The sequence below is a fragment of the Oryctolagus cuniculus genome, chromosome 7 (assembly GCF_964237555.1).
Source record: "Oryctolagus cuniculus chromosome 7, mOryCun1.1, whole genome shotgun sequence".
NCBI lineage: Eukaryota > Metazoa > Chordata > Mammalia > Lagomorpha > Leporidae > Oryctolagus > Oryctolagus cuniculus.
Genome location: NC_091438.1, coordinates 155,949,431 through 156,018,133, shown reverse-complemented (window position 1 = coordinate 156,018,133; position 68,703 = coordinate 155,949,431). Strand labels below are relative to the sequence as shown.

The 68,703-nt window shown below is 60.8% G+C and overlaps 1 protein-coding gene and 1 long non-coding RNA gene across 5 annotated transcripts; one reads left to right on the top strand and one right to left on the bottom strand.

Moving 5' to 3' along the window:
- Nucleotides 1–37,037: 37,037 nt before the first annotated feature.
- Nucleotides 37,038–67,139, bottom strand: DHRS3 (dehydrogenase/reductase 3). 4 transcript variants are annotated; one of them, XM_070079261.1, is made up of 6 exons: nucleotides 65,616–67,139; nucleotides 43,760–43,903; nucleotides 43,110–43,229; nucleotides 42,630–42,868; nucleotides 38,900–39,025; nucleotides 37,038–37,516 (listed from the first exon to the last, which is right to left on the bottom strand). In XM_070079261.1, the coding sequence occupies exons 1-6, from the start codon at nucleotides 65,808–65,810 to the stop codon at nucleotides 37,432–37,434; spliced, it is 909 nt and encodes a 302-aa protein (XP_069935362.1). In that variant the 5' UTR covers nucleotides 65,811–67,139; the 3' UTR covers nucleotides 37,038–37,431. The 4 variants fall into 4 exon arrangements, with proteins under 4 accessions (XP_069935362.1, XP_069935363.1, XP_069935365.1 ...); XM_070079262.1 differs by having other exon boundaries at nucleotides 65,944–67,138; XM_070079264.1 differs by lacking the exon at nucleotides 65,616–67,139 and adding an exon at nucleotides 64,373–65,136.
- On the top strand, nucleotides 64,729–66,037 carry LOC138850734 (uncharacterized). The gene is made up of 2 exons (XR_011390889.1): nucleotides 64,729–64,849; nucleotides 65,132–66,037. It is a non-coding gene; the product is annotated as an uncharacterized lncRNA (long non-coding RNA).
- Nucleotides 67,140–68,703: the final 1,564 nt, after the last annotated feature.

The following is a 68,703-nucleotide window of genomic DNA, read 5'->3' as shown; positions in this document are numbered from 1 at the left end:
TTTATTTGACAGAGTTATAGACAGTGAGAGGGAGAAACAGAGAGAAAGGTCTCCCTTCCATTGGTTCACTCCCCAAATGGCCACTATGGCCAGCGCTGCGCTGATCCAAAGCCAGGAGCCAGGCGCTTCTCCTGGTCTCCCATGCGGGTGCAGGGCCCAAGCACTTGGGCCATCCTCCACTGCACTCCCGGGCCACAGCAGAGAGCTGGCCTGGAAGAGGGGCAACCGGGACAGAATCCGGCGCCCATATGGGATGCCAGTGCCGCAAGTGGAGGATTAACCAAGTGAGCCACAGCACCGGCCCCTTTCCTTTGTTTTTTATGTGTCACATCGATAGCTTTCCAGATACCGAATTACCCATAATCCCTGGAAGAAAAGCCATTTGCACATAGTATGTTCATTCTTTTGATACGGTTCCTCCGTCCTTTTGCTGAGATTTTGAGTCTCTGCATCTTTAAAATGAAAGGGGTCTGTGGTTTTCTCTGTAGCATCCGCATCAGATTTTAGAATTAAACTGACTCCGTCTTCCTGGAGTGGCCTGCTCTGTGTCCTGCAGGAGCCCGTCCTGCAACCTGGCTTAGAGGACGGCAGGCTGCAAGCTCTGAGGTTCTGGAGCTTTCTCCATGGTTTGCCTTTAATCATCGTCCCGCTGTCTGGGCTAGGGAATACTCACGTTTTCCATTTCTTCATAGGTCAGTTTCGGTACATTTGGTTTTCTGAAAGCCTTCAGTTCTCTTGGGCGTTTGAATCGGTTCCCATGCAGCTGCACTCTTCCCTCGACGGTGGGCATGTCTCCCTTCTCATTCCGAATCCTGCTCGCGTCTTGCTGTTTGTCAGAGCTGACGTTCTGGGGAGGTGATTGTGCTTTTCAAAGAACCACTTTGAAATGGGTTTGTTTTATTTTGTTTTTATCCGTCTGTTGATTACATCTGTAATCCTACATTCTCTCTACCTGGTTCTCTTGATTGAGGTACTGTTCTGTGGCAGTTTCTTGTTTTTGTTTTTGTAAGTACAGTGGTCCCTCGACATCCATGGGGGGTTGGTTCCCGGACTCGCCGGGGACACCAGAGTCCACAGATGCCCAAGTCCCATGCGTGACAGGGTGCAGGGTTTGCAGGGAACCCACACACTTCCGCCCACAGACTTCGCATCCGTGGCACCTACTGCAGTGTAAGAGCTGTGTCAGTAGTTGTACTGCTTTAGGGATCAATGACAATGACACGTGTATGCGTGTTCAGCACAGACAATTCCTTCCCATGTTTCATCTGTGGTTGGTCGAGTCCATAGGTACAGAACCCACAGATCCAGGGTGCCACCTGCACTTAGCTGCTTCCTTGTATCTGTTTCACCTTTCTTCTTGAATAATGGTAGCAATTTTCTTTTAAAGATTACTTATTTGAAAAGCAGAGTGACAGAGACAGAGAGAAACAGAGACAGATTAAGTCTTCCATCTGCTGATTTACTCTCCAGGTGGCCACGACAGCCAGGGCTGAGCCAGGAACCTGGATCTCCATCCATGTCTCCCATGTGGGTGACAGGGCACAAGTACTCGGCCACCACGCGCTGCTTTCCCAGGCGCATTAGCAGGAAGCTGGAGCAGGAGCAGAGCAGCCAGGCCTCCCGCTGGCCCTCCCGTGCGAGGTGCAGGCATCTCAGGCGGCGCCTTCGCCCGCTGTGCCGGTACACCACCCCCGGTGATGGCACGTCAAGGGCATAAATTTTCTTTTGACTGCATCTGGCTTCTCTCAAGATTGTAGTATTAAGTGTTTTTTCGTTATCTGCGTTCTTTCATTGCTCTCTATGTGGTCTTTAATTCTATTTTAAAATTTTATTTGAAGTATACAAATTTCATATATTTATTTGTTTGAGAGGCAGAGTTATAGATAAAGAAAGGGAGAGAGAGAGATAGAGAGGTCTTCCATCTGCTGGTTCACTCCCCGAATGACTGCAGTGGCCAAAACTGGGCTGATCCAAAGCCGGGAGCCAGGAGCTTCCTCTGGGTCTCCCACGTGGGTGCAGGGGCCCAAGCACTTGGGCCATCTTCAGCTGCCTTCCTAGGCCATAGCAGAGAGCTGGATTGGAAGTGGAGCAGCCAGGACTCGAACTGGTGCCCATGGGGGATGCTGGCACTGCAGGCGGTGGCTTTACCTCCTATGCCATAGCACTGGCCCCTCAAGAAACATCTTGATCCACTCCCATAGGGTTTCCTCTTTGTGCAAGGTCTTGATCAGATTTTACAAATATTCCATGAAGCTATGAAACAAATATATGTTCTCTTTGAAGCATGGGAAGAGAAACAGAGAGATGTGGACGTCCACGGGCTGCAGGAATTCAGTCCCGGTGATCGTCCTCGTGCTGAGTGTGGCCCGGGAGTGCAGGGCCCTGCACCCCATGGGAGACCAGGAGGAAGCACCTGGCTCCTGGCTTCAGATCGGCGCAGCGCCAGCCATGGCGGCATTTGGGGGGTGAACCAACGGAAGGAAGACCTTTCTCTCTCTCTCTCTCTAACTCTGCCTGTCAAAAAAAAAAAAAAGGTCTGCCGAGTCCTCAGGAGCCTGCGGGCAGCTTCGCACTTTCTGCGTCTGGAGTGGCGGTGGGAAGCCAGCGTAAGCAAAGTCAGAGGAAAGCCGCACAGGACACGGCAGCCTCACGGAGCTTCCGTCCCGTGAGCCAGCAGGCGCTCCGCAGCGCCCGATGCCGGAGCCGCGCCATGGACGGCAGAGCCGCCGCCCGTGCGCCCGGGAGCCAGGCCGACCCGTTCTGCCACCGTGATACGCAGGCCACACACCAGTGGAAGCAGTTCCCAGGCGCTCACACAACGTCCACCTCACGCTTAGCTCTGGGCTGAGTCAGGGGCTCAGCGGGGTCACGGATACGTTCCGCCTCGGAGGAAAACGCGGCTCTGGACCACCGCGACCGTGGAGCCCCTGCCGGGCAGGTGAGCCCCAGGGGAGCGGGGAGCGGGGAGGCACGGAGAGGACTCCCAAGGCAGCGTCAGGGGCGAGTCCTGCTCTGGGGACACGCTTCCCCCAGACACTCAGCCCCAGGGTGCAGGCTGGCCAAGGCTGCAGACAGGTGGCCCTCGGTCCTGGGGGGGGGGTCTTAGAGATTGCCCGTCCCTCGGTGTCGCAGGCTGCACAGGTGACTCGTGTTCCAGAGTGAGGATGCCTGTGCCCTGGGCAGGGCGACGTGCCGGGCTCGTGCACCGGCCAGGGCAACCCTCGCTGCCCTCACGTTGAGAGCAGACACAGAAGGACTGAGCAAAACTCACGAGATGAAGGAGAAAGGGCAGCGCCCACGTGGAGCGCTGGGGTCAGGGGCTGCTGGCGCATCTGAGGTCGGGGGTCTCCAGGCTGGCTGGGATGCTGTGCCACGACGCAGGCGAGGCTCCCGCTGGGCTTCGTAAGAGGTCTTCAGGCGTTCACTGTTAGGATGGCCATCTCCAAAATACCTCTCTCGGGGGGCGGGGGAGGTTTAGCCCAGCAGTGAGGACACTCCCTTACCAGAGGGCCTGGGTTCGAGTCCCGCCTCTGCTCCTGATCCGGCTTCCTGCTAATGCACACCCTGGGAGGCAGCAGGTGATGTTCAAGTGCTTGGGCCCCTGCCACCCACTTGGGAGACCCGCATGGAGTTCTGGGATCCCGACTTCAGCCCGGCCCAGCCGTGGCTGTGGGAGCATCTGGGGAGTGAACCAAGAAGGGTGATCCCTCTTTGTCTCTTTTTCTCTCTCTGGCTGCAACATGGACAATGGGTGGACTGCGTGGAAAGAGGAAGGCTATTGGGTAACCCAGGCAAGAAATGAGGGGCTGGGGCCAGGGTGGGGCAGCGGGGAGAGAAGTACACAGAGTCGGGGGAGTTTTGAGGACAAACCAACCCAGGGCACTGGTTTAACGCAGCGATTAGGGGAAAAGAGGTGTCGGAGTGGCTCTGGGCTTCTGGCATCAGTAGCTCAGTAGCCAATGGCGTTGTTCCCAAAGTGGGAGGCCCTGGAGGTAGAGCTGGGCGACCACGGCCACGGCCACGGCCCACTCACTGACGTGAGTTACGTAAATGTTGCCTGTGGATGAGTACGCGTCGGCCAGGTGCTGGCATATGTGGTTTGAGATGCACGTGGCCCGGCCAGGTGGAGCTGGTGGGAAAGGGGGCAGCAGCGGGCCTGGGCGCTGCGTCTGGGTCAGGGGAGTGTGCGGTGACAGCAAGAGGAGGGGCCGGGCCACACCCTAGGCCACTGCGGCGTTCAGTGTCGCGTGTAGGATGAGGAAAGGAGCGGGAGGCGGGGAAGCTGTAGAAGTGGGTGGGGAAAGCAGAAGACAGCGCGAGGGGGTGGCCACGGGGGGCAGCGGGGGTGGGAGGGGCCGGTGAGGGCTCGCAGCAGGGAGGACGTCCCCGCGCACACAGTCCTGTTGGAATCCTGGGGGCAGGAGCCATGCTGGGGAGGGTGACGTGGCCGGGGCAGGTCAAGGGGAGGCAGTGACAGAGCGGCTGTGGACGGTGCGTGGTGGCCTGGGAGCAGGCGGATGAAGGTGCCCGCAGCCCGTGAAAAACCAGCCTGGGGCTGGGACCGGAAGCGGGTCCGCCTGTTTGTCACCACGCGCTTGGGGATTCTCAGCCAGTAAAATCCCCCTCCCCATGGAAGCTGTAGGCGCCCACTCTGTTCAGTGGTGTAGACGGGTAAGATGCTCACGCACGTGCCCCTTTCCTATCGCAAACCGCCCCTTCCCACGGAAACCGTTCTGAGAACGCCCTGTGGCGCAGCTGGCACCCGGCTCCCCCTGCACCTGGAGAGGGAGCTGCGCGGGTTCGGAGGAGCCCAGGTCTCCCGGCAGCTCTGTTTCTGCACGTTCCTGCGCTGACGCAGATTTGAAGTGAGCCGTGGTGACTGCAAAGCCGGGAGCCCTGGGGGCTGGCAAGGTGGCGCAGCGGGGTCGGGAGCCCTGGGGGCCGGCAAGGTGGCGCAGCGGGGCAGCGGGGTCGGGAGCCCTGGGGGCCGGCGCTGTGGTGCAGCGGGGTCCATCGGCTGCTCTGCCTCCCATCCACCTCCCTGCCAACGCGCCTGGGAAAGCAGCAGAAGGTGGCCTGGGTCTGGAGTCCCTGCTATGCCCTTGAAGACTGGTGGAGTTCCTAGCTCCTGGCTTTGACCTCACCCAACCCTGGCTGTTACAGGCATTTGGAGGGGTTAGCCAGCAGGTGGAAGATCTCTCTCCCTCTCTGTGTCATTCTTTCAAATGAAGAAAAGAAAGTTAATCTTAAAAAAAAAAAACACTGGAGCTGGCGTTGCTTCAGTTCTGTCACTCTGTGTAACCACTCGAGTTTGTGTTTGAAAATTTTATGATTTTGTAAAATTTATTTGAAAGAACGGCAGAGACAGAGAGAGATCTGCAACAGCTGGGGCTGGACTAGGGCTCAAGCCAGAGCCAGGAGCTCCATCTCCTACATGGGCAGCAGGGACCGCTGCCTCCCAGGGTACCTCCCCACCCCTACCCCCACCCCACTTTAAAAAATGTAAACAATGAGACAGTGACGTTTGCTGAGCGCAGATTTTAGTTCTTACATGAAATACAAAAAAGAAAACCAGATGTAAGTGGTATGACATAATTGCTGAAATTATACATGTACCTTTTGCAGAGTGAACCAGCAAGGGCCCTTATTTGTTTATTTGAAAGGGAGGGGAGAGGTGACATGGTGGCAGGGCTGGGTATGGCTGCCACCTGCCATACTCTCATCCCATATGGATGCTGGTTCAAGTCCCAGCAGCTCCACTTCTGATCCAGCTCTCTGCTATGGCCTGGGAAAGCAGTAGAAGATGGCCCAAGTCTTTGGGCCCCTGCACCCATGTGGGAGACCTGGATGAAGCTCCTGGCTCCTGGCGGCCAGGCCGTTGTGACCATCTGGGTAGTGAGCCAACAGATGAAGGGTCTCTCCCTTTCTCTCTGTTTCTCCTTCTCTCTGTAACTCTGATTTTCAAATAAGTAAAAAATAAATTTTAAAAAAGAAAAAAAGTGAGGACAGGGTAGAGAGAGCATTTTTCATCAGCTGGTTCATTCCCCAGGGCCAGGCCAAGCTGAGGCCAGGAGCTTCATCCAGGTCTCCCATGTGAGTACAGGGGTCCAAGCACTTGAGCCATCTTCCACTGCCTTCCCGGCTGCATTAGCAGGGAGCGGGATCAGAAGTGGAGCAGCCGGGACTCAAACAAGTACTCTGATACGGGACGCCGGCATTGCAAGCCGCAGCCTAACCCGCTGTGCCACAGCGCCAGCCCGGTCACTTAATGTTTATTTTGTATTTATTTGAAGGACAGAGACCTTCCATTCCCTGTGTTACCCCCTCTGCCCAAGGGGTTCTTTTCTGTCCACCTGTTCTCTGTCCGTGTGGTTCAAGGGAGCCCCTGCCCCGCCCCCTGCCCGTGGGTGGAGGCGTGCGCTTGAACTCTGGCACCCAACAACCCGTCTGCCTGGTAACCGCGCACACACGTGGGCGCCGCACAATGATCCGAGGGGTTTGGGCGGGAAGTTAGAAAGGGAGGCTTGCTTTCCGCTGGCCTTGAACCTGGCGCTGCGGGGACCCTCTGCGGCGCAGGGAGAGACGTGAGCCAGAGCCAGGCCAGCCAGAGAGGCCAAGAGCGGCTGGCCCCGCACGCCCTCATGGCCCCCGGCCTGGCACCAGCCCACGGCAAGACTTGCTCACCTAGGTCACTTGCAACAGGCAGAGAGCTGAGAGGACACCTCGCCCACGGCCCCACGCGACACCCACGCAGCCACGTTGGAAGACAGTCGTCCTTTTGGACAAAATAGCTCAGAGCTGACGGCAGCAGCCGATGAACCCCCCTCCCGGGGGGCATCGAAGGGGCAGGGCGTTGAGAGAGAGGCACTGGCAGGGGTGCACAACTCCACCCTGCTTATTTGGAAACAGCGCCCTCGGTGACCTCTCCCCTGCAGCCCGGGCGGGGCGGGCCGGGCGCCAGCGCTGTGGAAATAGGACACAAAGGTGACGGCTGTGAGGCTGTGTCTCTCCCACCGCCTGTGGCCAGGCCGGGGCCGAGGGTGCTTGTAGGCCAGGGGGCAGCAAAGAGGAGGGGGAGGGAGGCATCGGGGGCCCTGCCGGCCTTGTGCACCTGAGCTGTGGCCGCTGTGTGGCCCACGTGTGACCCAGTGCACTCTACCCTCTGCTCGCACCAGGGGACAGGGTTCACGCAGAGGCGGGGTGGGCGTCCTCAGAAGTCTGGCAGGGCCAGGGTGCGAGGGCTGCAGGCCCAGAGTGGATGGACAGGGCGGACACCCCTGCGAGGGTGTTGTCTCTGTGCCGCCCGTGGGCTGGCAGCGCAGGGAGGGGCAGGGCCACCCTGGGGGCGGGCACCCTTCCTGTCTATCACAGCCTGGAAGCCAGGTGTTGCTCCTACTGCCTTCGCTGCGTCGGGGTCCGTCCCGCGCTGCCTGACCCCAGAATCACAGGGAAGCTGCTTCAGGCAGTGTCTGGGTTCCGGGCCTCAGAAGCAGGGCTTGGCCAGGGCGCGTCGCTGGTGCCTGCGCCCGGCCGGGGCTACGGGCTGTGTTTGTCGCTGCTGGCCAGCAGGCCGCCCGCCCCCCGCCCACTGCAAGAGAAGCCAGCTGTGGCCCAAGGCTGTGACCGCACCAAGAGCCTGGGATGCCCATAGGCCCCTCAAGACGGAAGGTGGCGCTGGCTTCGGTGGTGGCACGGGGCGTGGACACCCTCTCCCTGCTGGGTGCAGCCGAGCCAGCCACAGTGTGGGGGTGGGGCCTTGGTCAGAGTCCTCGGCCCCCGGCCCTCCCAGGTCCCCAGCCCTGGCCCTAACGGCCACCGAGCAGGCCAAGGCCTTTGAGTGAAGTCTGCGGCACTTGGAGGGCTTCTTGGTGGGCCAAGGGCAGGTCGAGTCCAGATGTTCCGCCTCCGTTTGGAGGGGGTCGTGGATCTGTTTGAGTTTGGAGCTGGCAGCTGGAAACAAGGCTGAGGTAGTGTCAGGAAGAGGAGAGACACAGCACGGGCCCCAGGGGGCGCTGGTGGCCCCGGGGCAGCCCCCACCCCCGCAGAGGGGCGGCGCGGCCCTGTCCTGCCCCTCCAGGGACTCCCCGGGCAGCTGCAGGGAAGGTGAACCCGGGCGCCCCAGTTTGGCTGAGGACCTTAGGGGGGCATCTCAGGGTGCCTCCTGGGTGCCCCGGAGGCTGCTGGGGTGGGCAGCAGAGGCGGGGGCTGCTGCCCCTCCCTTGTTTGGGCTCCGGGAGCCAGGCTCTGTTTGCCAACCACCGACACGGGATTAGGTAACTCTGCAAACACAGCCGAGACCCTGGCCTGCTGCCCAGAAGGTTGAAAGTCCCGGGCGGCATGCACGTGGGCACGTACACACGAGAGACAGGCCAGGGCCAGGGCCACGGCCCAGCCCGGCGGTCCCAGGGCCCCTGCGGGAGCGGAGCGGGTAGGAGCCCCGGCCGCCGCCTTTCCGAGGCTGACTTCAAGTGCGCTCACGGAGGCCGAGGTTTCAGGAGAGGGGAGGCGTCTGTCCCACGCGGTGTCCCATCCATCCAGACAATGTCGGCGGCCAGGAGCCACCCGCCACGAGTCACAGGCACGAAGCGGGTCCTCATGCCTTCTGGGGTGTAAGAGCCCTGCGTGCTCCAGGGCATGCTCAAGGCTCCGCTGGCCTTGAGCTTGGTGCTGCGGGGACCCTCTGCGGCGCAGGGAGAGACGTGAGCCAGAGACAGGGCAGCCAGAGAGGTGGAGAGCGGCTGGCCCCACGAGCCCTCATGGCCCCCGGCCCGGCACCAGCATGAGCCCTGCGTGCCCCGGAGCCAGCCTTTTAGGGTCCGAGGCGAGGGGGCAGCACGCGCAGGACTCTGCCTCCTCCTGCCTTCCGGTTTTCATTTATGCTGCCCTCGCTCCCCCTCCCTCCGCTGTGTCGCCCAGCGCGCCGCTTCCCCTTCCTGGTCTCCAGTGTAGTTTTCCAGGGAGACACACACACACACACACACATGCACACACGTACACACACTCATACACATACACACACTCATACACACATACACATGCATACACACGTACACACACTCATACACACATACACACGTACACATGTACACACTCATACACGTACACACACGCACACACACTCATACACGTACACACACTCATACACATACACACACACTCATACACATACACACGCGTACACATATACACACTCATACACATATACACACATACACATGTACACACTCATACACGTACACACACACACATACACGTACACACACTCACACACGTACACACACATACACACACATACACTCATACACATACACACTCATGCACACATATACACAAGTACACACTTATACACGCACACACACTCATACACATACACACATGTACATACACTCATACAGACAAGTACACACACACTCTCACTTTTACACACACAGAGATGTTTTGAGGGGTCTTCAAAAAGTTTTTCATTATTTAAAACTAAAACACTGGATGGAACCAATGCTGTGGCGTAGTGGGCTAAGCCTCTGCCTGCAGTGCCGGCATCCATATGGGCGCCGGTTCGGGTCCCAGCTGCTCCACTTCTGTTCCAGCTTTCTGCTGTGGCCTGGGAAAGCAGAAGATAGCCCGAGTGCTTTGGCCCCTGCACCCACGTGGGAGACCCAGAAGAAGCTCCTGGCTCCTGGCTTTGGATCAGCCCAGCTCTGGCCATGTGGTCACTTGGGGAGTGAGCCAGCGGATAAAAGACCCCCCACCCGCCTCTCAAATAAATAAATCTTTTTTAAAAAAGGGTGGATTTCAAAATGTTTGCACCCTGATGAAGTTTTAATTCCATTTTCCATGAAGACCCTCACACGTGGGCACGTGTACACACGTATGTGTATAATATACACGCGTGCGGCTCTGCGAACTCCCTTCCTCTTTGGCCGGGTTTGCGGCGGCGTTCGTGCGTCTCCCCTCGCTCTTCCCGCCAGTGCAGGAAGCCCCCGCGCTGTCTCAGCTGCAGATGCCCCAGTTTATTTACCCAGCCTCCTCCCGGTGTTGACTGGAGCCGTCTGCAGTCCTGCCAGGACACACGGGGCTGCCGGGAGTCACCTGCGCCCTCCTGTCACTCGGGCGAAGTGGCCGTCCTAGGAGAGGAGCTGCTTGATCTCTTGTGCGTCTGGAGCCTTGACAGCTGTCACCAAATCGCCCCTCACAGAGTCCGTGCCGGTCCACGCAGCCGCCAGACGCACGCGGCGTCCTGCCCCCACCCTCGCCGTGCAGTGTGTGGGCGAGCGTCTCGGTCTTTGCGAGTCTGGGGGAGATGGGCGCCTTGGTGGAGTCTGTGCCTGTGAGAGCCACTTCCTCTCCCATGAACGTACTGCTTTTTAAATATTTACTGATTTATTTATGTGAGAGGCAGAGTGACAGAGGCGCGGGGGAGAGACAGAGAGAGAAACACAGAGAGACAGAGAGAGACACACAGAGAGAGAGAGAGAGAGAGAGAGAGAGAGAGAGAGAGAGATCTTCCGCCTGCTGCTGCATTCCCAGGACAGCCGGATCTGGCCAGGCTGAAGCCAGGATCCAGGAACCCCATCCTGATCTCCCAGGTGGGCGCAGGGGCCCAAGGACTTAGGCCACCTTCCCCTGCGTTCCCGGTGCAGGAGCAGAGAGCTGGACTGGGAGCAGGTCAGCGGGGACCGGAGCCAGCACTGGGACCGTGGGATGCCAGAGTCGCAAGTGGCAGCTTTAGCTGCTGCGCCACAATGCCAGCCCTCAACTGACAATTTTTTTTTTAAATTAAAAAAAAAAATTTTTTTTTGACAGGCAGAGTGGACAGTGAGAGAGAAAGACAGAGAGAAAGGTCTTCCTTTGCCGTTGGTTCACCCTCCAATGGCCGCCGTGGCTGGCGCACCGCGCTGATCCGATGGCAGGAGCCAGGTGCTTCTCCTGGTCTCCCATGGGGTGCAGGGCCAAGCACTTGGGCCATCCTCCACTGCACTCCCTGGCCACAGCAGAGAGCTGGCCTGGAAGAGGGGCAACCGGGACAGAATCCGGCGCCCCAACCGGGACTAGAACCCCGTGTGCCGGCGCCGCAATGCGGAGGATTAGCCTAGTGAGCTGCGGCGCCGGCCCAACTGATGACTTTCAAACATATTTCCTTTGTTTTGAAGATTTATTTATTTATTTGAAATGCAAAGTGACAGATTGAAAGAGAGAGAGAGAGGAATACCTTCCATCCACTGGTTCACACCCCCAAATGTCTACAACAGCTGGGCTGGGCCAGGCCAAAGCCCGGAGCCAGGAGCTCCATCCAGGTCTCCCACGTGGGTGCCGTTAGCAGGAGCCTGGATCGGAAGCAGAGCATGGACTCGAACCCAGGCTCTGATACGGGATGTGGGGAGACTTAACCCACTGTGTCACGATGCCCGCTCCAACTTTTAAAAATAATTCTCTTCGTGGTCTTAAAAGGCCGAGACAAATCCTTACGTGTTGAATTGATATGATCTGTGTCATATGATGTATGATCTCCTGTCCCTGCCTCTTGTGGTCCGGTCACTTCCTGTGGCCGACTTGAGCTCTCTCAGCACCAAGGCCTGGGGATCAGGGGCAGGCGGAGTTGCAGAGAGCGGCGAAGACCCCGCCCAGGCAGGGCCCCGCGGCTCAGGCCAGCACCGCCTCGGGAAATTGCCCCCTTGACGACACAGCCGCACCCCTGCCCTTCTGCCTGTGCCGACTTCATCGTCCTTTGCCTTCCCACAGACACTGCACCTGCCGCTGTCCACTCACTGTCCCACCTCACCAAGTCCCACGCCCTGCCCCCGCCACCGGATGACCCCTTCCTGGAGGCAAACATGCTGATTCCTCCCGGGTTAACCCATCCTGGATCCCATATCCTGATCTAGCCGCTGCTCAATTCTTTTCTCTCTTTCCAGTGAAATTCCTCGGGGCCAGCATTGTAGCATAGTGGGTGAAGCAGCCCATGTGGGCGCCAGGTCCTGTCCCGGCTGCTCCACTTCCGATCCAGCTCCTTGCTGATGCACCTGGGAAAGCAGCACTGTGCTTGGGCCCTGCCCAAATGAAGCTCCTGGCTCCTGGCTTCAGCCTGGCCCAACTCTGGTAGTGTGGCCCTCTGGGGAGTAAACCAATGGGTGGAAGAAAATCAGTCTCTCTCTCTCTCTCTCTCTCTCTCTCTCTCTCTCTCCCTGATAATATTCTTTGCCCTGAAGTAACCTGATGGTGGTACAACCACACTGGCACTCTTTGGGTTCGTGTTTACCTGATACGCGCTTTTCTTCTCCATTCTTGTAATTTCTTCCTTTTGTTGGCCATATATTTAACAAACAGCATGTAGTTGGATCTTTTTTTTTTAAGATGTATTATTTATTTGAAAATCAGAGTTACAGAGTTGACAGGGAAAGAGAGAGAGAGAGAGATCTTCCATCTGCTGAACCCCAAATGACCCAAACTACCAGGAGCCAGGAGCTTCTTCCAGGTCTCCCATGTGGGTGCAGGGACCCAAGGTCTTGGGCCATCTTCTACTGCTTTCCCAGGCCACAGCAGAGAGCTGGATCGGAAGTAGAGCAGCTGGGACTCAAACTGGTACCCCATGGGATGCCGGCACTGCAGGTGGCAGCTTTACCCAGTATGCCACAGTGCTAGCTCCATACTCACTTTCTTTAACAATTTTTTTCTCCATGTTATTTTATCTTCTTCTGGGCTATGATAAGGTGATTAACAGATGTTTGAAAAACATGTATTTTTACTTATTTGAGAGTCAGAGTGTGCACCCCCACCTGCTGATTCATTCCCCAAATGCCTGCAGCGGCAGAGCCTGGGCAGCCAGATCTGGGAGCTGGGAACTCAGTCTGGGTCTCCTGTGCAGGTGGCAGGGCCTGAGGGCTTGAGCCACGGTCACTGCTGGAGCTGAGGCTGCAACCACTGTGAAACCACTCCGCAGGCGTCCGCCCTGCCAGGCCAAGGGCACCCTCTCGCCTTCCCCAGGCTGTGCTGTCATCTCCTCCTGCAGCCCCTGCATTCCCTCGGGGGCTTTTTGTTGTTGTTGTTTTCAGTCTGAAGACACCCCCCCCCCCCCCCCCGTATTTGCAGTAGTGAGGTTCTGTAGCAACAAGCTGTTTCCGGCTTGCATTCTGCTTGACTTGGAAAGGGTCTGTTCACCGTGAAGACTTCTCGGTCTGCAGGCTGCTTCTGTCCTCACTCGGCTTCCAGCGTCCCTGAGCAGAAGTCGGCCATGCTTCTTATGTTTTGCTCTTGAGCGCAGCGTGGCCTTTCCCTCTACTAGGATCCAAGAACGTCCTCTCATCAGCCGCCGGTCTGACGGCGGTGGTCCGGCTGTGGGGTTTTTCATCTGTCCTGCGTGGGGATGCACTGAGCTTCGGGAATCTGTGCGTTGGTATCTTTCATCCATCATTAGACCACGAATCACAGAGCAGCTTACGCAAACCAAGGCAGTCATGGTGTCAGCCGGTGACGTCACCTTACAGTCCACACGGAGACTGGAATGTCCCCGTGTGCAGGGCTGTTGGTCACTTCCCATTCGTGGACGAGCTTTGGGAAATGGCCACTATCACTTCCAATGTCTCCGTTGCCTGGTTCTCCCTCTGCTTCCACTCTGTAACTCCAACTTCAAGTATATCATCCCACTTAATAATGTCCCATGGGGCTCATTCTGTCCTTATATTGTCCTGTCTTATTTTGTTATTGTTTCTCTGTGTGCGTTCATTTGGAAAATTTCTGTTGATTCTTCTTTGTTTTCTGCTGTGTAGCTGGTATGCTATTAAGCACCAAAGAATCCATTTCAGATACTGTATTCCTAAGATCTAGAATTTCCATTTAAAAGTTTCCATTTCCGGGTCAGGCATGAGGTACATCCAGTTCAGCCACCACTTGGAATCCCCAGGTCTCAGGTCAGAGTGTCGGTTCACATTCCAGCTGCTCTGCTGCCGATACAGCCCCCTGCTGATGCATCCTGGGAGAAGCAGGAGATGGTCCAGTGCCTCGGCTCTGATCCCGATGGAGGTCTAGGCTGCTGGATTCAGCCCGGCCGAGCCCTGACCGTCGCAAGCATTTTGGAAGTAAACCAACAGATCTCTCTCTCTCTCTCTCTCTCTCTCTCTCAGTCACTCTGCTTTTTGAGTAGATGAAAATAAACATTTTTTCCTTTTTTTTTTCTGAATCCCCACATCTGCTCACACACTTTGTTCATTCTTTCCACAAAATTTTTGAACACATTTATAAATTTTTAAAATCTGCTGATTCCAACATCCTTACTATGTGAGGTTGCTATTAACGGTTTTCCTCCTCTTCTCTGTGGATCACACTTCTGCTTTTTGACATGTCTGGTAATTTCACATTATATGCTAGGCAATTTTCACATGTCTGATAGTGTTGCATTGTATGCTAGGCATTTTGAACGTTACATGGGAGGGACTCTGCACGATGACACTGCCCTCTGAAGAGCAGTGAACGTTTTTTCTGGCAGCTGTCATACTGCTAGGGTGTGAGCCTCACTTCTGAGCATTCCAGATTTCTCTGTGGCTCCCTATTTTCTGGTAACCTGCCCCGAAGGCTCTGGCTGTCTAGCCCTGTACTGTGAGCTCCCTGTTCTCCACCCTGTAAGCTTGCGGCTCCCTTCCTGGTTCTCTTCCCTGTAGCACAGCTACAGAGTTCTCCCCAGGCAGGAAGTCAAGGCAAACGTGAGCTTCCCCTCTCTCGAGGTCGTAGCTTGCATCACTCGCACACTGGGGCCTGACAGTAGTCAGCTCATGTACTTTGTCCAGTTTTTTTAGATTCATTACTTGACAGACAGTTGTATATATAGAGAGAGCAAGATCCTCCATCCACTGGTTCATTCCCTAAATGGCCTCAACAGCCCGGGCTTGGCCAGGCCAAAGCCAGGAGCCAAACTCCATTTGGGTTTCCTGTGTGGGTGGCAGGGACTCAAGTACTTGGCTATCTCCCCCTGCTCTCCCAGGTGCATTAGCTGGGAGCTGGATTGGAAGTGGAGCAGCCAGGACTTGAACTGGTACTCACGTGGGTTGCTGGCATGGCAGGCGGCAGCTTCATCCACTGCTCCACAATGCTGGCCTCCTCTATCCACTTTTATGACTATAATGACAAGTAGTTAAGCTCGGAACCACCTATCCTGGCACGGACAGTACCAGAAAGTTCTCCTGTTCTTCTCTGAGCCCTTTCTAATTCAGTGTTCACTGCCACGACCCCATGCTGTTCAAGGTCATCCGTGACCTCCACGCTGGGACCACTCTCTCCTGACGACGAGGCCCCATCTGAGCTGACCGCGGGCCCGCACTGGCCGCGGGTCGTCACTTTCTCTCCGTCTTCAGTTTTTTCCTCCTTTGCTCCCAGGAAACCATGCTTGCTTGGTTTTCTTCTCACGCGGCTGACGGAGCCTCCCTATCCATCCTGGCTGGTTCCTGCTCAGCTTTCTGCCCCGCACCCAGACCCCTCGCTTCCTTGCTGCAGCCAAACCCCCCTCTGTTCCCTGAGCGCCCGGGCCTGCCCTGCTATCCACATCCTCAGAGGTCTGTCTGCAGCCCAGGGCTCTGCCCTGAAGCCTACGCGGAGCTCCGGCTGCCTCAGCCTCTCCACCAGGAAGTCTGAAAAGCATCCCAGGGGGCCGGCGCCACGGCTCACTAGGCTAATCATCCGCCTTGCAGCACCGGCACACCGGGTTCTAGTCCCGGTCGGGGTGCTGGATTCTGTCCCGGTTGCCCCTCTTCCAGGCCAGCTCTCTGCTGTGGCCCGGGAGTGCAGTGGAGGATGGCCCAAGTGCTTGGGCCCTGCACCCCATGGGAGACCAGGAGAAGCACCTGGCTCCTGGCTCCTGCCATCGGATCAGCGCGGTGCGCCGGCTGCAGTGCGCCAGCCGTGGCAGCCACTGGGGGGTGGACCAACGGCAAAGGAAGACCTTTCTCTCTGTCTCTCTCTCTCTCACTGTCCACTCTGCCTGTCAAAAAAAAAAAAAAAAAAAAAAAAAAAAAAAAAAAAAAAAAAAAAAAAGAAAGAGAAAGAAAAGCATCCCAGGCTCGACGGATCCAAAACAGAACTGACCTCCCTTCACGGTCTTCCCCACCTTGATGAACAGTCACGTGGGGCACAGCAGAGAAGGCTGCGACCTGCGGGGCCGGCGTCCCATATGGGCACCAGTTCGAGTCCCGGCTGCTCCACTTCCAATCCAGCTTCCTGCTAAGGCACCTGGGAAAGCAGGGGGAGATGGCCAAGTACTCAGGCCTCTGCCACCGGGGTGGGAGACCTGGCTTCCGCCTGGCCCGGCCCCAGGGGTTGCAGCCATTTGGGGAGTGAACCAGCAGATGGAAGACCTCTCCCTCTCCTCTCTCCCTCTCACTTTGCCTTTCAAATAAATCAATAGTAAAAACAAAAGAAAAACAAGAACAGCGGAACAGTCAAGCACCGCCCCCCCCCAGGCAGGGAGCGGGCATGCATGGGGGAGTCACCGCCGCCCCCTGGGCCGGCTCTGCTGCCCCATGGCCCGCGGGCCGAGCCGCCCTGGCAGCCAGGCTGTTAGGAGCCCAGGATGCCGTCCGTGGGTTTCAGCCTCCCAGGGCAGAGCGCAGGGGGCGGGAAGGGAGGGCGCATGTAGACGGCAAGCGGGGGCTGGCCCCTGCCCACGCACCTGCCACAGCCCGGGTCCACAAGGCAGCCAGGGCCATCCTCACCCTCAGTGGGCCAGGGGGCACGGCGGAGCCTCAGCCGAGGGAGCCTGGCATCCAGCGGTGCTCCTCCGGCCGGAAGTGCACTTCTGCCAGGCGCCAGCTACGAGGCACAGGGCGTCGGCCGCCAGGGCCTACAACGCCCACCTGTGGCAGCTGGAAAGCAGCGCTAACGGGAGCGCCGTCCCCGCCGAGGGGACAACGGGAGAAGACACGACTGCTGGGACCACGGTTGGCACAGCCCAGGGTTTTACGCAGTGGCGACAGCTGTTACTGCTGCATATTCAACATTCATACACGATCCTGCTGTTTGCCTTTTTTTTTTCTCCCAAATACCTTACTGTAGGCTTCTGGGGGAAGTTCTCCCAGAGAACAGACGCACTGTGATGGGTGCATAACTGGGAGGGGGAGAGCCACAGCCTCCCCACCCCCCAAGCCCCCAGCGCATTTGCTTCCAGGTGGAGAACCCAGGGAGAGAGCCCGCCCCACCCTGTCCTGGCCGGGCAGCAGGACAGGAGCCACCTGTGAAAGTGACTCTGAAGACGGCGCGAACGCCCCACGGGGCCCGGGCTCCCGGCAGCCACAGGGATCCTGGGCTGGGCCCTGACTCGCTTTGGGCCTGGGTGGAAGAGGAGTGGCCCCGAGGAGAGGCCACGGACAGGCAGAGGCCCCCCTGGGTCTGCCTCGGGTGTGATGACAAAGTACTGGATAAAGGCGGCCCTGGGGGCCAGGAGCGCAGGGCTGGCGCCTGCACCTGCTCGAGTGAGGCAGGCAGGGGGGCAAAGGGGCTGGGCTCTCTCCTCTGATAACATCCCGCTATTTTAATAAAAAAAAATTTATTTGAAAGGCAAAGTGACAGAGAGAAGGAGAGAGAGAGAGCTTCCCTCTGCTGGTTCACTCCCCAGATGGCCTCAATGACCCAAGCTGGACCAGGCTGAAGCCAGGAGCCAGGAGCTTCATCTTAGGTCTCCCGCTTGGGTGCAGGGGCCCAAGCACCCGGGCGCCCTCCGCTGCTTTCCCAGGTGCGTTAGCAGGGAGCTGGGTCAGCTGCAGAGTGGCGGAACCCACGGGTCAGGACAGCCTGCAGTCCGGTGAGACCACGTGAATTCCCTCTGGCGACTTAGTCACCTCCCACCTCTGACAGGCACCCCCACCTCCGCATCATGGCCCTGGGGCCCAGCTCCCAACACGTGAACCTCAGCAAGGGGGGGGCCGGGGACCCCCTCAAGTCACATCCAAGTGGCCGCCGGCCCCAGCTCTGCGGAGATGGGGGCAACAGGCCCAGCTGCCCCGGAGATCCTGGCGAGCCGGCCTCTGGGTGTCCCCCTGGAGGGCCCGGGTACGAGGCTGAGCCACGCCACCCCTCCCGGCCTGGTGAAGCCCCAGCCGGCGGCCACTCAGCCGCTGTCACAGATGGGGCGGGGCATTCCCTGGGCTGAGCCCCGTCAGCCCCCAGCTTTAAGCTACACGATGACGTGGCTGTTTTAAGCCACAATTTTGTTGTGTGGCAGCAGCTCAGGGAGCCGTGGATGGGCACTGGGTGGGGGCGGGGCACTGCTCTGCATGCCCAGGGCCCCCAGGCTCCCTCTCGGCAAGGCCAAGGTGGCCGTGGCTGTGTGGCAGGCAGATGCACGCGGCGTGGCGGAACGGCTGGGCGGCTGCGGGCTTGGGGGGGGGGCCCGGCTGCTGCCCCCGTGGCCCCCAGGCAGCCGTGCTCACTCAGAGCGTCTCCATTCCTCTTCTTGATTGGCACTTTAATGAGGGCAGAAGGGGCTGACCCCCTGCCAGGGGGCCAGTTCATGCCCCGTTTATCTCACAGCCTGAGTCGGACTAAAACAACACGGCAGGCCGAGCGGCCGGGAGCCCCTGCCCCGGGTGATGGATTGAGTGGCCGCGGCGAGTTGGCAGCTGAAGTGTGTGGCGGCCGCCCCGCTCGCCGGACGGCTCGCCTCCCCCAATGCCAACGCCAAGGCTCCGGAGCCGGCCCGGGGGACCGGAACCCCCAGTGCCGGGGGTGGGGGAGGGTATTCTGGGGCCCGGGGTGGGGGCGGGGGACTGCACCAGGAATAGCCCCCCCTCCAGGGCTTCCCCGCCAATGCCCCACCTGACTGCCGGCCCGGCTGTCAGTGGAGGACCCCAGCCTGGCTTTGACTTGCTGTGCAGCTTGGAGTGCATTTGGCAGCCTCTCTGGGCATGAGCAGCCTGGCCCACTGGACCTCCAAACTTCCTTAGGTTCTCGGGAAGGTGGCCCGAGCCTGGTTTCCCTGGTTAACACTGCCCACCTGCCCAGTAGACACACGTCTGCGCTGACGCTGGCAAAGCCCCGATGCCACACGCAGCAGCGTCGGAACTGTCCCCAGGGTGGAGCTATGGGTGCCACTGCCCTGCAGCCTGAGGACGGAGAAACTGAGGCTGGGAGAGGCACATGTGCCTGGCGAGCGGAGGTGGATGGGGGATTCCTGTGCAGGGCTGGCCGGCTCTGCGGCCCGGAGCTGGGGGCTGGCATTTCCCCGGGGGGCGGGGGCAGGAACAGCCCGCAGCCAGTCGCAGTGGGCGCGGCCTCAGCCCCAGGGTCCCCAGGTCTGGGGTCCTGGACCAGGGCCAGGACAGGGGCAAGAGCCTTGACTGCTTGGTGGCCGCCCCCAGGAGGGAGCAGCCAGAGCTGGCGAGTGCCCCGGGGCCTCCCCGACTGCAGGAGACTTCACCTCCCGGTGAACTCCCAAAGGGCGCGAGGCCACGCCCAGCCGAGGTCAGAGGAAGGAGCAGGGCACCGTGGGACGCCAGGGGGCCCTCCTCGCCCTGGTCACCAGCCTTCCAAAAATAGGCCTCTGTCCCTGGGGGCGGGGGGGGGGCAATCCCCCCCCTCCTCCGTCAGACAGAAGATGGGCTGGGGCTGGGGCAGATCAGATCCCCCGAGGGTCGGGCTGAACCCTGAACTCTGACCCCACAGCCTCAGCCTCTGAGTATGAAGCCTAAAAACTGCTTCTCCCCACGCCCAGGGCCCCACGCCCGCTGTTCCGTGGTCTGAGTCGTTTCCCTCTGTGTGTCTGAGTCAGCCTCCAGAGCTCCCCCCACCATGCCACTTCCTCCGGGAAGCCTCCCCTGACTGGCAGACCCCCGGTGAGAGTAACCCCCCAGCTCCACCTGCCCCAGTCTCACTTGTTCCTCTGTGCAGGTGACGCCGGCCCCGAGGGCACTGGACAAGGGCTCCGGGGCGGACATCAGCCCTAGAAGCTGCGCCCTCACCACAGCAGGGCCGTGTCTGCTCCGCTCCCTGCTGCACCCGCAGAGCCCCTGTTGGACGATCGGTAAATGAAGGCATTTGCTGTCAAAGAGAAAAATCAGGCAAACCGACCAGAAGGAGGAGACTCTGGGTCCTTTCCTCTGGGCTTCGGAGGTGAACGGAGTTCCCAGGGACTCACGGCATCAGGGAGTGCTGACTGAGCCCGCGACAAAGTCAACCTCTGGGTCCTGGCCTGTTGCAGGGCCCGGGGCGGGGGTCGGGGGGGTAAGAGCGGGGCGGGGAGCCACTCGCCATCTCTGGGGGAGGAACACGTGTGAAGTCACGAACTTCGCAATATTTGAACAAAACAAAGTGTCAGGAGACATGAGGTAAGTGAAGAATGGCTACAATATATAAAGAGCTTGTTAAAACAAACAAGAAAAACATCGAGAGTCCACCACAGAACAGAGGCCCTGTGCGCATCACTGACGTGTGGAGGGAGCCAAGCCAGGGGTCAGCATGCGTGGGGGCTGATGTTTGGGACCCGGCAGTCCGGGTGTGGTGACTCAGTGGGCTGTCGTGCGCGGACACTGAGAAATTCCAGCCAGTGAGCAGAGTCCCGGGAGCGTGGCTTGTCCCTCATTTTTGCTGCGTCCTCTGTGAACGTCTACGACCCTCTTGTCTGGCCCAAGGACAACCTTGCATCCTCTTCTTGGTGGAGTCCCTGCAGCCAGGCGGGTTTCTGCGGCCGGAAGGCACCCGCGCCGGCGAGCAGGCAGGAGGCTCCGTGCGTGCTGCTCCTCGGCCTCGACAGCCGCGGCTGCACAGGACCCACCCGTGCCGTGTCCCGTGCCATCGGGGTTCCACACGCCGCGGAGTCCCCGTGCCGTCGGGGCTCCGCACGCCGCGGAGTCCCCGTGCCGTCGGGGCTCCGCACGCCGCGGAGTCCCCGTGCCGTCGGGGCTCCGCACGCCGTGGAGTCCCGGTGCCGTCGGGGCTCCGCACGCAATAGAGTCACCTCCGTACCTTCAAGCCCAGAGAGAGCCACGGAAGGTCCATGGGAAATGGATGAAAAGATGTTGATTTTGGTGCAAAAAAATTCTGAAATGCATGCATTAGTCTTTCATCACACGCACCTGCCAGGAACTCTCTGGAGACCCACGAAAACCCACTCAGATGCGTGGATTTCAAAATGTTTGTCCCAAAGTACACTCACCTTAATGCCGGCTTCCTGTGGATTTGTTCAGAGCGCTCTGTATACTCCTGAAAGAGTCCTTCAGGGTGGACCCGGGCGATGCTGGAAACATGGAAATGAACTGAACGTTCCTGGGGCAGAGGCCATGTGGTTTTGTTTTTTTAAAGATTTATTTATTTACTTGAGTGGAAGAATCACACACAGAGAGAGAAGAAGAGACAGAGAGAGAAGTCTTCCATCTGCTGGCTCACTCCCCAAATGGCTGCAACGGCCAGGGCTGGGCTGGACAGAAGCCGGGAGCCAGGAGCTTCTTCCAGGTCTCTCACGTGGGTGCAGGGGCCCGAGGACAGGGCCATCCTCCGCTGCTTTCCCAGGTGCATTAGCAGGGAGCTGGGTCGGAAGTGGAGCAGCCGGGACTTGAACCAGTGCCCATAGGGGATGCTGACGTCACAGGTGCTGGCTTTACCCGCTACGCCACAGCACTGGAAGGCAGTGATTTTATTCCGATTCTCTGCCAGGAGTGCCTGTGCTGACGCTGTTGTCAATACACAAGCGAAAATGAGGCGGTCGGCTGAATTGCAGAAAAATCACAGCACGATGAGGAGAGCCGCACTGGGCCCAGGTTAGATCCGACAGGTGGGGCCCAGCTCCCAGCTCTGAAGGTCCCACCGGGAAAGTAGACTCTCACTAACAATCACAGAAAGACATGCAGGGGGAAGCCGTTAGCCTAGCGGTTAGGACCGGCATCCCACGGCCGGTTCCAGCACCCGACTCCAGCTTCCTGGTAATGCAGACCCCAGCGGGCTCTGGTGATGGCAACTGATGGGGCTCCTGGCACCCATGGGAGACCTGGGCCGAGTCCCTGCCTCCCGGCTTCTCTCCTGGCCCAGCCCCAACCACTATGGATATTTGGTCAGTGGATAGGAGCTCGCTTGCTCTCTCTCTCTCTCTCTCTGCCTTTCAAATAAATCTTTAAAAAAAAAATGGCCCATCCACAAAACAAATAAATTTATATATATAAAAGAGCAGATTAAGGCAATATGGAGAGACTACTATATGCTTTCTAAGTTAGCAAAAAGTATTTTCCAAGCCACCCAGAGGGACAAAGCTGTAGCGCTCTTTGTGCCCTGGTCCCAGGGAGCCCGTATTGAGAATCCTCCCCGGGAAGGGGTCAGTGATGGGAAAGGCCAGTGCTGTCTGGTGCGCGCAGTCGCCTGGTTGCCAGCAGGAAAAACAAAAACCCTGGAGACAGCCTAAGCATCGGTCAAGGCTACAGTTTTCCAAAAATACGGTAAAAGCACAGGGAGGAATAGCAGGAAGCCCTGGAAGTGATCTTCTGGGTGAGAATTTGAAGGCCCTGTGGACACACGGAAGCAGCTCTAAGTGTTAATTTAAATAAGAACCACGCCTTGCAAAGCTAAGCTGAGGCCCTGCAGTGCCGTGCGTGCAGCTCAGAGAAAGGCCTGCTCCGGCAGCGCGGGAGCGCCTCGCTCGTCTCTCATCGCCACGGAGTAAGGCTCGTAGAACAATGAGCCCATGGACAGACCATCGCCGTGGGAAGCCCCTGGCCAAGCACTGTGGGAACAGACAGAGAGGTCGCCGTCCCTGGGGAAGTCCCAGCATTGCCCAGGCCCCGCTTCTTTGGGAACCTGTGTCTTTGGGGAGAAGGGTTTTTTTTAAAAAACAAAACAAAACAAAACATTTACTTATTTATTTATTTGATAAGCAATGGAACAGAGAAAAGGAGAGGGGTCGGGACACACACACACACACGTTCCACCTTGCAGCTGGTTCACCCCCCAGATGGCTGCAGTGGCCTGGGCCGTCCCGCGCTGCGTTCTCAGGTGCACCAGCAGGAGCTGGATCGGAAGTGGAGCAGCCGGGACTCCACCTGGAGCTCCGTACGGGACGTGGGCGTCGCAGGTGGCGGCTGACCCGCTGCTCCGGGTCCCGGGCCCCAGGGAGCTGACGGCGGTCTCTCTGGCTTCGAGGAGTCAGCTCTCTCTGGCGGGCACACAGGCTGACTCCGGGGCAGTTACTCACTCACCGATGCACCCAAAGTCACCACTTGCCCGGGCGGTCGGTCGCGGGAGATGGCTCAGAGACAGCTGTCACCGCAGACTGGACTGTGTTTTGCATTATGTTAATTTTTGCAAACAAGAAATATGCAGCCATTTTGTAATCAGAAAACATGGAGCCAAATTCCTGATAGGAGACACGGGAGCGGGCAAGGTTCCTGGAATCCCAGGGAGGCTCTGGAATCGGAGTCTGTCGGAAAGCCACGTTCTTGTCCTTTCAGGCCTGTATCCAGGCCCTGCCTCCCTGGCCACAGCCTACAGGTATGGGGAGAGGACCACAGACAGGGTCTGTCCCGTCCTTCCCTGGGGCGGGCATTGGGAAGCCGGCGTCCCATTCCAGAGCGCCCGGCCCGGTCCCAGCGTTCTGCTTCTGACCCAGCGTCCTGCTGCTGGGCGCCCTAGGAGTCATCAGATGCTCTCAAGCACTCGGGGCACCCAGACTGGATTTGGGGCTCCTGGCTTCAGCCTGGCCTAGCCCTGGGCCGGCACAAGCATTTGGAAAGCGAACCAGCAGATGGAAGATCTCTGTTTGTCTGTCTCCATCTCTCTGCTTTTCAAATAAAATGAAAAGAACTAAAAATTTGAAGAGAGTTCCCCGTCCACAGTCGGCAGGCTGCTGGCGCCAGGAGGACCAGGGAGAGTGACACGTGTGCAGCAGAGCCTACGACGGGGGCTCAGGGGCTGTGACTTTGGCCCCGCACCAGATACCTTTTGTGGGAAGGCGGTTCCGGGTCCCACAGAGGAGCAGCCACGCGTGGGATCCATAGCCACGAGATAGGGCGTTGTGGGTGAGAGGGCAGGAGGGGTGAGCTACGCCCCTCTCCCCGCCTCCAGGGCTCTCCGGCCTGTCAGCGCGGCTTGCCTGCCCAGGGAGAGAGGAAGTCGAAGCCCCGGTCACGGTTACAGTATGCAGGTTCCTGCTTCCTCCACAGGACGCTGGCCACGCCCAGGATCTGGGGCGCCAAGAAGGGGGCCAGATGCTCCAGCCATCGCCGCAGCCCGCTTCCTCCTCCTGCACCCTCCCTCTTTACAGAAACCCGGGCTGAAGCCAGGCTCCCATGTGACACGGATGACAAGTGACAGAGCCCAGCGTTCATCCTCTGCCCCAGCTCCCAGAGGGCTCGTCGTCTGTTTGCTTTCTTTTTTTATTTTTAAAAGATGTATTTGAAAGGCAGAGTGACAGAGAGAGAAGAAGAGAGAGAGAGGTCTTCCATCTGCTGGTTCTCTCTCTCCCAAATGCTCGCAATGGCCAGGGCTGGGCCAGGCCGAAACCAGGAGCCTGGAACTCCATCCGGGTCTCGTGTGGGTGCAGGGGCCCAAGCACTTGGGTCATCCTGTGCTGCTTCCCAGTGCAGCACTGGCAGGGAGCTGGGTGGGATGCCGGGCAGCAGGGACTGGATCCAGTGCTCTGCTGTGGGTTGTGGGTGGCACCCACCTCCCTGGGGTGGGTGGGGCCAGGTGGTGCAGCAGCCAGGGAGGTGGGAGTCTATGCCAAGAAGGCCCAGGGCAGATTACGGCTGGGCCACGCCCACTTCCTGCCTCCCACTGCGCAGGAACCCTGAACTCCAGCCCTGCCCAGCTTTCGGCCCCGCCCACACTCACACCCACACCACTCTCTCCTCTTCATTCAAAGGCCGGCTCGTCCACGAGGGCCTTGGTGCCCACGTCAGCCAGCGCCACACTCGATGATCCCGGGGCGTCTCTGCAGGGGCCCCTGCCATGGCCACGTGTGTCCTTGAGGTTGGTCTGTGCACACAGCCGTGCCCACCTGTGCGTCTCCCCGCCTCCCGCCCCTCCCTGAGGGCAGGCACCGGGGTGCCTCATTTTTGCAACACCAGGCACCTGCTCAAAGCATTCTTGCCCCTTCCGGCAGCCCTGCGGGGATGGAGCCCTGCACCTCGGCCCAGGTCCTGGCGTGTTGGATTGCGGCCGCCAGTACCTGTTCGGGGGTGGGGGTGGGGGTGTCCTATCCCGCAGCCTCTCCTTCCTGGGGAAACCTGGCCCGCCACACTGTCCCCTGCCCTGCACCCTCCTGCAGGACACACTCTGCCAGGGACTGCAGCTGTGCCTGGGGTCTATCCTTGGGCACTTCGTCACAGGCAGGGCCTCTTCCCTCACTCTCTGGGAGGGTGCTGGTCCCCTAAGAAGCAGAACAGGCAAAGAGCAGCAGGCGTGCGTGGGAGCCGCCCCGACCTCCGCGGTCAGCTACTGGCAGGACAGCTCCGGCCCACCTGCAGAGCCGCCCTCAGCCCCCGTCTCCACCCAGGAGTGGCCATCCTGCCCACGCATCAACTCAGAGCTGCGTGCGAGGCCTCCATTTCCAGATGAGATGAGAACACGGAGCCCTCCGCCCTCAGACACTCACCTGGACGGGCAGTGGGCGGGGGGAGGCAGGTGACAGTCCCAGGCGTGGCTGCTGCCACCTGACAGTGGGTGAGGCGCAGGTTCCTGGGGGAAAAGTTCACGGGAGGAACACTGGCTGTTCCCTCGCTGACTTTATCCACTATTTGGCTAACCTCGCTCTGAACCCAGGCCCGAGACCCCTCGCCCCTCTCCCCCACCGGGCTTCCGAGCAGAGTGGGGGTGGGGGGGACACGCTGGCCTTGAAGAGGCCTGGGGAGAGGCCGCCAGGCGGGGGCGGGTCAGCTATGACCCGGGCCCTCTTCCCACCTCAGTAACCAAAATAAAGCCTGCCTGCCGGCCAGGGCCAGCCAGCCCCCCCCCCCCCCCCGCCTCCGAGGGCGCCCCGCCTGCCGCCTTCACCAAACACCCACTGCTCCAGAGACGGCGACCTCTCCTTCCGGTGCCATCCGTCATCCCAGCTCGGACGGGAGCCCGCCTGTCCTTGACTGTGGTCTCCGCAGACCCTTGCTGCTCCCAGTCTCCCTTGCGGCTTGAGTGGCGGGGCCTTGGGGGGTGCAGGGTAGAGGGGGAGGCCAGGGCTAGAGTGACAGCCCCCAGTGCCCTGCAGGGAGCCTGGTCCGGGCGATGTCCCACAATCAGCTGTGGCTGAGGAGCTGGGCTGGGGGCGGGGACAGGTCCCTGTCTTGAGGTCTCAGTGCTGGGGACAGAGCCTCCTCTCTGACTCAGCCAGTGGTCTCGGGCCAGGTGTTCACTCTCTCATTGTCGCTTTTCCGTCTTCGTTGAAATCCCTCTTCGGCAACCGCAGAAGCCACGTGGGCTCACGGCAGCCAGAAGAGTCACAGGATGAACCATCTCCCGCCGCCCACACAGGGGCTTCAGACAGTTCCTGGGGACACGGAATTAAAAGATAAACTAATTTGGGTATAAAACATTTTTTTGAAAATTGTATTTGTGTAGGGTTCTTTTAAAAGGTCAAGGAAAGTGTGGATTAGGAAAAACTATGCATGAATTTCAAAATGTTTTTTTTGTACTGAAACAACTTAATGTTTTAAAAAAGGTTTATTTTACTTATTTGAAAAGCAGAGAGAGAGAGAGAGGAATATGGAGAGGTAGCGAGGTCTTCCACCTGCTGGTTCACTCCCCGAAAGCCTGCAGCAGTTGGGGCCACGCCTGGCCGAAGCCAGGAGCCTGGATCTCCATCCTGGTCTCCCACGGGGGCGGCAGGAGAGCACCTGGGGCCATCGTCCACTGCCTTGCCAGGTGCATTAGGAGGGAGCTGGACTGGAGGTGGAGCAGCTGGGGCTTGAACTAACACTCTGGAATGAGATGTTGGCATTGCAAGCAGCAACTTAACCCACTGTCCACAAGGCTGGCCCCTTAATTATCTTAAAGATTTATTTATTTATTTATTTTTTATTTTTTTTATTTTTTTGACAGGCAGAGTGGACAGTGAGAGAGAGAGAGACAGAGAGAAAGGTCTTCCTTTGCCGTTGGTTCACCCTCCAATGGCCGCCGCGGCCGGCGCGCTGCGGCTGGCGCACCGCGCTGATCCAATGGCAGGAGCCAGGAGCCAGGTGCTTTTCCTGGTCTCCCATGGGGTGCAGGGCCCAAGCACCTGGGCCATCCTCCACTGCACTCCCGGGCCACAGCAGAGAGCTGGCCTGGAAGAGGGGCAACCGGGACAGAATCCGGCGCCCCGACCGGGACTAGAACCCGGTGTGCCGGCGCCGCAAGGCGGAGGATTAGCCTAGTGAGCTGCGGCGCCGGCCGCTTAAAGATTTATTTATTTATTTGAAAGTCAGAGTTACACAGAGAGAGAGGAAGAAAAAGAGAGAGAAGAATCTTCTATCCACTGATTCACTCCCCAAATGGCTACAACTGCCAGGGCTGAGCCAGGCTGAAGCCAGGAGCCAGGAGCTTCTTCCGGGTTTGCCATGTGGGTGGCACTTGGGCCATCCTCCACTGTTCTCCCAGGCACGTTAGCAGGGAGCTGGATCGAAAGTAGAGCAGCTGGGTCTCGAACTGGCGTGCATATGGGATGCCGGCATCGCCCACTTGTCAGCATCGTCCTTGTCTGTGGACCGACAAAAGTGTGCTGAAGTGTGGGCACGTGGGCACTGGTGTGGGCAGGGAAGTGCTCGGCTAGACAATGATGGGGCCCCCTGGACACAGAGCCGGGGCAGCTGCAGGCCGAGGGTGCGGAGTCATTGTCGTCACTGTTCTGTAGTAGGCCAGCTGTGTCCCATACTAGAGTCACGGATGCCCCCCCACCTGTTCTCACACACACATGCACACACACACACATACACGCGTGCACACACACGCACACACATGCATGCACGTGCGCACATACACACGCACACACTCGCCTCCGACCGTCCCCAGAGATGCTCATTACCATTCCTCCGTCTCCGTAGATCAGATGTGCCTGTCTTTGAACTTCACGTGAGTGGTAGCAGCAGCACGCAGGCTTCTGTGCCTGGCTCGTGTGCGTGGCTGTCAACAGCAGGAATCTGTTCACTCTCAGTGCTGGCTGGGGTCCCGCTGTGTGAGCACGCCCCACAGCCCACCCCACCGCGGACAGCAGGGCGCACAGGGTCCTGCTTTCCACCCCAACCAAGCACTTGTCCACAAACCCCGCGGGGCACCAGCGCCTCTGCTTCTGGGGGGCACCCACGCTTCCTCTGTGGATGGGAAGACAAATGTCGGGGCCGGCGTCACGGCACAGCAGGCTAAGTATCCCGCGTGAGCACTGCCTTGAGCCCGGGCAGCTCCACTTCTGCTCCAGCTCCCTGCTGATGCCCCTGGGAGAGCAGCAGGGCACGGCCCAAGGGCTGGGGCCCTGCTCCCACGTGGGAGACCCGGATGGAGCTCCAGGATCCGGGCTTGGGAGGCCTGGCCGTTGTGGCCATCTGGGGAGTGAAGCAGCGGATGGAAGACCTCTCTCTCTCTCTCTGTAACTCTGCCTTTCAAATAAACAACTTTTTTTTTTTTTTCCAAACACAAACATTTCCTTTCCTGCTGGTGCAGGGAGATGATGTTTCTTGCGTTCTAGCAAATCATGCCGGGATATCCGCGAAGCGCGTGGGCTGCAACAGGTCAGAAACAGTCTCTCGGCTTTTGCTGAACAGTAGCAAAAGCTTCATCCTGTGGGCAATGGGGAGCCGTCGAAGGTTCCAAGCAGGGAGTGGCATGGCTGGCTCCACGTTCGGGATCTGTGTGTGTGTCGGGGGGCCTGGGGGGTGGTACCCATGGAGGCGGGACACCCTGCAAGGAAGCAGCACTCTGGAGGCTATAACATGCAGGGGAGGTCGAGACTTTGTGGAGGGTGTGGGGCTGGGGAGGTGATAGCCCAGGAGCAAGATGGAGGTGAAGGGGCTTGGGTCCAGGTGCAGCCCAGGCGGCTCCAGGGCTGGGAGCAGGAGTCAAGAGAAGCTGGGGTGTAGAAGGCTGGGGGTGATGCGGGGACTTTTCCCTGGCCCCTGCAGCAGGTCAGGAGGGAGCTCAGCCCTGGGGCACAGGTCCCAAGGGCCGGGTCCTGCTCTGCTCCTCCCAGCATCCATCAAACAGGAGTCACCAGCCCCAGTGCCGCGGACCGAGGAAGCTCAGGGCACGATGTGATGGGAACATCGCGCCGGCAAGCAGGGTCGCCGTGGTGGGGAGACCCCCAGCTCCTCCACCTGGCCAGGCCCCCCCACAACACTCAGTCCTGGAGCCGGGTCTGACCCAGGCCCGCCCGCTCTCTGCTCAGCACCCCCCCCCCCCCAGCCACTGGGAGCCTTCTCCTTCCTCGGGGCCTGTGCTGGCCTGAGGCGTTGGCACAGGCACCCGAGTGCACACAGAGCCTGGCCACCCAGCTCCAGCCACCTCTGTCTGGGTTCCTGACCGGCTCCCTGCGCGCCCCCGCCCCCCCCCCCCCGCTTCCCCGGGCAGGCAGGTGCGATCGTAGCCCCCACCTGCAGGAACAAACCCCTGCCCAAGCTCCCTGCACTACCCCCCCCCGGGCCTTCCAGAACAATCTGTCCAAATCTGAACAGGAGGAAACTGGGCACTGGTTCCCACATTTCTGGAATTCCTCCACCCCAGGGCCACTGGCCCCTGGCTCCCCGAGGACGCTGCTGGCCCCAGATGGCCTCTTGCTCCTGCTGGACAGGGCCTTCTGCTACCTTTTGGGGACAAAAGGCTTTGGAACCAGCCTCCGCCCCACAGCCACCATCTTCTCTGTGCCCGATCCGGGGCGGGGGCTGGGGGGCGCGGTTCCCTGCCCGGGAGAGCCCTTGACGGATGCCAGACAGGGCCGGCCGGCCGCCACACAACGCGCTGCCAACGGCCCACCAGGATGCCGCTGACTGCCACTCAGGCAGGGCCAGGGCTCGGGGGGTGCTGCCAGCCGCCTGTCACCGCGCTGGCCAACTGTCAATCACAGCAAGGCCCACGGCCAGGGCAGAGTCAGCCAGCGCCACTCTGGGGACAGCTGTCACTTTGCTCCCCTGTGTCCTGTCACCCTTCCTCTGGCAAGGCTGGGCTCACAGGGATGCCGCTGTCCCCAGCCCCCAGCTGACACTTCCCTGCTGCCTGGCCACTCTCTGGCCACTGTCATTGGGTTCTGTGTAAACATGCAACTCCCTCCGAGCTGACCAGAGGCAATCAGCGTGAACTCTGGGTGGTCAGAGGGAAGGAGCAATCTCTGCTCATGGCACTGGCCCAGAGAGGGAGAGGGAGAGGGAGAGAGGCACAGCAGGTTAAACGGAGCTCCGGTTTGAGTCCCGGCTGTTCCACTTCCGATCCAGCTCCCTACTAAGGCACTTGGGAAAGCCCTGAAAGACGGCTCCAGTCCCTGGGCCCCTGCGCCCACATGAGAGACCTGGAAGAAGCTCCTGGCTCCTGGCTTCGGATCGGCTCAGCTCTGGCTCTTGCGGCCATTTGGGGGTGAACCAGCGGCTGGAGGATCTGAGTGTGTGTGTGTGTGTCCATCTCTTTTCACTCTGCCTTTCAAACAAAGAAATAAACCTTTTTTTTTTTTTTAACAACAACAAAAAAAAAATACAGAGACAGAGAACGTTGGAGGAAGGGCTGGGCCACTGAACAGTGGGTGCTTTGCTCCCTCCCAGGTTCACACCACTGGGCAAGTGGGTGCTCTCAGTTAATCGGGCCGTGCTGACCCAGTGGGCTTGGCATGGAGACCCCTACCTAATCACAGAAGGGCCCCCGCCGGCGCTGCGGCTCAATAGGCACACTGGGTTCTAGTCCCGGTTGGGGCGCCGGATTCTGTCCCGGTTGCCCCTCTTCCAGGCCAGCTCTCTGCTGTGGCCCGGGAGTGCAGTGGAGGATGGTCCAAGTGCTTGGTCCCTGCACCCCATGGGAGACCAGGAGAAGTACCTGGCTCCTGGCTTCGGATCAGCGCGATGCGCTGGCTGTGGCGGCCATTGAGGGGTGAACCAACAGCAAAGGAAGACCTTTCTGTATCTCTCTCTCTGACTGTCCACTCTGCCTGTCAAAAAAAAAAAAAAAAAAAAGGCCCCCGAGCCTGCCTGATGTCAGCCCAGGAGTGAGCAGCTGAATCTGGGTGACACTGACACGGCTCAGCCAGGAAGAGGCCGGGTCTTGGGCCCCGCGTAGACGCTGCTGAGTCACGGCAGGTGCACGGATCCTGCACGCCGCACCTCCTCTAAAAGCCACTGAGCCCAGGATGAAGAACCAGGCTGAGCACCTGGACTCCCGGGTTCCAGTCCCAGCGCCGCCACTCCCAGCTGTGAATAGGAAAGTGGCTTCCTTCTTATTCGGCTTCTCCGCCCGCGATGGCCGATCACTGTTCTCATACAGTAACGTGAAGGTACGAAGCTACTGCTTGGTGCTCGCTAACGCTGGGCAGACCTGCGCCCACTATGGTGCGCTCCTCCCTGGACCTTCGCCATCAGCCATGCTCGGGGTTGTTGGCTTCATGCCGATGCTTAAGGAAGCTACGTCGAGGTTAAGGTTAAACTCAAGGTCCCACGGAGCTGGGACTCAGAATCCCAGCCATACACGGCCGGCTCCAAACTCCAGCCTCTTCCTTTCTCTGCAGGCGCACGGTTGCCAGCTGGGCTGGCCAAGGCAGCCTCCCCCAGCTTGGCTCCTCAGCCAAGGTAGGCCTGGCACCGTCAAGGGGCGTGGGCTGGGCCGGGCCAGGAGCCCCGAGAAGCTCCGGCCCGGGGAAGCCATGGGTGCACCTGGGGGTGTGCAGCCGCACTTGCCTGGCCCGGATGGCCAGGCCGCAGAGGCCAGCCTGCCCGCTGCCAGGCCGGGCTGGGGCTCTGCCCATGGTCCCCATGTGACCTTCCCAAGCGGGATCCGGTTACATCACAGCGGGCAGCTCAAGGAACAAACACAGCTTGTGTCTTCCTCCAAGTACTCATTTCCTTTGTCTTGTGAACATTGAAAAATGAAAAGAATGATAAGGATTCCGAGGAGGGGGGCTGAGAGGCAGGCTGGAAACTTCTGGGGCGTGCTGGAGGAACCTTGGCCTGAAGGAGTTTTCCACTGTGCAAGAGAGTGGGGTGTGTGTGGGGGGGGCTCTTGCCCTCCTGGCTCCTCCCCCAGGGATTAAGAGGGGTGGGGCGGGCGGCAGGTTCACACCCTGCCTCCGCTGCTCTCCCAGCTCAGCCCTCCTCAAAGCCAGGGACGCCTGGCCCCCCACACTCTAGGTTGTTGCAAAGAATCCAGAAAATTCATGTAGACCCAGGGCTCTTGACAGGGGGCATGTTAGCTCCCAAGGGCACACTGGGCCACGTCCAGAGGCACTCCTGGTTGTCACAGCTGGGAGGGGCAACTGGTGAGCAGAGACCACAGAAGCGGATGTACACGCCCCCCCATGCCCCTCCTCCCCGAGGTGCCCAGGTCAGCCCCACTCTGAGGATGGCCGTGCCCAGGTTCGTCTGACTGTCAATGACTGTCAGTGACACCGTGTTTTTTTGTTTTTTTTTTTTTAGATTTATTTATTTATTTGAATGGCAAAGTTGAGAGAGCTTCTATCCACTGGTTCATTCCCCAAAGGGACACAATGGCCAGGCCCAAGCCAGCCGCCAGCAGTTTCCTCTGGGTCTCCCGAGTGGATGCCAGGGGCCCAGGGACTTGAGCCACCTGCTGCCGCTCCCCCAGGGGCATGAGCAGGGAGCTGGATCGGAAGTGGAGCAGCCGGGACTCCAGCTGGCGCCCACGAGGGAGGCCGGCCCCGCAGACGGCGGCTTTACCCGCTGCACCAGAACGCCGGCCCCCAGCTACTCCGCCTTTGAGCCAGCTGGGAAGGAAGTGGATGACAGCTCACAATCTGGGCCCCTGACACCCGCGTGACACCTGAAGGGCGTTCTGGGCTCCTGGCTTTGGCCTGGTTGTTGTGGCCATCTGAGGCGTGAAGCAGCAGATGGAAGCTCTCTCCGTCTCTTCAACTCTGCCTTTCAGATAAATACAACTCCCCCCCTCCCCCCAACACACACATATTTAGAGAATGATGAGCGGGTGGGGGTTTGGGGCGGCGGGCAGCTGCTGCCCGGGACGCCTCACACCACATCGGGGCGTTGAGGTGAGGGCCAGCGCCTCTCCTTCCTACCCAGCCTCCTGCTAACGCACACCGTGGGAAGCCACAGGTGACGGCTCAAGTATTCAGGTCCCCGCCACCCACGAGGGAGAGCAGGATGGGGTTTTGGCTCCTGGTTTCCGGGTGGTCCGGCCCAGGTTGGTGTGGGCATTTGGGGAGTGATGCAATGGGTGCAGGTCTCCGTCAGCTTGGGCCTCTCTCCCGCATCCCACTGTCTTTCAAATAAAACGAAAAGAAAGAGACGGTGCTAGCGCCATGGAAGGAGGCGGTACAAGGGGGTGACGTTCTGACGCGCGCGCTGATGGGGGTGAACTCCGACAGCACTCGGGGAGTGGAAGCCACTGAGGGCCCCGGCGGGGCGCCGATCCGCAGACAGGGCAGCCGGTACGGGCCCCGGGCTGGGGGCTGAGGGAAGCAGAGGAAAATATTCGGCAGCTGGCTGTGGCGAGGGTGGCGCCGCCAACACCACGCTCTCACGGGCAGATGATGACGTGGCGTGTGAGTGCCGTCTCAATAAAGCCTCCGCATGCGCAGATAACAACCCCGCGGCACGTGGTAGGGAAGGAAGCGAGCGACTGCAATAAGCGGAAGGTGCAGTCAGGTGGGGTGCAGGGCGGACACCTGCAGGAGGTGACACGCAGGTGAGGCTCGCAGGCTGGGCTGGGAGGCGTAGAGACAGAGTCCCTGTGTGTGTGTGTGGGGCCTCTGTGGTGCTCAGCGCGCCCCCAGTCTGTGTGCGCCACACGTGGAGTGGGAGCTGCAGATACAGGTGCCGTGGCCTGATCTCGCAGACCAGCTCCGGGAGCAGCGTGGCCCGGGGCCCTGCTGGAATACTCCCTCCCAGAGCTCCCAGCGGCAGGGACAGCCTGGCTTCTCTGGAAAGGACGTTCCTCTCGTGAGTGTCCTCTGTGTCCCCAGGGCACGGGGGGCAGAGGCCCAAGTCCCAAGGAAGTTCAATCCAGAGAAGTCAGTGACTCCTCACCCAGGTCCTGCAGCTAGGCACCAGCTCCCCACACGGCTCTCCCTGCCCACCTGCCCGGGAGGCGCCCCTTGGCAGGCCCTGCCCCCCGAGGCGTGCCATCCGCCCCACCAGGGCAGCACCTTCCCAGGGAACTTCTGTTTCTGTCTCCGGAGACAGAGAGACTTGGGCAGGAAGGGGCTGCCCTGCCGGCCACGCACTGGGGTGACAGCAGCTCCTGCCCCCAGGAAGCACTTCCTGTCCCGCTGAGGGCCCTTTGCCCAGCCCTCCCTTGGCACCCAGCACCCACGTTGGGGTCCTCTGAGCCACAGCTCTATTGCACCCCAACCACAGGGGGGACTTTCGCAAGACACTGCCATCACAGGCCAGGCTAACGCAGTGACCCCAGACACCCCGAGGGGACTTCAGGTTGGCTGGGAGCGGTGGGAGTTGCCAGCATCCCATCCCCTTGTGTTCTAGAACCTTCTTAGGTGCCATCTACCCTGGATGCCCATCCCAGCCCCGGGAGGCAGCTCGCATCACCTCCACTCTGCAGGAGAGGCTGGGGGTGACAGAGCCAGGGGTGACCCCAGGCCAGTGGGACCTGCGTGTGGAATCTGCCCACCAGGTCCCAGGACCCCCACTTCCTGGGGAGCCTCCAGGCCTCATGGTGGGTCCTGGGTTGAATCTGGGCACTCGGGGCTGGGTCTCCAAGCACAGGGTTGGCTGGGGACCAGGAGGCACGGTTGAGGGGCAGCAGCTCCAGGCCCAGGAAGAACCCACTCTGGACCACAGCAGGCAGCCCCCAGCTCAGGCAGAGCCGTGTGTGAACAAACGCAGACCAAACCACAGGGCAACAGCCCCGGCAGAGGGAGTTCGGCTGCACGCGGTGCCCGCAGGCTGCTGCTGGCCTTCGTCACCGCCTGGCTTTGCCTGTGTACCGACGGTCTCTGCGCTAGTGCAGCCCAACCCCTGCGATGACCCGTGTCCCCCGCAGACCCCTCCCGAGCAGCTGGCCCGAGAAGAAGGGACGCCATTTCTCAAAGCTCTCTGGCCCCAGGAGCCGAGCCGTGGCCAAGGGACTGAGCTCCTGAGCGCTTGCCCGGATGGACAGCCTCAAGCTCTGGGGCCGGGCCAGGACGGGGCTCGGGTCTGGCGCCTCCCTGGGCTCAGCGCCCACCCGAATCTGGTTCTCTTTGGGGCCGGGGAGGAGCCCCGAGCGTGGCAACGGAGTCACTTCCCAGGCTGGAACGCCCTGTCCTGCCCCGGGAGGGCCTGGCGCCTGTCACTCTCTCCTGCTTGGCCAGGCTCAGGGACAGAATTAGCTCTGCACTCTCACTCTCCAGGCAGCCGGGCCATCCCGGGAAGGGATGAGAATGCGGCCTCCTGGGAACCTGCCCAAGGCCTTTCCCTGGCTCCTCTGGGAAAAGATCCAGAGAGACTTGAAGGCTCCTGGCAGCCAGGAAGGGGTGGGGTGGGACGGGGCCCTGGCCTGCCCTCCAGAGAGGCCCCTGGGGCTCTGGGGAGTCGAGAGGGTCCCAGGACAGCGCCGCCTCCCGTGGGCTGGGAAGGGCTGCCTGGCCTTGGTCCACTCGGCGTCTAATCGGAGCCCAGGGACCCTCGCTGCATTCCCGGCCTGCACGCCAAGTGCAATGTCACAGCCACCTCAGAGGTCAAAGCCCCACCGAGCTAGCACATGGGCCCCCTCCGTGCCCCCACCCCGGGGACCCCGCCAGCTTGTCCGGTCAGGCCAAGGTGGGGCGACGGTGGGAGGTAATGGGCAGGTCCCCACTTGCTGCCTCGCCCCTGGCCGCCACTGGTGCTGCACGCGGTGGGCAGGGGTGTTTGTGGAAGCGGATCCGATTCCGAGCCCGGCTCCGAGTCTGTCTTCCCGTCTGTGAAATGGGCTACATCGCACCAGCCCGGGGTCGCCGTGAGGCTGTGCTCTGCACCGCGTGCCCGTCCGCTCCCCTCCATCATTGGTGCCATGGTTCAAAAACTCCAGCCACCCGCCCCTGGGGTCTGCAGTTCTGGCAGCACTATGGGAGGGGCAGTCACATGACTAATGCTGGCCAATGAGCGGACGTAACGCATGCTGTTTCCAGGCAGAAACTCCCGGGGGGCGCTGAGCCAGAGCTAGGCCTGCTCTCCGTCCTGGGAGGACCTAGGACGCCCTCCAAGGGCTTGTAGGAGGAGCAAGGCGGAAGCCTTCGTTGCTGGACGCCCTTGAGGGTTGGGCTTGCCCTGGCCGGCTTGCCCCGCAGCTGTGGGTGTCCTTGAGGCGGTCCCCAGGGCTGGTGCTGTGGATCGGCGGCAGGTGGCACGGAGCAGGCGGGGCGGTCCATCTCTGCTCCTGGGCCACGCAGACTTGGGTCTGGCTCAGGGCAGCTCCAGGAAGCTCCTCCGAGCTAGAGGCCCGTGACCCCTCCCTCTGGTGCGGGGACCCCCGTGCCTGCTGCCCTCCCCAGCTGGCCAAGGTTAGGTTTACCAAAGCTGGCTACGGCGGCTTGCACGCCAGAGACCCAGGCTCTTGCCCCTCCTGCCTCGCTGCGTGTCACCCGTGTCCCCTGCAACCCTGTGGGCCTCAGGGGCCTGCTGCACCCTGTCAGTGGTCCTGGTCACTCACCACCCTTTCTCAGCCACATCACTGGCGTCCCGTGTCGGGCTGCATAGTTCTGGCGTCTCAGCCATGTTCCGCTGGCACCCAGCACGTGCTTGGTAGGCAGCAGGTGCCCTGCCGAGCCAGCGGCTGGGGGCTGGGGCGCGTGACAGGACCCAGGGCCTGCTGTCTGCAGGCTAGTTCCCCAGGCCTGGGCTCCACTCCTGGTCTCTGCCCCGCCCCTTGTTAACCCCTGGCCGCCGGTGATCCTGAGCAGCTCAAGTCTCTCTCAGCGGATTGGGTTTTGTAGTTGGGGCTGGACCCCTCCCAGCTGCCCATCACGGACTTGAACACTGAAACACGCGAAGGCCAACTCTTTATTTTCCGTTCCTGCTGTTCAACCGGCCTGTGCAGGCTGAGGACGAGGGGGAGGCGGATTGTCCGGGGACAGAGCCTCCTGGAAGTCTGTGCACGATGCCGCGGCTGGGGAGAGCTGAGAAGCAATGTAACTGTAAACTCTACGGAATCAGACATGTACAAAAGTGACACGGCGGCTGCCGGCTGGTCTCCTGCCTCCCCATGGGGGTCCGAGTTACACCCATCAGTCCTGTGCGAAGGTCCTGGGGCTGGCCACCAGACCGCTCCCTGGGCACAGGAGCCGTGCTGTTCACCCAGCAGAAGGGTGCCAAGGGACAGGCGCACAGGTGCGTGCCTGGGACACCGCGGCTCCTCGAGGGTCTCTGTGTCCCGTCTCTATGTCCGCCCTTTGAACGTGTTCATGCAGGTGTAAGTCCCTGAGAATCTGTGGATCTCTTCTAGCGCGGCCTGCGGAAGGATGCTGGGGGGCAGGGGGAAGCAGAGGAGACGGTCAGCTGGGGGGCAGTGGCTGGGTCGCACCGTGGCCACGCCCCGGAAGCAGCCACTCCCCTCCCTAAGCCGCACACCAGCTTCCCCATGAGCCCCGCCCCCGCGGCAGGGGTGAGGGCCCTGCAGTCAGGGGATGAGCAGCTGTGTGCAGGTGGAGTGGGCGGCTTTCTGAGCCTCAGTCCGCGTCTGCTGCGTCCCCTCCGGGACTCACAAAACGGATCATCCTGGCAAGTGTTGGGGGCGGGGCCTGAGCCGACTGGGGCACGGTGCCTCTGCCCTCAGGAATGGCACTGGGCTTGGGGCAGAGGGGGGTCCGTCAGGTGACGGCTGGAGCCCGGGGAGCCAGAGGCGTGGCTCCAGGGCTGTCCCCCCTGTGCTAAGAGCGCCAGGAAACCACGCTTAGGTGGCCACCCGCGGTAGCTCAGAGCGCAGGACTGGGTGGGAAGGGTTTGCGGAACAGAATCCGGGAAGTTCTGGGGGGAGCAGGATGCTGGGGGTGGGGTGGGGCCCCAACTCGGGCTCCCTGCTTCCCACAGTGCTCCGCTCTGTTCCAGCTTCCTGCTAGCGTGCACCCCAGGAGGCCCGAGTGCCTGGGTCCCTGCCACCCAAGCGGGAGACCCGGACCAAGTTCCCGGCTCCTAGCTTCAGCCCGAGCCAGTCCCAGCTGCCGAGTGCATCTGCAGATGGGCGCTCTCCCTGTCTCTCTCCCATCTTTGCCTTTTACCAAAAAACAGAAAGAACACGGACTGTGATGCCGAGAAAATTCCAGAGCCCGCCTCGCTCTGAAGCCGGCCTCCCCGGGCTGCCTGGACCAGCTCTGTGTTTCTGCGAATTCGGAGCCTTTGGCATCCAGACCCCCGAGACCCCTGAATGGGTTACGCCTCCCGAGGGCTGGGGACCCGTGTCTCTATGGTGGTTGAAACTGCGGTTCTCAAAGTGGGGGCCAGGAACCCTCAGGGGTGCCAGGGGTCTCTTCAGGGTCTGTGACATCCGCTCTCGCTATACCACTACTGAGACACCACTGCCCTTCATTCTCCTTTTCCCACGAGGGCACCGTGGAGTTTGCAGAGGGACATGCCAGGGGACATCACGGCAGACACGGACGACAGAAACGTGGCATGCGCAAAGCACTGCCGTTCCTGACAGCCCGATTTGGATGACAACTGCTGGCCGTGAAATATTCGTGTCAAGGCCATAGGTGGGACACTGCTACTTATAGATGCTGACGGTTTCTGACTCAGTCCAGAGTGACAGGCAGGACTCCCACAAACAAAAGCTGGCCCCCTCTTTCCCCGGCGGGAGGAGGAGACATGGCGGGCGTGAGCCTGGGCCACAGCGCCCCCCAGCTCGATACCTTTTCAAGATGATGAGGATGTGCATGGTCCAAGGGAGCAGGAGGAGGGCCTGGTTCAGCTGCACGGCTTCCACTGTCCTCCGGGCCACGGTCTCCGGTTTCAGCGGGGGGAAGAGTTTGGGGAACCTGGAGCAGGAAGAGACACAGTGGGTTTCCCCTGGAGAAGCGTGTGCTGCTGCTAGAAGCTTCCATGAAGCTGGTGTGCCTGGGCTGTCCCTGTGGCCTTTCCGGCCCAGACCTGTAGGAGGCGCACCTGCCCTCAGTGACGCGAGTGGGGGCCCCCCGGCTCACAGGGGGTCTCCTGGCCCACCCATCGGGGGCCCAGACTCTGACACCTGCTGGGGGCTCTCCCATGCTCGCTTTAGCTCGGCACGGCCCAGCCCTGTTCTGACTTCCTCTTCCTCACCCGGAACCAGCGACCTCTCTGTCCTTGTCATTGTGTGTTGTTCCAGCCAGGGCCTCTTACCAGCTGTCCCCACAGCCCGGCTCCCCTCTAGGAGGCAACTGAGCCACGGGGGTCCCACGTGGCCTCTGACCTCGTCCCCTACTCACTTCCCTGGGGCATCTACTCCCTAGCCTCGCTAGTTGGCTGTTTCCTGGTCAAGGTCTCCCCCAGCACACTGTGAGCTCCTGCTGTATGCCTGGCATCTGGCAGTGCCCGGCACACAGCAGGTGCCCAGTAAGTTCTTGCTGAAGGGATGGACCCTGAAGACCTGCCATGTCCCAGACGTGCCCTCCTCACCCTGTCTGGAAGTGGGCTCTGCCTCCCACCCAGCCCGTGGGATCAGCAACTACTTCACCGATTCATTCAAACCCATAGTGATGAGTGAATGAATGAACGAGCCAATATTAGGGTTTTCGTGCCCATCCTGGGGCATCCGAGGCCCATCCGATGACGAGGCTCCCCGGGTGCCAGGCCTGAGCCCGGAGTTCCCTCCAGCTTACAGGTGAGGAAGTCGAGGCTGTGGAGAGCAAGCGGACGCTCGGGATCCAGACGGGCCCGCACAAGTTCCAGAACATTCTGCTGCCTCCACTTGCTCTGCCCACCCTCCTGGGCCTGTAGGTGCAGGGCCCACGCTGCTGGCTCTGACCCCAATCCCACAAAGGGCCTGTGATCCACTCTGGCACCGGGAAGATTAAGGGCGGTGAGTCACGGGTCTGATGTCACTCCTGGGCAAGGGGCAGCCTGTGGGTTCCCGGCATGGGCTCGGCCCCACACAGCCCCCATCGGAGGCCCGCAGCCCTGCACGCCGGGCCGGCAGCCCCTGGATTCCGCACACACGCCCGTGTCGAGACAGCTCAGACGTTTTGGCCCTATCCGCGTTGCAGACAGCCTGGATTCTCTGGCCTCTGCTGTGGCCAGCCCTGCTTCTTGAACCGGACAGGATGGATAAGTAAGCTCCAGGGGCTTGTGGGGGACCCTTCCTGGTAGAACCCCGGCAGGAGAACCTGACAGAGGGGCCCCCGCGTGTCTCCTCGCTCTCTGTGCTGGGTGGGATGGGTACACAAGAACCAGCCTGAACTCCCGGGGGCCGCGGCACCAGCTCGGCCAGCCAGCTTCCGGCTGTGTGGTCTGGAGAGCAAGTGCGTCCCCGAGCCTCAGTTCCCTCATCCGTAAAACGGGAACAGGAGCTCTGCGGGCTCGCACCCTGCAGCAGGGTGTGTGACGTGGTGGTGCGGCTAGAACCGAGGAGGGCCAATAAACAGTGATTTCTCAACATGGCCAAGCCCGCTGGGAAACCCATCAAGGGTGTCCCAAATAGGCCTCCCGCCCTCCGCGCTCAGCCTGATGCAGGAAACAGGCGTCAATTAAGGACCTGGCTTGTAGGAGTCTGAGTTAGCCACACCGCAGGACTCACCTGCACAGCACAGGGGCTCACTACTCACCAGGCATGGCTAATCGAGTCACGCACGGGAGCTCATCTAACCCCTGAAGCAGGGGCTACCATATTAAACCCTTTTCATCGAGGCCGTGGTTTTAACATGTGTCCCCCAGCAGTCCCAAATCCTGTGCTCGTGGTATGTGCGGGTGGGATCCCTTGGGGGGTGACTGGGCCAGTACGGATGACCCCTTCCACAGACTCATGGATTAAGACATCAGTGGGCTGTGGAGGGAGCGGCTGTTGTAGGGAACCAGCTCCCTGGCCAGGCGGCCCCTCGCCTGTGATGTCCAGCCCGGCCTGGGAGCGCCACAGAGCTCCTGTAGCCAGAGAAGCCTCGTCAGATGCCCAGCCTCGGAACTAGAAAGAGGTGTTGGGTTACAGCCACAGAAAACAGGCGTCGAGAGCGAAACTCAGCAAGAAGCTGGGATCTGACCCCCGGCGGCTGGGGCCCGCGCTGGGCACCACGTGGGACAATGACCCGGGGAGACTGCGGGTTGCCGGGAGTGGTGGAGAGGAGACTGTCACGCTAGAAGGTGAGACACACACAAGTGCCACATGCGTGACTGTCCTGCCCGCTTCTGTGCTCAGTGTGGAGTGCCACGGATGCACTTCTGTGTGCATGGATTGAGTGCTTCCTGTATACTCGGGTGAAAAGAAACCAGAGGGAGCCACCGTGGGGAAAAGCCAAGGTGGACCACTGACAGTCAGCACTCCAGCCTCCTCTCGGTTCACAACGGACGCTCACTTGCACGCAAGCCAGGCGGGAACGCGCGCGGGGCTGTGGCCTGCCAGGGACATCGATAACCCGGATCTGCGTGCAGATCTACACCAGCCGGGACCACTCACAGCTAAGACGCCCGGCCGGACCTGGGGCTGCGGCCGGCGCTGAGCGGCCTCGCCGGATTCCCCTCCGTGCCGAGCCCAGTGCTGGCAGAGCGGAAGTGCAGAGCGCAGACGGCAGACTGTTTTTGTCAGATTGCGAAAACCACGGGGAGGGGAAGATGGCTTCTGGGCGGTTTCCGGTTTCTTTACCTGCGACGGTCGCCCTGCCCGCACAGGAGGGCAGAGCCATTCGCTGGCTGTTTGCGGTGCAGCGCGTGAGCAGTGTCCCCCGCCAGGTGCCCTTCCATCCTCACCGCAGAACCCGTGACGAAGGCATTCTCCCACCCGCGTCACGGCTGGACAGTGAAGGCCAAGGTCGTGACTCAGCAGGCCCAGCGGCCTGCAGCACAGGGCCGTCGCCACTGCGCGTGTCCGGCTGCCAGTGTGGGCTCTAACCCAGGGGCCCCAGTTTCCTCGAGGTAATGGTCTGGGGGAGCAGTGGTTGGGCCTTGGCCTTGCTTTAAATTGAGCTCTAATCTGCATGAACCCTAAGCATTCTGCACAGCTAGGTTGACTTCCACCTGTTTAATCACCACTCAGGTGCACGTCTCTGAAAGCCTAGAACGTCCCCTGGGACTCTCTCCTAAGCTCTAGCTTTACCTCCCAGAGTGGCCGCTGGTCTGGCCTCCGCTCCCAGCCCAGCCTGGCCTGTTCTAGAACCTCATGGGCGTGGAACTGTGCAGGACGTACCCTCTGGTCCCTGGCTTCCCAGACCCAGCACAGCGGCCCTGGGATTCGCCACGTGGCTCATAGACCACGGCTCCGCTCTATCATGGAGTCGCATTGCGCTGCGGGCGGCCAGTGCTGCAAACTCCCAGAGCTGAGAAGCATGACCCGGACCTGCCACCGTACCCCACCCACTGCCTTGCAGGTGGAGCATCAGGCACGGAGCTCCAGGCCAAAGCCCAGGGCTCCCGGGGTGCCCTTGCGGGACAGCAGGGAGCAGGCTGGGCGCGTCCACTGACCTGACTCGCATGCCCTGGAACATCTCGGTGCTGGTGTGGAAGGGCAGCACGGTGGTGGCGCTGACACCCGGACAGTCCAGCAGCCCCAGGGTCAGGCTCTCCATGAAGGCGAAGGCGGACGCTTTGGACGTGCAGTAGTCGATGGCGCCAGGGATGGCGGAGAGCGCCAGCACGGAGTTGAGGCACACGATGTGGCCGTTCTGCAGCTCCAGCATGCGTGGCAAGAAGGCCTTGGTGGTCTAGGGGCAGAGGGCCGGTCAGCACGGAGCAGCCACAGCTGCCCCCAACCCCTCCCAGCCCTGTCTCGGGGAACCCCGGGCACGCTGCTCTGGGGACGGAGCCGTCCTGTGCCACAGGACACCACGCTCACAGCTCAAAGTCCAGTGGCCCTGTGGCCTGGCCACCTCGTCCATGGACATCCCCACTACCCGGAGCCCAAGTCCCGTGACCCTCTGCTCCCCCCGCCCCGGGTGCCTTTACCCAGAACTGGCCCAGGGTGTTGATGTGCTGGGACTTCAGCAAGGCGTCGTCATCGCTGTCCATCAAGCTCTTCCCGTGGACCACGGCGGCGTTGTTCACCAGGATGGTGATGTCGCCTACCTGCGGGCGGGCGGGGGCCGTGAGGGCACGGACGCGGCCCCAGCACCGCCATCTGGATTTATGAGATGGGGCTGATGCCGTCTCAGGGTTGAGCGCAGGAGTGGAAATAATTTACGGCACAGAATATACCTGGCGTGGAGCAGCTTTGTAATAAACAAGGCTATCGTGAGACAAAACGTTAACACTTCCACGCGCCAGTCACAGAAGGCGCGTGCTCGTCTCCGTCCACGCAGGTGGAACTGAGGATTCTCCCAGAGGGCAGTGTGGGGCCCTGCCCCTCCCCCCAGGGTTCTGGAGAGAAACCCACAAGGTCTAAGTTTTCCAAGGGACAACAGGTGACCGCTGTTGTTGGGTCATCAACCTTAACTCCCGTAACTCAGGCTGGCTTCGGGGAAGGCTCCCCACGGGGGCCCCGGACAAAGCCGTCGGCCATAAGCCAGGCTCCCTCCGCGGTCCCTGGGTGGGTGGGGGGGCGTGCGCTGTGCCTGGCACCGCCCCGCACCCAGGCCCCACCGTGCCAGGCTACTGACCTTTTCCCGGACAGCCTTGGCCGTCTGGTACACCTCCTCCCGGTTGCCCACGTCGCAGATGAAGTAGTGGCACTCGGTGCCCATCTGACGGATCTCCTCCGTCGTCTCCTTCAGGCACTTCTCGGTCCGGCCCCAGAGGACAATCTGGAAGGAGACGGTCGCAGCACTGAGCAGAAGCCACAGGGACGCAACAGTCACCACCCACCAGAAATTCAGCACGGAGAGGCAGGCCTCTCTGACCCTACGTCAAGATAAATATTCAAAGTAAAAGAATAATATGATGAAAAGAAACTTATTAAGAAAGATTTATTTATTTGGAAATCAGAGTTTCAGAGACAGGGAGAGACAGAGAGGGGTTGTCCATCCACTGGTTCATTCCCCAAGTGGCCACAATGGCCAGGGCTGGGCCAGGCTGGAGCCAGGAGCCACGAGCTCCATCTGGGTCTCCCACCCGGGTGCAGGGGCCCAAGCACTTGGGCCATCTTGCACTGTTTCCCAGGCCATCAACAGAGAGCTGGATTGGAAGTGGAGCAGCCGTCGTGAATTGGAACCCATACGGGGTGCTGGCGCCGCAGGCAGCAGGTTTCCCCATTATTCCACGACGTTGGCCTCCCTTATTTTCATGTTATTTTAAAGGCACAGAGACAGAGACACAGATCTTTCATCTGCTGGGCCACCCTCCAGATGTCCCAACAGCCAGGGCTGGGCCAAGCCAAAGGCGAGAGCCAGGAACTCCATCTGGGCCCCCCACGTGGATGGCAAGTACCCAAGTACTTGAACCACGATCTGCTGCCTCCCAGGGCGCACATTAGCAGGAAGTTGGATGGGAAGCTGGGACTTACAGGCACACCCAACATGGGATGTGGGGTGGGGCATCCTAACCGCTGCACCATAACCCCACCCCATAAGAATGATTTTTTTTAAGGGACACAGCCTACTCCTAAGGGAACCAGTAGTTTCTGAGCCCATTTCTGGCCAATCGGTTGACGCATTTTTTCCGTCTTTTGCATCTATTCCTTCTAGCAGGACGCCTGCCCCCAGCCCAATCCCAGGTATCCTACACACACAGAAGCAAGAGCAGAGCGCTTGTGGTGCACCCGGCCTGCTCATGAGTTAGGCGCAGGGCGGGTGGCAGAGGCAGCGAGGCACCTGCGGGGAGGGAAGGGGCTCCTGGCCTCCTCGCCCCACAGGAGTGGACCCCGGCAGAACCAAGAAGTGGATGCTTAACGGGGCTGGACAAGCTTATGAACGGCTGGTCCTTAGATGGCTGGGAAGAGCAGGCTGGCTGGTTCTCGGCATGGACGTGGGGAGGGCGCCGCACCTCCCCCAGCAGGCCAGGGCGCCCGGAAGCCCTGAGGGAGAACTGGCATCCTTGCCAGGGGAGAAAGGCTGGGTGTGGATGCCCATGGGGCAGAATCAGAAAAGGGACCATCTGCATGTCCTCTTGGGAAAACCAATATAGAAACGCCACCGTGTGAAACCACTAAAAGGAGTACAGCGGATGTCAGGTCCATAGTGTGTCTTGCTCCAGGGGCCGGCATTACTGCCTGCGGTGCCCACATCCCATAGGACCGCTGGTTCAAGTCCCGGCTGCTCCACTTGCCTGCTGCTGCACCTGGAAAAGCAGTGGAAGGTGGCTCAAGTGCTCAGGTCCCTGTCACGCACGTGGGAGACCCAGATGGAGCTCCAGGCTCCCAGCTGTGGCCTGGCCCAGTGCCAGTTGTTGAAGCCATTTGGTGAGTGAACCACTGGATGGAAGACCTCTGTGTAACTCTGCCTTTCAAATAAAATCAATCTTAAAAAAAAAAAAAAAAATTCTCTTGGGGCCAGTGCTGTGGTGTAGTAGGCTAAGCCTTATCCTATGTGAGTCCCGGCTCTACTTCTGATCCAGCTCTCTGCCATGGCCTGGGGGAACAGTAGAAGATGGCCCAAGTCTGGGCTCCTGCACCCACTTGGGAGACCCAGAAGTAGCTCCTGGCTCCTGGCTTTGGATAGACCCATCTCCAGCCATTGTGGCCATTTGGAGAGTGAACCAGTGGATGGAAGACCTTTCTCACTGTCTCTCCTTCTGTCTAACTCTGCCTCTCAAATAAATTAATTAATCTTAAAAAGTATTTTCTTAATCTAAAGGCCACTCATAAGAACAAAGGCTGCTTTGACAGGGTAAACATTGTAAGTGTGCAAGTGACAGGAGCTACCATCACGTCAGCCCAAAGCACAGGCGGTTTCTTTTATTTATTGTTTGAAAGGCAGAGTTGGTGAGAGAGAGAGAAAAGAGACAGAGAGACAGAGACGAGAGGTAGAGATAGAGGTTTTCCATCCGCTGGTTCATTCCCCAAATGGCCTCAACGGTTGGAGCTGAGCCAGGAGCTTTCTCCAGGTCTCCCACATGGGTGCAGGGGCCCAAGCACTTGGGCCATCCTCTGCAGCCTTCCCAGGTGCATTAGCAGGGAGCTGGATCACAAGTGGAGCAGCCAGGACTCGAACCAGCGCCCACACAGCGGCACTGCAGGTGGCAGCTTTACCCGCTGTGCCACAGCGCCAGCCCCGGCTACCGAGAACCTTGAAACTGCAGAACTTTTATGGGAGCAGAAAGGGCACACAACAATCCCAGGGGTCTCCAATGCATCTGGTTATGACTAGAGTTTTGAAACTTGTTAAATATTTTAAGAAAGAAAATTGAAAAGTGTTATCTCAACCCCTAAAATGGCTCTGAGAAAGTCCAGTCTGAAAAGTCCACTTAGTTCAACCGTTTTTTCAATTGACGACTTGAATATAGGAAGGGCTTGAGGAGGGAGGGTCCCATCAGCCGTCTCCCTGACCACCAAGTCCAAGGGCAAACAGGCTGCAGGGAACGCGTCCTTGTCTGCTAACAGACAGAGACTCGCGTGTGTTCCTCCAGCGCAGGCCAGGAGGTCGTCATGGAGGGGAGGAAGGACCAACCTTTGTCCCGGGAGGTGACTTGCTGTAGGTGGGCACCCTCCACCCCACAGGTCCTCCCGTCCACGTGTTCACCCAGCCACCCATCTGCCACCCACCTGCCCGTCTCTGCATCCCCCATCCCCCATCCAGTTGCCGAGCAGCTCAGACTGAGGCGAAGGTGAGTCTCGGTCCCCTCGCACCTGCTCTGCTCTGCTCTGCACCTGTCCTGGCTCCAGCACAGGCCGTGCATGGTTCCCAGGGGTCCGGCTGGGGCAGTGAGAGGCCCCCCTGGGGGCCCTCAGGATCCTGGCAAGGCAACCAAGGGAACACTGGATGCCGGGGCCTTGCTGGGAGGCCCAGGGGTCTCGACGGTGCGGAGGACAAACGTTGCCTGGGAAGGGCTGCAGCAGGGGCCCGAGGGGGCCTCACCCCGGCACACGTGGTGCTGCCCGGCTCCATCAGAAGGGGCCTGCAGCTCCCCGCCCCAGATGAACCAGTTCTTTCTGGCCCCTGGGCTCTCAGGGCGAGGCCAGGGGTCTAGAGCTCCTGCGGTCTGAGTGGGGGAGCTGCCATCAGGGAGCCGGGAGACGGTGCTGGCTGTAGGCTGGAGACTCGCTGGAGGGGTGGATGTCTGTGCTGTGTGCGTGTGCGCATGAACGTGAAAGCGTGTGTGTGTCCCTGAGCGTCCGTGTGCCCGTGGTGTGCATCTGGGGACACGTGCGGCCACCTCGTGGGTTACCATGTTCCCTCAAGTCTTCTGTGGGCCGCCCCCGAGGACCCCAGGTGGCCGGGCAGGGCACCTCCACCTCAGAAGCCAGCTGTGTCTCCGTGGGGCAGGTGGCTAAGGGCTGGGGGGGGTGGAGAGGGTGAGTGGGAGGTGTGAGACTCCCTCCCCAGTGGCTGCCCCGCCACTGTCCCCTGCTGGCCTCTCCTGCTGTCCCCGATGCGGCCCTCTACATGCCCGTCCAAGGACCAGCAGACACAGCTGGGCAGCCAGTCCAGGCAGCTCCCGCCAAGACCTCCGGGGTGACCCCGACAGCAGAGGCCAAGAGTCCCGCCCGGCCCTGAGCAGGGCGAGGATGGGGCCGGCGCGAGGGGCAGATTTATGAGCCCAGGGAGCCCTGTGGCGTCCTCGTAATAAACTCCAGGTCAGGGAGCGGCCGGCCAGCTTCTGTCTCTCCCCTGCCTGGAGATCGGCGAGGGGGAGGAGGCAGGATGAGACCTCCGGCCGCCAGGGTCACTGCCCTCCCAGCTGCAGGCTGTCCTTGTCCACCTTCCATGGCTCAGGGAACTGGGCTGCACAGGCGCTCAGCGACGCACCCAGAGTCACCCTCACAGCGGGGGAGTAGTACAAGATTCGAACCCAGAGCCTTGGTTCCATGCACGTGCCAACATGGCGAGACAGGCTCAGCTCTCTAGTCCTGCGTGCCAGCACTCTGTGTCCACTCTCGCCCGACGTCCACAACCACCCCATCGATCCGCCAGCGCCCCAGGGAGAGCAGCACAGGGAGCCCGAGACGGTGAAGGTAATAGAAGACAGTGGGCCACAGGTACAGTCAGAGGGATGGAGACTGAACAAGGACTCACGTCCCCTGGAGACAGGGAGGTGGCTGCATTGTGCCCATTTCACAGCGGAGCAAACTTCAGCCCCAAGAGGCTAAGACTGTGGGCGGACTTGTCAGGGTCCCACAGCCGGAGCGACAGGGTGGGGATCGGAACTGTGGCTTGGGCTGGCCCCACAGGCTGCTGGTGATGGCCCCCCGTGCCTGCCCTCCACTTGTAGTGGGAGATGGCACTGCGCGGCTCCACGAGCCCTGGGGGTCGCACACTTGGAGCTGAGACCATCCCTGCCCTTGGCTGCTGCTGAGAGGAGGAGCGCAGCGTGGGACCACGGTCAGGGGCCCGGCGTCCACGCCACCTGGGAAAGTCCTCGCTCTGAAAACCGAATGGCTTACATGGTGTAAAAGGGGCCACCGTGCAGGCTGGCTGTGGGGCTGCGTCTCTACGTCTGTCTCAAGAACGGGTGGTCAGCTGGCCACTTCCAGGGCTGCTGCACCCCTGGGTTCCAGCAACCCCGGATCAATGATACCCGTGCACTGAACATGCACACTGTTCTCCTGCCCTCACTCCCCGAGCCACAGAGTGCCGCCAGCTGTTTACAGCTCATGCTGGGGCTCAGAAGTCGCCTAGTGGGCACACGTGCCGTGGCGAGCTCAGGTGAGGACCTGGGCAGCCGTGGGTTTTGGTGACTGTGGTGGGTCCTGGAATGAATCCCCTGCAGGGACTGAGTGATGATTAAACTGTCATGTGTCATCATTTTTTTTTAAAATATCTCTTTGAAAGAGTGACAGAGAGCAAGCGAAAGATCAGCCTTTCCTCTGTTGGTTCACTCCCCAAATGCCTGCAACAGCCAGGACCGAGCCAAGCCAGAGCCAGGAGCCGGGAACTCCATGCTGACCTAGGGGCCCCAGCACTTGGGCCACCTTCCGCTGCCCTCCCAGGCGCATCAGCAGGGAGCGCCATCAGAAGCAGAGCAGCTGGGACAGAACGGGCGCTCCGATACGGGGTGCTGGTGTTGCAGGCGGCAGTCCTGTGACCTTAAAAACAAGGTGGAGGTGCTGCCTGCAGTGCCGGCACCCTATACAGGTACCGGTTCAAGTCCTGGCTGTTCCACTTCCCATGCAGCTCTCTGCTGTGGCCTGGGAAAGCAGTAGAAGATGGCCCAAGTCCTTGGGCCCCTGCACCCATGTGGGAGACCTGGAAGAAGCTCCTGGCTCCTGGCTTCGGATCGGCTCAGCTCCAGCCTCTGTGGCCATTTGGGGAGTGAACCAGTGGACGAAGACGTCTCTCTCTCTCTCTCTCTGCCTCTCTGTAACTCTTTCAAATAAATATTAAAAAAAAAAAAAAAAAAAAAACAACCAGAAGGCAGAATAGAAACTGCCCACAACTGTCCTCAAGTAGATCATGTACCCCGCGCTCCCATCCACGCGGTGGCTCCCCACGGCTGAGTGGATGAGTGGGGGAGGGGAGCCCGCTGGGGACCCAGCGTTTCCGGTTTTGGTTCACCCATTCAGCCCCGGGTGTGGTGCCACTGCTGAGTCTACATCCTGTCCCCTCAGAGGACAGGAACTAAACCTCATCCATTCTGGGTTCCCTCACCCCTACCTCGCACCCAGCGCAGGCTGTTTTCCCGTTGAAAAGCTGCTCGTGGACTCCTATTCACCCTGCAAAGCACTGCCTGAATGCCCCCTCAGTCCCCGGATCCACCCTCCCTACATCACCTTACCCAGGCCGGCGCTGAGGGCTCCTTTAGCCCCCACGACCCCGTCAGGAGGGGTTCCACAGGTTGGCCTCAGACAGGGCCGACTTGCCCAGGGCCACTCAGCCCCTAGGGACAGGGCCGAGTGTCTCAGGACTCCGGTTCCTCCCTGCCACCGCCGGCCCTCATCCCACCTCCCCAAGGCATGGATGTGAACGCGTGGACCTCCGTGAACGCGTGGACCTCCGTGACCACCCCGCCTCCCCCACGAGCTGTGAATTCAGCCCGGGATCTCGCTCCCCTTACAACCGGGCACGCAGCTAGGGGCAGGCACACAGTAAGATCTCAGCTGAGCCACCACGGGGAACCGGCCTGCCGACCTGAGGGCTCCGGCGCCCCTTCCCCACCGGGCCTCGGCTCTGGGCGCCCTCCGGCGTGTCCCAGGAGGGGCTCCTGTTTGTGGCTGGTTGCCACGGCAAGAGCCAAGTCCCTGGGCAGGTCTTGGGCAGCTTCCGTCCCACGGCCCCCAAATTTGGAGCTGTCACAGGGCTGAGTTGGCTTCGTACAAGGAAAGACCATTCTGTCAGAGACCCCAGCTCATGGCACTGATACGGGATGGCAGCGGCAGAAGCCGCGGACTAACCCACTGTGCCACGCCGCCGCCCCTTGGGTTCAGTTCTCTGGTGGGAAACGCCACTGAAGCTCCATGAATTAGGGCGGAAGCACTCACCTTGAAAGGTGAGGGTGGGAGAGGGCTAAGGGCATGACAGATGCTCTCTCCGATTCTCAGGATCATTGCAGCAACAGGAGCAGACCCCCCCCCCCGCCCCGGGTTCCAGGCCGCGCCTGGGGGACACAGGACACAGAGGCCAGCTGGGGCCCTGCATCACGCCAGGAACCCCAGAGCACAGGGCCTCTCATCGATGTGCCAATAACACTAATGACAGGATGTGGCCTCAGGTTCCTTACAGAGGCCCAGGGGAGGCCCGCCCCGCCGGGCTGCAGGGGTGCCAGGCAGGCCAGGGCCCTCCCACTCGGCGCTGCGAAGCAAGCCGTCCCGGGCTCCTGGCTCCGTCTGGCCGGTAGACAATGTTTTGGCTACTGCGGGCACAGCTGTTGGAGAGGATTGTTAGGAAGCGCTCAAATTAGACCAGCCAGGGTGCTGCCCTCCCACGAGCCCCTGACCGCAACCTGGAGTGGGGTGGGGACTTCCTCCGGGCAGGCGTCCAGCCTGGATCTGGCACTGCTGAGACACACAGGAGCGACACGTCCTACTCTCGTCTGGCATCAGATCTCAGACAATGCTGGGAGCAAGGTATGGTGTCCATTTCGTGCATGAGAGAGTGAGGCACAGAGGGACTTCGTGATACAAACCTCCTCTGCGGGAAAGCGGTGTAGCCCAATCCCCAACCTACACGGCCTGATCCCCAAGCCCGTGCCCTTGGCCTTCAACTTCACCTGCACCAGCAAAGCGAACCGAGAAACAGCCCAACCAGAGGCAGCCGTGAGCACACACCGAGTGCCAAGCACTGGGCCGCTGGGGTCCCCCCCCCCAGGAAGGAGGGTGGGCTGCTGCCCTGTCCTGTTTGGCGTGTGTGCTCACTGGCCAAGTGGCAACCAAGGGGGTGACAGTGATGACCGCTGCTCTGCTGCAAGGACATCAGGGCCTGATGGGGCCCAGGAAGGCAGACAGGTGAGGCCCGGGGCTGCTCTCCTGAGCACGGCTCAGTACGGCGGCCCGGGGCTGCGGGATATGGTGAGCAGGCCAGGGATGTGCCTGGAGCATCCTTGGTCTCCAAGGGAGCGGGGGCAATGCCACGCCTCACGTTTCCTGGGCTCTCACTGTGTGCCGAGCCCTGCCCTGTGGGCCTTGGCTCCAGCCCTGACGAGCACACAGGCCGAGCCCGAGTGGGATGCTTTGCTCCCCTCGGGGGGCTCTGCCCAAGCCCTCACCCCAGTACCGGCCAGCGTGGCCCTACTTGGAGAGAGGGTCTCGCTGAAGCGGTCTAGCGCCTGTATTGGCCAAGGCCTGGCACCCGGAGCTGCAGGGGAGTCCCACGGGGGAGGGAGGCTGTGCACAGACGGAGGCGGGGTGTGGGGCGATGCAGCCACGGCCACAGGAGGCCGGGAGCCAGCAGGAGCTGCAGGAGGCATGGGGGACCCCTTGCCTGCGCCACCTCGATCCCGCCCAGGACGCTGGCTTTGGGCTTCTGCTTTCTTGAACTGACAGAGACCAGACGGCCGCTGCTTTGAGCCACGCAGTTTGTGGTCATCTGTAACGGCAGCCCCAGGCAAAGGATCCACTCGGGACCCACAATCCTTGCTCGGTAAACAGGGACAGAGGCGCCCCACCCAGGTTCCCGGTCCCCACGGCCGCTGGGGGTTTTAAGGTTCCAAGCTCTCTCTCGCTCCCCGGAAGTTTCTTCCTGCCCCCTCATTTCCTCCCACCCATACCCAGTCCATCCAGCAGCCCTGCCAGTCCAACCTCTGAAATCGGGAAGCTGCACACTGTTCATTGCTGCCCTGGCCGTCCCCGAGGGCCCGGCTGCAGCCCCCATCGCGGGGCTCCCTGCTCGGACCCTGGCCCCAGTCTGTAATCAATGCTGCAACCAGAGAACCTTCCAGAACAGACACCAGACCCTGTCACTCTGCTCACAGCTTGCGGCAACACCCCGTGTCACTCAGAGAGAGAGATCTGTACCCACAGGCCCGCCCCCACCTGTTCCAGCTCTCCACCCTCGGCTCCTCCCTCCTACTGGTCTCTGCATAGCACCGGCTCACTTCCACCTCAGGGCCTTTGCATAGGCCATTGTCCTTATAGGCTCCGGTTGTCCTTATAGGCTCCGCTCCAGTGTCCACCTGAGAGGCCTGCCCATTGAAAGCCCTATACCCCAGACACTAGCCCCCAACCCTATCACCTCTCAGATTTCTTCCTTTCCAGCTGTAGACACACGCGTGTCCCGCCTCCGACAGACATAACCCTGAGGATGGAGAACACATCCCTCAAAACTTAAAACTGTCACCCACAGACAGCCAGTGCTCAGCCCACGTGGGGCCGGGGGCGGCACCTCCACTGCACCCCTGGGCAGGATTCTTGTGAACTTTTTTGGTGCTGGGACCAGCGGAGGGTCTTACGCTTCCCACGCCCAGCCACAAACACCGGGGGACTGTCTCACGGCTACACCGCCTCCCGTGGCAAAACCACGGAACTGAGCAGCTCAGGCTGGAATTGCTGGGAGGAGCCCTGAGACCTGGGCCGCAGGTCCTCGGGGTGGGAACTGCCAGGCGGCCGTGGGGCCGGGTACCAGCACTCACAGGCACAGCGCCCTCCACTGCCGTCCTGGGAAGCGGGCTCGACTGGAACAGTCCAAGTGACTCACGCACCCTTCACTACCCAGTGTTTCACACTTGAACCTGAACTCCAGGGCCAACGTCCTTTACTCCCCCCGTCCTGCCTCATTCATTCATTCCGGGATCATCCAGTGGTAGCTATATCCAGTGCCACTGGGGGCCCTGGGACAGTATCCCATTCTCGTGCATTTGCTTCCGCACACGGCTGGGAGATGGGGAACCACACACATGCAGAGTGATGGACGATGTGATTCCAAAGCACAGGGGGAACCCAGAGCTGCACAGGGGCTGGAGCAGGGGCCCTGGAGAAGCGGGAGGGAAAGAGCCAGGGCAGAGGCCCTGGGGTGAGCATGAGCTGGGTGTGTTGGTGGCCAGCACGGCAGAGCCAAGCGGGGGAGACCAGCCCTGGGGGCTCTGAACTCTGTGCCGTGGTGGGAGGCTGCGGGGCGGGGGTATTGACAGCTCCTGACTGAGTTTGGAATACAAGTGGGAGCCAGGGCCGTGGCCTAGGAGTTAGGGGCTGGAGTCCACACAGCTGACTTACGGGGGAGGGCGTGCAGGAGGGGTCCCATGGCTGTGGGGCTCAGTGTGGTGGCTCCCGGAATGAGGGGGCCAGGGGACCCCACAGGGCTTGGTCTGAGGCCAGGGAAGAATCCCCCCCAAGATGTTGTGGGGAGGACGGGCAGCCTTGGCAAGGCCCAGGCAGAGGAAGACAAAGGCTGGCCTTCCATCTCCAGGCTCCTTCGGCTCCCAGAAACTGGGCTGAAACAGAGAGCGGGAGACAGGGCGGCACTGCGGGAGGCCAGAGGCCCGGTGCCCTGCCTGGCCAGGCGGCCGGCTCCCCACCCACCAGCGGTCAACACAGGTGCACCCTGCTATGCCGGCAGCCAGTGGGCATCCAGGACCAGGGGCGTGGGGGCAGCCAGCGGCTCCATGCAGGAGGCGCCAGGAAGTCAGTCTGGTGGGTGGGGCCAGGGTGGGCTGCAGGGTGGAGATTGGGTTATGCCCCCATTTGACTGACAGGAGGGGTGGAGGGGTGTAAGGGGACCGGACCAATGGGGTGGAAAGCCAATGAGGAGGGGGATTGGGTGGGGCTGGGTCCTGGCGCAGATGGCTGGCGGAAGGAGTGGGTGCAGGGATTGGGTTGGGGTTCCAGGGGGATCTGGCTGAGCAGATGGGTGAGGGCTGGAATGGGGTCCCGGCATGAGGGAGGCGGCTCAGGAGGGGTCACACAGAGGTATACAGATGGGAACGGGCAGGGGTCCCCCTCGGGCCCCCAGGGAGGGCTCTCGGGCCGTAAACAAACGCCTGCGTGTCCCAGCGCGCTGACCCGCGGCTGAACCCGGAGCTGTAAATGGGATGCAAGGTGCCAGCAGCCTGGGCCCCCGAGGGCCGCACGCTCCGCCGCCGAGCTGGCTGTGCTGTGCACGCAGGCTGCGCAAACGCCACCAGACATTGCGACACGCGGCCAGTCTGCTGGCCCCCGCGTGAACCGTCCCGCAGGCCCCCGCCCAGCCGCAGCCTGCGTCTCCCTCCGCCCAGAACAAGGGACAGGCGGCCGGCGGTGGGGGCGGGACTCCCCACGGGGACCGGTTCCGCCACCCTAGCAGAGCGAGTGTGGAGGGCCATGGTTCACAGGGGAGCTCGCGGGATCCTCCAGGTAGCCAGAGACAAAAGCGAACTGAGGTGGGACGGCTCTGAAGCCGCGGTGGCCAGGCCAGGGGCCGCACACTCTTGGCCAAGCTCAGCGCGCCTGACCCCAAGGGACCTGCTGTGGGGGTGAATCTGCAGTGTGGCTTCCCTGGGAGTCACTGGGCATCTCTGGGTCTCACTGTCTCCATCTGGGGACGCTGGTCTCCCGTGCTGGCTGCTGCGCCCTCGGAAGTTCAAGGGTGGAAGGTGGGTCTGAGCCCTGCCCAGGGACCATGGCACCCCTCCCCCCAAAACTGGGCTTCTGGGTTTACTGCGAGAAGCTGCCGGTTCACAGTCTCCGGGGGCCCCGAAGCCCCCTGCCCTCAGTCTCCTCTCTCTCGGGTTCTCTGTGCGTTCCCACACCTGGCTTGGAATCCAGTGCCCAGTGAGCCTGTGATCCTTTTGGCTCCCTTGGGAAATAGCGGGACCTCCCGGGGTGGGGGGCAATGGTGACAACCATGCAGCACGGCCATCACTGGGGCCTGCCGTAAGATTTGCGGGGCTTCTTGTTGGAAAATGGTCAAGTTCAAGGCGGCAGCAGCAGTGCCATGCCGGGTGCGAGGCCTAGGAGCCTGGCCCTGGCCATGCCCTAGAGGACTGACAGTCTGACCGCCAGCCCTCCCCTGGACCCCGGGAGACACGGCTGGGACAGAGCCCTCTGGGAAGCTGGGCGTACGGGACATCCCAACAACTGAGAGCAGCTGTCACACCCACTCTCTGCCCCAGTCACCCTGGATCTGGGAGCAAACACCTTTGTCACAAGCGTTCGCACCAGCAGTCACTCACGGGCCTGTGCGCCCCAGGCCCGCGGCCCCTTATCCTCGGTTCTAAAACAAGCTTTGAAATCCTGCATTTGTTCTTAGCTTTGCCCCTGCACCTTGAGCCCTAACCCAGCCATCAGGAGTCCTTCTTCCCCACTGCTCTGTGTGGACGAGTGGCCCATTTCACAGACATGGTCACGGAGACCCAGGATCTGTAAGCCATCAGTTAAGAACACGGCCAAGGGGCCCAGTGCTGTGCTGCAATGGGTTAATCCTCTGCCTGCAGCGCCGGCATCCCACAGGGGCGCTGGTTCTAGTCCCGGCTGCTCCACTTCCGATCCAGCTCTCTGCTATGGCCTGGGAAAGCAGTAGAAGACGGCCCAAGTCTTTGGGCCCCTGCACCTTCATGGGAGACCCAGAAGAAACTCCTGGCTCCTGATTAGCTCAGCTCTGGCCACTGCAGCCGTTTGGGGAGTGAACCAGCGGATAAAAGACCTGTCTGTCTCTCCCTCTCACCTCTCAAATAAATAACATCTTAAAAAAAAAAAAAAGAATACGGCCAGGAAACAGCTGACCGGGAGGCCACGGGCAGGCAGTGTTTCTGGCACATTCAGTGAGGTGAGAATGTGGCTGCCGTTTTGGAAAAGAGGGGATCAAGTTTTTACCGGAGTCACTTCCGGCCTTTCCTTCTCAGCCCCGCCTGAGACTTGGAAGTCGCTAGGCTGGGGTCCCCAGTCGCACACCAGGGCTGCTGTGTCCCGGAGAGACCTTCAGCTAATTAAGCATAATTTATGGACTGGCCTCCAAGGACAAGCCTTAAATTACTTGCAAGCTGTGCCAAGGCAGGGATCTCTCCTACAGGCTATTAATTAGGGATCGGTTTAATCTCTGCTAGGACGAAGGTCAAGTGCCATGGAGTTGACCCTTCCGGCTGACTGGCGTCTGCTGGCAGCCTGGGGGGTTCAGGGGAGGCGGGGCACTGCCAAGGACAACAGCCAGGTCAGCACCTGCCACCGGGGCCGGGACACGGCCAGGGGTCACACGAGCTGGGGGCCTGCTGAGCACCAGTCCTCCACCGCCCCAGGATCGTGCTGGGGAAACAGGTGCCCCTCGCTTCCCAGGAGGCTGCTCTGGCCATGCAGCCTGTATAGCGCCTTCAGTGGCTCCCCAGGACCCACACTGAGTCCAAACTCCACAACCCCTGTCTGTAACTCTGCCTCTCCAAGAAATCTTAAAAAAATCTACCACTGCAGGACAACCCAGCCTTCTTGCTTGTGTGGAGCAGTTGTGCACTTGGGGTTCAAGGCAGCTAGTGCCACCCCCCCCATTTCTATTCTGTCTCCTAAGAGCAAACCCATCATGACGACGGTCGGTGGCCCCCAGAACAGGACTTGGCGTCCAGCAGGTGCTCCGAGCAGCCCTCTCCTCTGGTTGCTGACCCCCGCTGCAGGCTCACTCAGCAAACCAGGGAGGCAAGGACTGGCACTGTCACCCTCCAGGCTCAGCGTGCGGCTGACAGGACGCTGCCACCCCTGCCCCGTGTAGCCTCGGCCTGATTCCGAGAACCTGAGTCCCTAGGAACCTCAGGTTGCAGGTGGAATTAAACTCGGTGATCAGCCAGCTTTGAGATAGATTATCTTGGCTGCTATATGTGGGCCCCATCCAATCACAGGCAGCCTGGGAGAGCCGTGACTGAGAGCAGAGCAGAGTGGGGCGGCTTTGCAGACACTGAAGATAAAGGACAGTCACGAGCCCAGGGACAAGGGCATGGATCCTCCCCTGGAGCCCTCCGAAAACCAGCCCTGACCCCTGGGTATTGGCTCCAGGAGACCCACGTCAGACCTCTGCCCTCCAGGTAACCCATGACGTCCGCCTCACCACAGCCCAGCCCTGACCACTTGTCTGTGTCCAGAAGTTGGGGCGGTGGACAGGCTGCAGCAGCCTTTCCCCAGTGGCCACCATGAGGCTTAAGGCCCAGAGTGGGGAGGGGGGAGGGAGGGAGGGAGGCCGGTCAGGCTGTGGGCTCTCCCTCTGACTTTCAGCAAGGTTAAGGAGAAAATTGCCCGAGGGCTCCTGTGCCGTGGGCAGGACTCTCCCTTCCCCGGGGGAATCCCAGTGCCCGAAGACTCTCCCAGGAGCATGCTGGGGGGGTGGGGGTGGGGGGGGGGCAGAGCCTTCAGAGATCCTTTGGGCTCATTTGGGGGGAGGGGAGGTGCTCCCCAGTGGAGAAAGGGGGGGCGGTGGCTGAGGCTGGAGTAGCACACCGGGGTACACAGTGGGGTCCCTCCCGAGGGGCCAAGGCACAGGTGTAAGTGGAGGGCATTCGGGTCCACAGGCCGCGAAGCCGCTCAGCAGACCCACGCCTCCTGCTCCCCCTTCTCTTCGAAGTCTACACCAAAGTCAGACGGGAGCTCTAAGCTGTCAAAGAGAAGTGCAGCTGAGCCAGCCCAATGGTGGGGTGGGGGGTCCCCAGAACCCTTCCCGCCCCTCCTCCCGCTCACCTCCGCCTTCTAGGAGACCCCAGGGGGCTCTGGAGCCTAACTTCGGGTCCTAGGCTCTCAGCTGGTGTTGCAGTCCGCACCGGGGCAGTGGGAGAGGTGGGTGGCGGGCAGTCTGCCACCAGAGTGACCACTCGCTTTGTGGGTCAAAATGCCTTTCTGGGTGTGGGCATGGCACCTGCAACCCATACCCGAACGCCGGTTCGGGTCTCAGCTCCTCGGCTTCTGATCCAGCTTCCTGCCAATGCACCTGGAAGGCAGCAGGTGACGGCCCAAGTGCTTGGGTCCCAGCCACCCACGGGGGAGACCTGGATGGCGTTCCAGGCTCCTGGCTTCAGCCTGGCCCAGCCCTGGCTGTAGTGGGCATTTGGAAAGTGAGCCAGCAGATGAAAGATCTCTTTCTCTGCTTTCAGATAAATACATCTGGAACCAAAATGCTTTTCTAGCCCCTTCTCTGACGGATCCCTGATGGCGACCCCAGGTCCTACTCCTGAAAGCGGGGTTCGGACAGGGGGCCTCTGCCAGGCCGACCACTGCTGGCATCACGCACCAAGCCACAGGTCCCCGCAGTCCACCCCAAGCTTGGCCCTGGCGTCCACATCCCAGGACACCAGTGTCCCCTGCCTGGACGTGAGGTCCAGGCTTGGCTCCGTATCTGAGCCTGGGAGCCTTGGATGGGTTTTTGTGGGGACCCAGTCCAAATCTTCTGAGCCTGGTGTCTGCAAAGACCACTCAGAGGAAGAAAATGTGTATCGCTGTGCATTCTTTGGGAGCAGCCTTCACACCTTCTCCCGTGAAAGTCTCTACAACCAGAGATGACGACCTGTCAATCCCCCACACTTGCCACCTCCTCCAAAAAGTCCCCTGGGATTTTCCTTAATTTACAGCGACTGCTCCCTTCTCTGTACTGTGACAGCTTTCAGGTCACTTCTAAGGAGCCACGCAGCCCAGTGACCCCAGGTTTCCCGGGAGGGCACTGTCACTCACTCACCCCCAACAGCTGAGTCCCTGTACTTTTAAGGTGTTGTTCTGGTGGAAAAAAAAGTAACTCTTCAACTCTTCAAAAACAAACCCCGATAACCAAGGTCTTTATTAATCCCTTGGCCACCAGCCCACTCATTGTATGCAAATACTGCTACTCCCCGCTTTAAACATTGTTTGTGTGACCATGGCCGCTGACTCACTCACTGCTTATCAAGCCTGTCTCCCAACCCTCTGCATGACCCGGAGTGACAGTGATGTGGGCAGGACAGGCTGACCCAGAGGAAAAAGCTCTAGTGGAGCCGCTGGAGTCCTGGGTTCAAAGCTGCCTCCATGTAAGCGTGCTGGGCTGTGGATTGCACCTGCTCCTGAGCACAGTCAAGGTCAGCACAGGGCCGTGAAAGGCACCAGATGGTCACGTGGAGCAACTGGCATCATTGCCAGAGGATGCCGCCACGGCTGTGCTGGGAAAGGGGCCTTTTAACCTTTTAAAAATAACTTACTTATTTACTTGGAAGGCAGAATTAGAGAGACAGACAGAGAGAGATCTTCCATCCGCTGCTTCACTCCCTAAGTGGTGGCAATGGCCAGGACTGAGTCACACTGAAGCCAGGCGCTAGAATTTTCTTCCAGGGCTCCCACATGGGTGACAGTGGCCCAAGCTCTTGGGCCACCTGTTGCTTTTCCCAGGCACATCAGCAGGGAGCTGGACCAGAAGTGGATCACTCAGGACTCGAACTGGCGTCCATATGTGATGCTGGCATCGCGGGAGGAGGCTTTACGTGCTATACTATTAACTGTCGGCCAGTGGGTGCTGGTGTCCTCTCCTCCCGCCCCTGCCTGGCCCACCGGTGACAGTGACTCCTGGAACCTAAGGGGAGGAAGGGACCCGGGAGGTCATCCAGATCCTAGCCTCCCGGACGCAGGAACTGACACACTCAAAGAGCAGCCGTTCATTTGCAGAAAGCTCCAAAGGGCAGGAAGTTGGCCCTGTTGCAAGGTCTGGGTCTACACTGCCAAGGCCTGCAGAACTTTCTGGAACAGGTCCCATGCCACTGTGGCACTGGGAGGCGGCTTCTACCATCTCCCGTCTCTCAGGCAGCCAGCAGAACTCCTGCGTACCTGCAACCCGACCCAGGTCCCAGCGTCCGGTCCTGGCCTGCGGAGCCCGCTCCCTGGACACTGCCAGGGCTCGAGGACCCTCTTAGGGGGGTGACCACAGATCAGAAAAGCACCGCCGAGGTCACGCGCGCTGCACTCAGTCGCTGGCTGGGGTCAAGTAGTCCTCCCGAAGCGTCAGGCTTTTCCCCGTGTGCAGACGGTCGGAGCTCCAGGGAGACCAAGAGCCCGCACGGAGAGCAGCTCACTCTGCGGGTCCCAGCCGGCCGAGCGTAGCTGCTCAGAGCCGTGGCACCCCCGAGCTGACCCTGGTTCCTCGTTATCCGCCAGGACAGAGCAGGGCCGCACAGCAGAGCGCTGAGGTCGTCTGGGTGCCCGCGACTGCCCCCTGCCTACCTGGATTCCCACTCACCCCCACGCAAGACCCGCAAGGAGCGCACAGCATCTTCTAAAGGCCAGCGCCACGCCGAGCAGCGAGCCACGTCCTCCCTGTCACAGTAGCCGGGAAGTCCCGCCGCGACTTAGGTTGGCTGATGTCACCTCTCTGCTCAGAATCCTCCAACGCCTCCCAGAGTCAAAGCCAAGGCCAGCCCTGGGGTCTGCGCTGGAAACCCCAGCTCCTCCTCCGTCCCCTCCCACACTCTGCTGCGGCCACAGGGGCTGCCTTGCGGGTTCCTCCTGCGGCTCTCCAGACTCCCAGCCCCCCCCCCCCATTCTGTCCTTGACTGCCATGTAATGATGGATCAGCTCCTGGTCTCGTGGGTGTGACAGCTCCCCGCAGGAGGGGTTTTTTCTCTGCTTTGCTTCCTGTTGCATCCCTGAAGCCCAGAACAGCACCTGGCACAGTGAATTAGTCCAATGCAGGAACAAGTGAACGTACGACTTCCCGCCCACCACTTCTGCGAACCTGCTCCAGTGCGGCCGCGGCTCTCCCACGCAGGGGCGTCGCAGCAGCAGATACGCCGCACTGGAGCGGGTGCGCGTCCGGAACCACTTCCTTCCTGTCCCCGGCTGCCGCTGCCCGTGATTCCCGCAGCACTTGTGATCATATCGGGAACGTTCTGGTACCTCGTGGGCCAGGTTTCCTGAAGGCAGCAATGACAGGGGTCTCACCCCACGCTGCACTGACACTCAAAATGATACAGGATTTTGGTGGCTGCGGCATCTGGGGACAAAGTCTTCAGGGATGAGTGGCAGTGACAGACAAGCACGTCCAATCACAGCTATGCTCCAATATGGCCAAGGTCACCTGCTCTGCGTGGATGCCCTCAAGATGGAACTACTGCATGGAGCCGGCACTGGTAAGCTGCCGCTAGCACACTGCCACCCCGTATCAGAGCAGTGGCTGGAGTCCTGGCTGCTTCACTTCTGATCCAGCTCCCTGCTAAGGCACCTGGGAAAGCAGCGGATGATGGCCCAAATACCTGGGCCCCTGCCACCCACGTGGGAGACCTGGATGAGGCTCCTGGCTTTGGCATGGCCCAGTTCTGGCCATTGCGGCCACTTGGGAAGTGAACCAGGGGATGCAAAATCTAAGTCCGCCTTTCAAATAAATAAATCCAAAAGAGAGAAAGAGAGACAAACTGCTCATAAGGACTTAATAGTGAGGCCAGAAATAAATGCACCCAGGTCTGAAAAGATGCAGCTCAGAAGAACTTGGGGTCTACAGGAATCAGGGGGGAACAGGACCCTCCCGATGGGCCGACATTGGCCAATATCTCTTTCCCCTGGAGGCCCTCGTCCTCCTCGCTGCCCCCACCCCCCAATCCTGGCTACCTGGGCCTGGCCTGGGTAACTGATCCACAGGATGAGAATTTCGAAGCAGACAGGGATCTTAGCAGCCCTTGTATCCCCCCCATCCCCCCTGCACAGGTGTGCTTCTCACTGCGACCCCAGAAGTAGGGACTTTTTCCGGGGTCACGAACCCGCCTCAGGCCCAAGGTGAACAAGGGTGCAGGGGGCGTGGCCCCAGATGTGGACACCTTTGTTCCCCAAGGCAAAGAGAAGCCAGAGGAAGGTGTTTGTCTATTCAAAGACAGCCTGAATTGTAAAGCCCATTGTTCGAAACCCAGGAGGATGCTCCAAGCTCCTAGACGGCTGGGCACCCAGGCGGCCTCTGTCCTGGGTCCAGGCTGCACTCAGTGTGACGGGGACATGGGCAGGGCCACGCTCTCATGTCAATTATCAAATGAGCCTGCTGTGGCCTGGCAACTCCAGGTCCCCCAAGATGGCCTGCTGGACAGACCCCTTCCCGTTCCTATTCCCACCATGACCGAGCCAGTGTATCCGGGTCTGAACCCACACCAAAACTTCTCCCTTCTCTTCCTGTGGCTCTCCTCTGACCCCACCTGGGGCAGCCTCTGATCATGTGGCTCCTCGCACCCGGCTTGTCCTGCTCACCTTCCTGCTGGTCGAAACCCTTGACCTTCAAAAGGCTCAGTCAAACGCCACTTCCTTCATGAAGCCTTCCCGGTTGGATCCCTTGTCACAAAGTAACTGCTCCACTGTGCCCCCACCTGGCCCTGCCCCACTGCCTGTCAAGCCCTCCTCTTTCTTCAGGAGGTGGCCTTTTTTGGAAACAGGCTCTTTAAGGATCATGAGATGAGATTCCTCCGGGATGTGGTATGAGCCCCGAGCCCAGTGACCAGTGTCCTAATAAAGAGAGCACACAGGGACCCCCAGAGGCGGCCCCGTGAAGATGGGGGCAGGCATCAGAGGACCTCAGCAGCCAGCAGCCAGCAGCCGAGGAGCGCATGCAGCCCTCCGGGCGGGGAGAGGCAGGGAGGCCCTCCCTGAAGTGGGGCTGGATCTACCACCCCAGCCCGTACTCAGGATGCGGGCTCTTGTCTGGCCACTGGCCTGATCCTGGACCCAAGGCAAAAGAATCACCGCGAATGCTTCCAAACAATGGCTCCAAGCCATACCCAACACAGACTGTGGAGGATGGCAGGGCACCGCCGGGGGCAGCTTGCGCTCTGTGAATGCTCTCATGGGAGGAACCCAGGAGGGCACTGAAAATAACCAAGGGCCCAGCACCTCGGAGACCCCGCGATGGGCCCAGCCTCAGTTTACCTAAATGCACCTGCGGAAGGACAGAGGTTTCTAGATCATGCACTTTCACGCTCCAGGAACCTCTGTGTCCCTTTAAGAAAAGCCCTTATTTGGGTTAGCTCTGTGGCCTAGGGCGCATTGCCACCCACAAACGTTGCCAAACCTTATCTAACTCAAGGTCACCAGGGAAACTGTCACTACCGTGTTGGCATGAGCTGGCCGTGTGCAGACACCAGTGCACCTTTCCCCCCAGAGCCCAAGCCTGGAAGCTCTCGGCGGGCCCTCCCATGCCCCTGGGCCACCCTCGGCCTCTCATCCCCTCCCTCCACAACTCTTGCCCCTCTGTCCAAGCCTGGGAGTCGTCTCCAAGTCCCAAAGTCCTCTTGCTGGCCCCAGAGCGACTCAGGCAAGCAGCAGCTACTCCAAATTCCCCTCCGTGACAGCAGGCGGACATCATGAAAGAGTAGCTGCGGTAATTGGTCAGATAATTACGAGTTATAGGGCGCGCTGGGGTCATCCTGCCTCGCCGGATGACTGAAGCCGGCGGGACCGCACCGGAGGCTCCCCAGGGCCCCGGGGGTCCTGCTTTGGGGGACCCTGCCACTACTTGCTGGGGCAGGCTCATTTCCGGAATGAGGGTGCCCCCTGGGCTAGGTGGGGCCCTAGTTCCCGGGGCAGGAACTCTGCACAGGATACCCACCCCACCCCCCAGAGCCATCAACTTCTTTCAATTTAGGACTGTTTATAGTCGGTCAAGTTTTTCCAGATTGACTAAGAGTTCCTCCTAAGCCTACTGCAGTCAGTTACAAGAGCAGTAAAAGACCCAGGACTTGAGCCAGCTGGAAGAGTCGGCAAAAGTCTCTGGGGGAGGCAGACCGCTAAGGAAGGACAATCACACGCCGGCGTCCCAAACAATCCCCTCCCCAGGACGGCCCCCTCTGCCCTCCGGCTGCCCTCCGCGGGCCGATTCGGCACTCACTTCCCCTCGCCCGGGGCGACCAAGGGTTAAAAACACTTCCGAGCTCCCCTTCCAACGGCAAGGCCAAGCAGCTGTCCAAACCACCCAAGGAGAAGAGGGAGTCCCGGCCGGCTGGCCGGCCCGGCTAGGAAAGAGTTAATCGGCAATCGGCTCGGGCTGATAGCTCCGGCTCCAAAGTCCAGCCCCAGCCCGAGCCACCCCGGAGGGCTTGTAAATCTCGGGGCAGTATTTAACAGAACAAAAGCAACCTGGAATTACATGCAGGTTTGGTTTTCTACAGTACACATTTACTTAATCCCCAAGGTATGTGGCTCCGTGTCAGATCAGCTGGCTTCACCGGCCGCTGCGCCCTCCTCCTTTGCAACAGTTTGGGTTTCAGACTAATTCTCTGTTTTCCCTCTTCCTCTTCACGGGGCCGGCTGGAGACGGCCCGGCCTGCCGGCGTCAAATCCCTCTCTCCATCGCTCTTGTCACAGGGTGAGTCAGCCGGCCCGAGCTGGGTGACAGCAGGCTGGCCCATCCCACTGTCCCGCACCAGGTCTCCCAAAGCTGGAGCCGGAGGTGCGGGGACCAGGGAAATGGAGAGGCAGGGCCACCTCCCCACAGGAGGGGGAGGGACCCCCTGCTGGGGCTGCCCAGGGGAGGGGACAGGCTTGGAGGTGAGAAGCAGAGCCCGCTGCTCCCGATCCTGGACACCTGGGCCTTCTAAGGGCCCGCCGGCCAGGCTAGACCTGCCAACAGGACTCTTCCCTCTCCCAGGCAGGCGCAGGAGTGCCCACCCTCGTGGGTCTTCGGTGCTGCAGCCGCCCAGGTTGGAGCTGGCGATCGGGTTGCCAAGGAAAATACCCAGCCCCAGCTAGCAGGCGGCTCCCAGCTCCACCAAGGCGCGCACACGCCCTACCCTCACCAGGGTGGCTGGGTGGGGGCTGCAACACCTTCCCCAAGGAGAGCGAGGGGTGCGTCCCCTAAGCTTGAGGATGGGGGTGGACAGCCCCCAACGAGCGGCTCAGCTCCGGACTTGCCAGAAAAAAAAAAAAAAAAAGACAGCCCGGCGCCCGGGGAGTGTCCAAGGTGAGCCGCGCCAGCTCGGAGCTCGCGGGGGGCGCAGGGGAGCGCGGGGGCCGGCGCCTCTCGGCTTCCAGGCGCGGATCCCGCCGCGGCAGCAGGTGGCCGCCCCCCGAGCCCGAGCCCCGAGGGTCCCCTCTCGCTCAGCCCCCACCCCCCCTCCCGGGGGGCCGCCTACCTTCTTGGCGCCGCGCTCCGCGAACTCGCGAGCGAGCTGGCGCCCGATGCCTCTGCCACCGCCGGTGATGAGCACGCTCTCCCGAGACAAGTCCCGCAGCCTGGCGGGCAGCAGCAGCCCCACGGCCGCCTTCGCCACCAGGTAGACCATCTGCAGAGGGAACACGACCAGCGCGCCCAGCCATCTCCACACCATCCTGCGCGCCACGGCGCCGGGCGGGGAGCGAAACTCCCCGGCCCAAGCAGAACAGGAATTAAAAAAAAAAAAAAAAAAAAAAGTGCGCCAACAGCAATCAATAAACCGAGTAAAGACGAGCGAGGCGTCCCACCTGGGCGCTCTGGCGATCACCTCTTCCCAGCCAAATGCGAAGCACCGGGCGCGCGCGCGAGAAAATAAAAATAAAATTAAAAAAAAAAAAAAAACAGCGAAAAAGCAGAACAAGTCCTCGGGAGCAGAAGCAGCGTCTCGAGGCTGGGGCGGCGAGCGGGGCGGAGGGGAGCCGGCGGGGGCGGGGGGTACAAAGTTCGAACCAGAAGTTTCTGGCCCGGCAGCCGCCTCGGCGGGGCGCTCTCAGGTGGTGTTCACAGCTGCCAGACTTTAGGCAGGGGCAGGGGAAAAAAAAAAAGGCACCAACCACACGCGCGCACCCGGCTCCAGCCCGGCGGTTTCAAAGTGCAAGATTAAAAAAAAAAAAAAAAAAAAAAAAAGCTGTTTCCCCACTTGCGGCGCGTCTGCCCCTTCCCCAGGAAAAACAAAAGTGCAGGGGTGGGAGGGGGCGTGCGAGCGGCGCCGGGCTCCAGCCCGCGCGCGTCTCCCGGCCCGGGGCTATTCTGCGGCTCAGGAAACCGCTCAAACGCAGCCCGAGTGCCAACCGCGCGCAGCAGGAGCCAGGGGTCCCGGTGTCAGTTTCTCCTGGCTCAGGGCTCGCCCTCGCGCGCGCTCGCTCCCCGCGGCTGCCTCCCTCGCTCTCCCCCAGCGCAGGCTGGGAGTTGCCGCCCGATCCGGCTGCCTCGCTCTCCCCGGGAGCATTGACTGCCTTCTTTTTGTCCTTTCCAACTTGGAGAGGGCCGGGGTGCGGAGCGCGCGGGGATCGGGCGCCCTGCTCTACGCCTCCTTAGCCATTCGCTCCCCAGGCAGCCGCGGCGCGGAGCGAGAGGGCGGCCCCTTCACCCCCCCCCCCCCATTTTTTTAATACCCCATTAAGTCTGATTGACAGTTAAAGTTGTTCGCAGGCCTCACTACCGTTCCTCTGAGTGGCTGCCGCGGCCTCCCCTCCCCCTGCGCCGTCGCGGGGCGCGCGCCTGGGCGCGCACACGGGCTCGCCGCGACTCGCGCTCGCCCGGGACCGGCTCCCCTCTCTGCAAGCCGGGACTTGCCGCTCGTGGCCCCGAGGGCTTGCAGCTGGCACTCGAACACGCTGGAACCGACTCCGGCGAGCCGGCTCCCTGCCCGAGACATTCCTGCCTGCCCGGGCCAGGTGACCACCCCTGCGTGCGGGGCAGGCCTCGACGCAGCCGGGTCGCCCAGGGTTTATTGGGAGGCGTTTGGTCATCCCCTGCCTGAAGGTGGGAGCAGGAAGCCACGCCCCCGCCTCGGCCCCGCCCCGCCCCGCCGAAGCCCGGAAGGCTTCTGTCTCCCACGAAGGGGTGCCTTCTCGGTCCGATCCGAGCGCCCCTCCCGTAGTCGGGGGCCGGGGACGGTGGCGGGGCCCCGCCGGGCCGCTGAGTTTTGCTCTGGGAGTGGGCAGGGTAAGGCACTTGGGCCCTAACCTGCCAGTCAAATCCCTGTAAGATTCGCTCCTGAGCTGGGGTTGCCTTGACTGACAGCATTTTCCCTAATAACAAAAGCCGGTAAACAAGACGTCCTGCACCTGTGCCCGCCCGGGTCTGCAGGCGGCAGCTCCTGGGGCGGGGGGTGCTTCTCAGGACACCTTGGTGGGGGCACCCTCCCTGTAACCTCCTGCCCTGGCCCCCGCCCCCAGCTGGGCTCCCTGCTGGAGAGTGGAGCTGAGCTGGTGCGCAGGAGTCTGGGAGGTGAGTCAGAGGAGGCAGCCCCAGCTAAAGGTGCTGATGGATCTTGCCTGCGAGTCCTGGGCCCCACCTGCACAGGTTCTGCACGAGGAGGGCTGGGCTCCCGGGGCCTGTTTTTAGTGCCCCCCCCCCGGTTTGAAAGTCACTTGCAGAGGTGCTGCTGTGCCCCCCAACCCCGAGGCCGGTTGACCTCCTCACCCTGTGGTTCTTGGAAGGGGGGATTCTACAAGGTGATGAATTCATCTTCCATCCAGGTGAATCGGGAGCCTCCCGCAGAGCCGGGAGACGAGGGGGTTCCAGCGGAAGAGCCGTCCCCCGTCCAGGGCCTGCGTCTGACATTGAATCCTTGGCTGCCCTAGCCAGGAGGGTGTGCTTGTCCCATTTTCCAGGTTACCGGCCAGGAAGTGCAGGGGGGAGGGATGGAAATCCAGACGTGATGGTCCCACCTCACCCTGCTCTGGCCAACAGGGCGGGGGAGAGAGAGAGAGAGTGGCCCACCCTCTAAAAGTGTCCCTGGGGAGCGGGCCGTGGCTTTCGTCTGCTCCCAGGGCATGGCCGATGGCAGAACTCCATCGTGGTGACTACCTCTTCCCATCCTGGAGGTCTGGAAAAATGAGAAAGAAATCCCAGGCCGGAGAGACAGGCCTTTCCCACCCTGCAGTGGCTGGGGTCCGCCCTGCCTATGAGGACGGGGACTGGACAAGTCCCGAGACGCAAGCGCTGGGCACGCTCAGTGAGGGCTCATCTGTTATCCTAGAGGCCCCCTAGTGGCTGCTGTGGGACACTGCGCCTCGGAGCCGTCCCAGACTCCGGCCTCCTGTGTAGGGGTGCCTGGCCAGGTCGACACCCGCCGCGTGAAAGGGCTTAGAAAGATCATAGCTTCCTCCCCACGCTGGTTTGTGCTGGAAAAAACAGCACAGAGGCTTCAAGCAGCTCAGAGAAGCCTGCTCGGAGGCCAGACCAGCCCGATGGTCGCTAAGTCCTGCTCGATGTCCCCAGGGTGTGTTTGGGTTGCCGGCTGCCGTGGGTGGGATGGAGACCGTTCCTACATGTTGCAA

What these genes read in the sequence shown, in the direction of transcription:
- DHRS3 (XM_070079261.1), bottom strand. Translation starts at nt 65,810, where the DNA reads ATGGTGTGGAGATGGCTGGGCGCGCTGGTCGTGTTCCCTCTGCAGATG. An exon ending in CCAAGGCTGTCCGGGAAAAG is followed by an intron (nt 43,230 to 43,759) that starts GTCAGTAGCCTG and finishes GCCCGCCCGCAG; the next exon opens with GTAGGCGACATCACCATCCT. An exon ending in ACACCCTGGGCCAGTTCTGG is followed by an intron (nt 42,869 to 43,109) that starts GTAAAGGCACCC and finishes CTCTGCCCCTAG; the next exon opens with ACCACCAAGGCCTTCTTGCC.